General features: G+C 46.3%; 1 protein-coding gene across 1 annotated transcript; it reads left to right on the top strand.

Moving 5' to 3' along the window:
- Window positions 1-27,361: 27,361 nt before the first annotated feature.
- LOC137916049 (plectin-like) lies at window positions 27,362-59,002 on the top strand. The gene is made up of 32 exons (XM_068759169.1): window positions 27,362-27,476; window positions 28,998-29,059; window positions 32,395-32,484; window positions 34,013-34,090; window positions 34,177-34,269; window positions 36,353-36,519; window positions 36,599-36,714; window positions 36,893-36,999; window positions 37,119-37,238; window positions 37,312-37,407; window positions 37,720-37,847; window positions 38,323-38,416; window positions 38,492-38,646; window positions 38,860-39,226; window positions 39,539-39,616; window positions 39,861-40,022; window positions 40,099-40,203; window positions 40,292-40,387; window positions 40,498-40,623; window positions 41,363-41,515; window positions 41,692-41,846; window positions 41,918-42,044; window positions 42,176-42,359; window positions 42,960-43,117; window positions 43,214-43,392; window positions 43,477-43,615; window positions 43,693-44,049; window positions 44,194-44,277; window positions 44,345-44,449; window positions 44,578-44,676; window positions 46,554-49,901; window positions 51,364-59,002. The coding sequence occupies exons 1-32, from the start codon at window positions 27,362-27,364 to the stop codon at window positions 57,571-57,573; spliced, it is 13,653 nt and encodes a 4,550-aa protein (XP_068615270.1). The 3' UTR covers window positions 57,574-59,002.
- The last annotated feature ends 12,763 nt before the right edge of the window (window positions 59,003-71,765 follow it).

The following is a 71,765-nucleotide window of genomic DNA, read 5'->3' as shown; positions in this document are numbered from 1 at the left end:
ACGGACAAAGTGAATCGCTTTACACGCTGCATAAACCGGAAGAATCAACACAGGTTTAACAATCGAGCTGCAGTAATTTGACAGCGTTTACTTTCCCACGGTGTTCGGACATGCTGACGCCACGCTGGGTCAGCGGCGGTGCGTTTAATAAGACAGCAGCTGATAGCAGCGACACTGTGCAATCAGCCTGAGGATGATGTCATCGACGGAGGGAGATTTCAGTCTCCAGCATACCCACCAAACCCTCTGCACTGTCAAGATGTCAAAAATGCAAGAAATTCCCCAAATACTTTTAAAGTTTCTGCGGCTCCAGATGTCCACTTTGGGCATTGATTTATCGAGCCAGCAGTCTCACCTGCAGGGTGGGGGGCATGCAGGGATCCTGGCTTGACCTTGTTCCAGGGTTTTCCGAACAATGGCGCTAACACCCTGCTGCTGGCACGCTACGGTAAGCCAGACGAATGCCAGGAATGTCGGCCGTAGCTGGCAGGCATGCCGCCCATTTCTCAGCAGGGTGCCCGAGTTTCCTGTGCTCCTGCCCAGCTGTGCCCCTGCACCATCGTCAGGATGGCAATGAGATATTTATTGTAGTCACATTTATCAGAGAACATTTGAGGGTCCTTGTGAATAAGCGGTTCTCCTGACTGGCCCCAGAACAGCTTCTAGTGGATCCTCAGTGTTCAACCATAGCGGGCCTCTGAAGGAATCTTTCTTCCTGACACATTCTGTGACCCTCTTTGAGCCTTGGTGCTGCCTTGACAACCTCAGAGAACAGGAGCCCTGTAAGATCTGCAGATGGAGATGAGCCTCTACAGGATGTGAATGCAGGTCCTTTAGGTGCGTATCCATGGAAAATGCGTGTCCCTGACTGGCTCGCAGACTGTGTGTAGAATTTGAATAGCAGGATTGACACATGGTTCAGGTCAACAGTCGCTTTAAAGCAGCGTGGAGCAGACAGCATTCTACACGGCCTGTGACTCACCATAGCAACAGCACATCTGCCTCGGGATTGGAGCACAACTTCTTTTTTCCTCTTTTGTGTGTTGTATAAATAGTCCAATACAATTCAATTGCTAGAAACCCCATATGCAACACATCCGTATGACTTTATTATAACCTCTTACAAATAAAGGTCTAAAATAAATCAATAAAATGAACTTCAGCTGTAGAGCATTAAGCGTTAAGTTGTGTAGTTATAATTGTGTTTCTGTTTTCCCCACATTAACAGATGTTGCAAGGCGCATTCTGGTAGGCAGCGGATCAGTGTGTTCGGACTTGGACTGGGACCCTGAGGGTCACCGGTTCAAGTCCGGGCCCAGATGAAAGTACAGAGTGGGGACTGGAGAGGGCCCAGTCTATCTCCAGGATGAGGCCAAGGTGCCCTTGAGCAAGGCACCGACCTTAGCTGCTATATGACAAATAAAGAGTTATCTGATCTTATCTTATCCATCCATCTTCTAACCGCTTATCCGGGGCCGGGTCGCGGGGGCAGCGGCCCAAGCAGGGAAGCCCAGACTTCCCTCTCCCCGGCCACTTCTTCCAGCTCTTCCGGGGGGATCCCGAGGCGTTCCCAGGCCAGCTGAGAGACGTAGTCTCTCCAGCGTGTCCTGGGTCTTCCCCGTGGTCTCCTCTCGGTGGGACATTTTCTCTTATCTTATCTTATAGTAAGAGAAATAAATAGCATTGCTTGTTTTGTTATTTTTGGACATAAGAGGACACTTTTGGTACACTATTGCCTATATTCACTTGAATGTCCCGATTGTTTACACCAAAGGGGGCCGAGTTATTACATTTATATAATAGCATTAGATACTATTATATAAAGGCAGTATTTTTAACTGTTGACAGTTTCATCCCAGAATGATTTGTCATCTGTTTGTATATTTGTGTGTGCAGATTGGCTGCAACAACTGCGCTTTGACGTTGATAGCACTTTAATGAATCCCGGTCTCACTCCTTACCAGCCTGCTCTGCTGGTGTCCGTCATGTCTGAGGCATGCATCAGCCCCCCTGACCACAGCAGATCTGCTTCAGCGCTAGTGTCTAACGCAGACATGGGCAAACTAAGGCCCGGGGGCCATATACGGCCCGTTAGGCTTTATAATACGGCCCGCCGAAGTTGTCCAAATAATATCATTAAATAAAATTTTATTATAAACCTCATTCATTTTACCTTTTTCCCTGTAATGCTACCTGGAAAAGGCCAAATCCTTTCATGTAATGGCTTTTACATGTCATTTATATTAGTTCACACAAACACTCCATCCATCTGTTCCTGGCCCCGTCCCTCTGTCAAATTTTAGGACCCATTGTGGCCCGCAAGTAAAAAGGTTTGCCCACCCCTGGTCTAACGGCTGACCTCCACAATGGGAAGAGTCGCATCCCAGAGAGGGCGCAGCGGGCGCGTCGCTCCTTCCACCGCTGAGTGACAGAGAAGCTGCAGCTGAACAGCTGCATGGATACAGGAAACAAATTCACAAGTGACCTTAAATAAAATCTATCACAAGCCCACCATGTATTACAATAACATAATAGACAGATGATTAGCATTAAGACTGCACAACATATTGTTTCAGCAACATTGTCACGATGGGTCCATGTGCAGGACTCACAACGTTGCACAAAGAACACTTCCATGACTTCCTGGTCTTCATCTTCCGTGCAGATTAAACACACATTTCTCGTTGTATCAGAGAGTTTCTGGGCGGTGCAGGCGGTGCTGCACCAACCGTAGCGGTCTTAGCAGGACTCGTTTGTTTCCTTCCCACCTGGATGAGAGTTGTCTGAATGGTGAAATGACACCGTTCTCTGGTCCCCTTTGCAGATAAACAGAGACGTGCGTTTGTGCCTCAGCCCGGGATAACAGGCAAACATGCAGGGTTTTGTTCTGCTTATTCTGTTTGTAAAAAGACGGATGTTTTTTTTTTTGTAATTTATTTTGACAGAGTATTATGTTTGAATTGAGAGGCCTTTTGAGGCGTGGCCTGCCAGCTACCTGTCATCACCAGGGCCACCTTTCACCGGGTGGGAAACTCGGATCTCTTCTCTCCGCTGCTGTGTCGCTGCTGCTTAGTTTTTGGCTGATGTTCCCCGCACGCATTCACACGAGGCGTGAGGACTATTGAATTAGTCGTGTGACGAGTCGTCTCCTGAATACAGTGGAACCTCGGTTGTCGAACATGACCCCTGCCCACTTATATTAATATGTAACTACGTGTATCTAAACAACAGATAACTAGGGTGGCCCTGAAGTGCAAACCACTACAACAAAATAGAAGCACTACAACAAATAAAAAAAAACTACAACATTAAGGTAAGCGCTCAAACATTAAGGTAAGCGCTACAATATTAAAGTGAGCACTACAACATTAAGGCAAGAAATACAACATTAAGGTAAGCGCTAAACATTAAGGTAAGCACTACAATATTAAGATGAGCAATACAACATTAAGGCAAGAAATACAACATTAAGGTAAGCACTACAATATCAAGGTGAGCAATACAACATTAAGGCAAGAAATACAACATTAAGGTAAGCAATACAACTTTAACCGTACGGAAGAGGTCGGTACCAGTGGGCAACATGAAACATCGTTACCTGAACGACTTTTGACCCGGAAGTTATTCTGCCTGTAGCGTGTTTTTTTCTTTCAAAATATGAACGTTACCGGTGACCCCGGCGTAAATATGAGGTGATACTGGAGATGCTGGAGATGCTCAGGACTCTGGTTGAGCAGTTTGGTGATGGCTCAACCAGCCCTTTTCCGCAGTTTGGACAACACGTTGCTTTCCTACTCTTCCAGCCACGATTGGGTTCCTGTAATGGAGGAAATCCCTGAAAGAGTGTCTGAATTTGATGGATTAGTCTTTTGCTCGGTCATCTCTCTCTTACTGCTGCCGGAGCTGACACTGGATTCGTGATCTGCTCAACAAGCTTCAAGTAATTGTATATTGATTGGAAAGGAGCTCGTACAGTGCACCCCCCCGAATAGTTTCTCCACCAACCAACATTGTGAGATACTCAATAATAATAATATGTCGACTTCGTGATGCACTTTGCTACGCAGACGGTCCGCATGCATTGGTCCTCACCCTTTACAAGAACAAGGTGGAGGATCAGTGTCAGAGAGTGCAAAGTCAGAGGCTGAGAAAATAAACCTTCTGCAGGCGACTCATGTAAAGCTAAAAAGAAAACCGGTTTCTTTTTTTATCTATTGATCTGCTAGCTATTCAGGCACCACAATGCAGGTGTTGTATTTCTTGTTCCTATCATTTGGGCCAATGGATGTGCGACGTTTCATCCTTTTCTCCCAACGGCAGCTTCTTTTTTTTGTTTTACATATTTCTAAATTCATTCTATTGGCATGCTTTTGTGTCTGAGCCCGGTTTGCAGGCAATGTGAAATATTTCAGCTATCTATTTGTCTGGCCACGGAACAGTCAATTAGGAGGAAGACAGCCCAAGAGCAGGAAATGGCATCGACTGAAACATGAACCGGTGTGAGTCTGGGTCCCTGATGCATGACACCTCGTAACCTTTGGCCCTCCGGGGCTGCTTGGGCCCCAGCTTGACCCCAGATGTTCCATTATCTCCAGGTTCTTCTGGTTCGCTGTTAATAAAATAACAGTAAAGGCATTAAAGTAACTAAAATATACAATATGCGGTTATGTTCCTGAGCTCAGAATGGTGCTATCAGATTGAACACTTATTTGGGCCAATACTCAACCCTCAGGTCTCGTTTCTGTCATCTGTATCAACCTTGTCCAAATTCCTTCCATCAGTTTCTGAATAATTCTGCTGACGACCAACCGAGCAAACGGAGGAAAATAAAATATACCCAATGCAGCAGAGCAAAACGGCTCACACTAGATGGGTTTATTTTAACATATTTAGGGTCTTGCATGAGACGAGTGAGAACATGGGTCTTTCGGCCCTGTAGCATGTGGACTTTGGTGCAGCAAAAAATGAATTAAACTAGAATTGGGGGTCCCTCCAAGAGCAAACGCCCAGCCACGCCCTGGTATCTGAAGCTCATTGACAGTAGCAGCGAGTCCAGCTGCCAAAAGAGGCGGCGTCCTCACAAAACCATTGCTTTAAGGTAAATTGATTTATCTTAAGGACTTGGTAATCATTAGATGATTGGATTGTACCCACAGCTGTCATGTTTCTTGTGAAACGTTCGGGCTCCGGGGTCGATCACAGTCCTGGCACGAGGCTGTCATGTAATTACTGTGGATTTATTATGAATGTGTTATTTGGGATTTTTTTTTGTAAGTCTACTGTACTGCAAACGTATTTAGTAAAAAAAAAAATACTGTCAATTTAGAGGTACCTACAAAATTGTACTGTAACCCAAACCCTTCTGAAGTTTAGGTTCACCTCTGCAGCAAAACGCTGAGTCACGATCACATTTGTCCTGAAGGATAAGAAACAAACTTCATTTCAAAACTATATTTAATAATTTTTAATATTACAGATATAATTCCATAAACAAAATAAAATGTCACTTTTCATAACATTAATGATTTTAATGTAGAAAAGCGTGTTTTTACTCCTTTTGTCTTTTGTCCTCTTGCTGCCTCTGTCCCGACTCATCCATGACAGCGACATGCACTGTTGTGATGTGACGGCGGAGCGTGACTGTTATTGGTCGAGACACCTCCCTGCATGCTTAAAGGAACCGTGGGTGAGCCGTTTGAGGAGAGAAAGACTAAGAAAGAGGGAGTGAACAAAACCACTACGCTGCCAACTCCTTGGGCAGCAGCAGAGCGGAGAGAGGGAGGGAGGGAGGGAGAGAGGGATAGAAACAGCCTGTGGGTGAGCAGAGAGAGATTTGCATCCTCCGGCGTGGCGTTCCACTGGTGAGCCGACGCTGCAGAGCTCCGACTCCACTGTTTGTAGGTTGAACCAGTTGAACCAGAGCGGGGAGACCGAGCATGGATTCTGGAAGGTCCATCCAGCATGAGATCAGCTCTCTCAAAGGTACTCCTCTCGCCTTTTTAATCTGCAGCTTCTTCAGACTGAGGTCATCCTTGCCATTCCTCCTCATCGGCTCCCCCAGGCGTCGACTTCCTCATCGGGTGGAGAACAAGTTCCGTTTTGGATCTGGTTTAAATGAAGCGCTTGCAATCTTCCACTCTCCCCACGCTCGCTGCATTTCTGTCTGGATAAAAGGAATGAAACGCTTTTGTTCCTCTTGTCCAGGCATGGCGACAGGGGTCGGCCCATCGGGGGGGGGGGGGGGGGGGTGTTGTGCTGAGGTGGCGTGTTTTATGAGTGCATGTTGAGATGCTGCTGCGGCTGCTGCTTGCGGCACACTGACCGGTTCTGTGCCAGATGCAGAACAGACGAGCTGCTGCAGAGCGGATGCTGCTGCTGCTGCATCACCACGGTCACAGCTGCTGATGCCCCGCCTCTCCATCAGCGATTGGCCCGTTGGTGAAAACACTCAGGGTGTAGCATCTCTCTCACACTTTGCCCCCATCGGTTATCCTCTTTTGGGCTCGTTTTCAAATGTCACTCATTATTTGGTGCTGAGCGTGATTGCGTTTGCAGCAACAATCAACGCTACACTGACATTGAAATGCTCTTTGTCCGAGTCTGATTCTGCGCTCAGGTTCTAAATGGATAGCTCAGTGTGGATGCGTCTGTTCTCTAAAGCAGCGGGCGTGTGCACGCGGATGTTTGCAGGAGACAACAACAGAAGATGTGCTCGTGGTAAATATATCCGTAGGACAACAAACACTTCATCGCCGGCTCATGAGCAGCTGTCAACAACGACAACATTACATCCTGTCCTTGTTGTCATGTCAAGTTGATGGAGCTCAAAGAATTACATTTAACATTTCAAGTTAATGACCTTCTTTCCTTGCAAATTCTGAGGCCAAGAATAAAAGTTTGTGGAAAGTTCTCGAGTTTTGTGAAAGAACTTTAAAAAAAAAAAAGGAATTTAAGGCAGACTCCGCCCCCTAAACAGCCTTTTAAAAAGCTGTTCTGTGTGACTTGCGTTTCTTCTGCAGTGGTTTTGGGCTATTGAAATAAGGTAGCATGTTGGAACGTCTTTGTGGCGTTTAGGCGGTCCTGGAGCGGGACGTGAAGAAGTCCTACCCACCAAGTCAGTCCGACAATGGCTCCGGAGACAAAAGCTGAGCAATCCCAGTGGAGTTACCCAAAATGTTAGACGCTGCTTCCAACCGAGCGCAGTCCCTTCAAGGCCGCTGCTCCCAAGGTCAGCTCAAGGCCGCTGCTGACGAGCTCCTCTACGTGACCCCTGGCCTTGGTTGCTCTGGCAACGCCTTTATTCGTCGTGCCCTTATGAGCATGTTTTCACAAACAGTCCAGTGTTGTGGCCGATGCGTTCCAAAGGTTGTGTGTCGGGTGCGAGGAAACCAGGGAGACCCCGTTGAGATGACATCCAGGGCAGGGGTCAGCGCACTTGACCTCCGAGCCGGTTAGCGTTGCAGCTAGGCTAAATAACTTCCCAACATTTGGTCGGCTCACTCTTGAATTCTGGAAAGACATTTTCTCGTGAAAGACGGAAATTGTGCGTACAATTAAAAAAATAAATGGTGACTAAAATTGGTCAAGATGTCACAAGTTCAGTCTTTTTAAACACACATATCGTACTATTATGAGATATAGTACTTCAATTGACGGCGCTTGCCTTTTTTGTGGGGTGTTCACGCCTTTATATCATTATTGATGGCTGTTCTTTCTGGATAAAGAATTATATGCATGTGTGCTTCTACAGATTTAGGGTGACCAGTTTGGCAGCAGATGCTTTTGTCTCGTACTTTTGTAGTACTGAGGTATACTGGAAGTACTTGAACTGGGAGAAGATGATGATGTTTTTTTGTATCAAATATTTGTAACATCCAGTTCCAATCAAGAGATGAAGGTCCTAAAATAGAAAGAGCGCCCTGATTAACATCAGGACAGCATGATAAGGTGTCTGTGCTGTCAGAATATGCAATTAACTTTCTGCTTGCTTTTCATTCATGAAATGATCCATGAGGAAAATTACAGGAAAAATAAGCTCAGTCATTGTTCATAATATCTAATACACATTATATTAGAAGTTCTCGCTAAAGTAATGCTGCCTATATTAATTGATAACTCAGTACGTGCACTTGTGGACTGACCTTACTAAATGCAGCATGTTCAGTCATGTGTTTCCACCCTGTGAGGCTGCCTTCGCTCAAAACAACGGTCACATGAGCGCCAGCGCTGAGCTAATGAATGGCTCTCACCCGGAGGAGTTTATCCCTAACTACAATGCTGCAGCCATTGTTCGGGCTTAGCTTAGCAGAGTCACAGCGCAGGACTGCAGCTCCGGCTGCGTCCGTTGGATGTTGCTGATGCATGCTCCCTGTCTGTATTTCATGCTCAGAGCTGAAGAGCTCATATGTCGCGTTGCCATGTTGAAGTAGCTGCGGTGCTCAGTAGCTCTCGGATCCATAAGCAGCTACTTGAGCTGTTATATCTGAGCGATGGCCATGCATGTTTGACATTCCTCACCTGTTTCTGTCCAGCCGAGGGCGGGTTCACGGGGACATATTGTGCAAAGGTGGTGTACTGCATGGAGAGCCATGCGGGCAAGAAGCGTCCAAAAGTTTATCTGGCCCAGATTTTGAACCAATATTTGAACACACATCTTCCAAGTCTGCCCTCGTCCTCAGCTCGCCGTACAAAACGCCTTTTCTCGGTCTTCCGCCATCGTCTCAAGCAAACAAAAGGTTTGTTTTGCCTTAGAGCATAATCTTAAACTAACTGTCAGTCTTATAAAATTGTCACACAATACTTACACCTGGAAATACTAGTGGTAGGGGGAAGTTGTGTATTTTCACTTAAAGTAGGAAACGTACTAGAGTTCCCTCAAATAGCCAATCATTCCTTTTAAGCCTGATGTTAAATGTTAAAATGGGCCAAATGAAGACGCTGATCGTCGCGAGCCTGTGTTGTTTAAAGATTTATTTCAGTACCTTTTTTCCACTTTCCCATGATGCATTCCTTCATTCATTTTCCAAACCGCTTTGTCCGTTACCGAGTCGCGGGGTCGTGCTGGAGCCGATCCCAGCAGCCGACGGGCGAGAGGCGGGATACACCCTGGACAAGCCGCCAGTTTATTGCAAGGGCCACACAAAGACAGACATTCACACACAATTTAGTTTGGTGGTGGAGAACCCGGAGAGAACCCGGAGAGAACCCGGAGAGAACCCGGTGAGAACCCGGAGAGAACCCGGAGAGAACCCGGTGAGAACCCGGACACGGGACAACATGCAAACTCCTCAGAGAATGGGCGTGAGTCTGATTCAAAGCTGTGATCGTCCCATTGTGAGGCGACTGCGCTTACCGCTGCGCCACCGTGCCACCCACAATGCTCAGCTCTTTGTGGCCTATGGCTGCTGTCCTCCCACATTCTTTCTCACACTGTGATTTACGGAACGCTCCTCGCTAACTCTAGTGCAACGGGAAGCCGTTTACTTTTCATAGTTTTACAGTGCGCTGCTGTCAGCGCTGCCGCGCACGCTGCTTAAGCACAGTAGCTGCACGGCTTCCTGACAGATTGGATTACACAACCTCATTATCCTCGGGTTTCCTGTAATTCAGAGGGGCAACTGCTCTCGTAATTTGGCGCATCCTCTCCAATCATCTGCTTAATCCTGTATATAATTAAATCTGTTATGGTTTCTTTTGTTGGGGAGAGGAGAATGGGCTGCGGAACTTCAACCCATTTCATAGCAAAAGCTTTAAAATGCGAGCGCAACTGAATTCTCCCAGAGGTGTCCAGCGGGTGGCGCTCTTAATGAAGCCACTGCAGGTCAATAAACATTTCCACTCATGGTGGAGGTGCTGTAATGGAGCTATTTGCACAGCCAGCCATGATATCAGCGTTTTACTGTCTTTGTTTGCTGCCAGTCGCGTTTAAAGAGCTTTTATTCCGTTTAGAACAAACTGCACTTTTCTAATTGTGTTGTTTTCTCTCTCTCTCCTGTGCATTGTTTTCTTTCAGGTAAGTGACTACAGTATAGCCCACGCTCAGAGCTGTGCTTGTTGCCCTCGGCGACAGGGCCTGCCTGTCGGGTGACAAAGAGTCACATCATCTGTTCTTTCCTCCGATCGTGCTAAAGTCGGTGCCTCCGTGTTCTCATGCCGCGACTCGCCGTCCGCTTGCTACTCATCAGCCTCGTCTACGATCGGCCCGTTTTATCTGACATGACAGCAGCCAGACGGGTGGCGCTGCTGTCGGTGGCGTGTGCGCCCGTCATGACTGGGTTTGGTTTGCAGCTTGAGGTTATGTCTCTTCCTCTGTCTCTTCCTCCATTTCTTTATTTCTACAGGAAACCTTCCCCTCTCGGTGACATGATCACCAGTCAGGAGGTCCATGTTGTTGGTTGGACGCTTTGTTGGCAGGATTGTGCGATAACAAATCAGTGGAAAGATGGCGTCTGGACCAGAGACCTATAAATCCTTTTTTTTTTTACAGTTCTGGACAAAGGGTCAGAATCTTTTCCACCCTCTTTAACGTGGTGAGAGAAGGCGTTTTACAACTTTCTCCCTAACTACTGTAAAATTGCTGACGTTTTTTCCATCAGGCTTTGTGGAGGGTGGAGCAGAGGCCCGGTTAGCCCAGCAGATGTGTAGGATTGTTCTTCCTTAGCAGAGGAATTAGATTTTTATTGAATAGAGGTTTTTATCTGTGTAAAATTATTTTCATTTATGAAAACTTTGGACCAGCATTCTACGTCATCGTCCAATCCTTGCATTTTGTTCTGTTTGTTTGTTTATTGCATTATTTTTTTTAGCTTTATTTGATCAGTTTTAACTTACGCATGATATTGTATACACGTGCAGGGCATTTTATATTCATTCTGCTCCTGAAATGGTTTTTATCCTCGCCACTGACAGTTGTGATTGTCGGCAAGTCTAAGTTAGAAAGCCGTCGGCTTTGTGCCATTTCCAGAACTTGCCTGGCACAACATGGACGTCTAAGGGGCTGTTTGTCTGCCAACCCTCACCGCATGCAAAAACTGCCTAAAGCAGCAGCGAGGAAGAAATCAACTCTCTCATCATAAGACCTCTGCTCTGCCGCCCTCCTCCAGGCACATTGTAGCTGGAATCAAGCATTTATTTATTTTCTCTCATGCTGGTGCCAAGCCTGGGAGTGATCTGGTAGTGGGGTATATACAGGGGTATAAATGAGGAGCTGGGCAGAGGGGAGGCGAAGTCTGTGGAATGGTTCATTTAAAAATAGCCCCTTTCATGCTGTCACGGCCGGGTTTGTGAGGAGGGAAAAGGAGATGTATACGACTCCTCCTCGAAAAGGCACCGCACGCATATCATGCTGACAAAGTGGCCTCAGAGTCGTTCAGGGTCCAAAGAGAGCTGCGCCTATATGGGCGCCGTTCCACAGTGCCTTAAAGTGTAGCTCCTGTGGCGGTTGTCAGGGGAGCTTTTGGTCTCGTCAGCTTTCTGCTGCCTGAAACTTCAGATTGCTTATTTTGTTGACCTATGAAAGTCCACTAATTGCTGACCGCCAGTTTAAATATATAGTTAGGTTGATTAGAATGTACTAATCAGTGGAGATATTCCTTTTTTTTGTGGCGTATTCCTCCAGTAACCTAAAGTGGGGTTGCCAGGCCAGGCTGAAATGTTTTAGGTGTCTAGACAGGCGGTGAGAGATTCGTTCTCTGTCCCGAGTCGATGCTATTTTATGATGCTTTTATCATCTGGATCAGGTTCGTGTGGTGATGAGCCACGGAAGGCTGCCTGTTTTGAGTGTATTCAGGAGCGATGCGCTGCCGTCTCCGCTGCTCTGCCCTGGTACTATATTTACTCAGATTTCTATGGTGTGTCACGTTTCCATGGTTACAGACATTTCCGGTCGGCCACACCTTAGCAGGCATTTCTGATGACTCATTGCGGAGACCGCTGCTGCGCACACTCCTCCCTCTGTTGCCATGGCGCAGTTCCTCTTAATCACATGATGCGCTTGCCATCAGATTTGGCAAACTGGAACGTCTCAAATTGCCGCCGTGCATCCGCTGCTGTTTGATTCAGACGCTCTAGCGCACTGAGCCTTCAGACAAACTCGGCTCTGCAGTATTTCTTCCTTTTCATGTGCTTCATACACTTTCATCATTCCCATGAAGGCTTGGCGGTTCTGGGAAACTCATATGCTCCTGGAAAAATTCCTGTTCCAGCTGCTTTTATTCTCACACGCATAGCCTGAGCGATTGGTGCAAAACCAGTTGAAACTGGTGTCTGACTGGTTTGTGTTTATTTTGTTTTGTCCAACGTCCTGTTGGGTATTAAATCTGTGATGTATTTTGTCATACTAAAACATTCAATTCAATGCAATTTTATTTCTATAGCGCCGGATCACAACAGAAAGGCACTTTACAGTGTAGCAGGGAAAGACAGAACCCAACTTGACCCACAAGAGCAAGCACTTTGGCGATGGAGGCAAGGAAAAACTTCCCTTTAACAGGCAGAAACCTTGGACAGAACCTAAGGCTCATAGTGGACGGCCATCTGTCTGGACCAGCTGGGTTGGGAAGGAGACAGAGAGAGAGATCGTTGTTGCGTTGTGCTGCCTTTGTGTCCCATGTCACAAACGTTGGGGAGAATGTGACTCACACCTCTCAACCCCATATCACTTGTCTACTTGTATAACCGGAACATCGGTTTACTATTCTAGTAATACGTGAGGATGTGAGTGAAGCTGTGAGCGTTGCTGAGAGCTCGATCTGTACGCTCACAAAGGAGGTTTTGTTTTCACCAGTGTCTGTTGGCTGGCTGCTGTTAATCAGCAGCCATAACAGAAACCACTGAAAGGTTTCCATGAAACTCGGTGGGAGGATGGGAGAATCGGCCCATCCAATGGGAATTCAGGACTTCCTTTAATGTTTTGTTTTGAATTAAATCCTTGTGGAATAATGCATAGACCAGGTGTGGGCAAACTATGGCCCGGGGGCCATATACAGCCCGCTGAGCTTTTGAATCCGGCCCACCAAACTTGTCCATATTATATAATTAATTTAAATGATCCCTCGGTCCAGGGACGGTTTCACACCCGCAGATCCGGATTAAACTGGATTAAACTAGGTTGCAGAACAGTTAAACAATCTCACCAGATGTGTGTACATGTATGTTGTAGAATACTCTATTCCAAATCACAAAATACAAAGTTGTGTTTCAGACTTGAGAGACGAGACAGAGAGCTGTTTTTCTGCCAGGACCGTTGAAAGGGTTTACATTTACAGCAGCTACTCTGAGCCCCTGTGGATTAACCTCCTTCCACTTCCACTTCCACCAAAGCAATGAGCTTTTATTCAAGAGGCACCATCAGTCAGCTAATTTGTTTATTTCAGGCAAAGGCTGAACATGCTGGACTTTATTAACTCTTAGTTTTCACCAAGAGCTAGCAGGTTTTAGAGTCCCCATAATGCAGTGTATTAATGACCACTTATTTCTGCACATGGTATTGTGTAACAGACCCCCCCCCCCCCCCCCCCCCCACACACACACACACACTGGATGCCGTGAGAAAGTCTTTGTAGTTGAGAACTTGAGATGGAATAGGTTGGACACGGGCACGGACTGTTCAACGTCATTCCATCGTGGTTCTAGGAGCCGACCTGTTGCTGCTGTTTTGTTTGATGTCGAGCCGCTCGACAGGTAATAGCGAGCACATGGCGATAAAGTTTCATGCATGCTTCCAGCAAACCGACTCAACAGAGGCTTTAACAATTCAGAATTCAGAATTCCTGCACTGTGAACGGCTCTTTCCTGCCATGCCGATAAATCTTTTGCAACGCACCCTCATCTTTCATCTGTGATTTATTCTTCTTAGGCTGCTGTGAATCAATGCAGGGTGGAACTGGCAGCACCGCGTTTACCTGGTATGTCCCGGAGCCCCATCTGGAGCTCAGAGGGTTGGCTCTAGCACTGCAATACCCCCAGAAGGGTGGGCTTAGCTCCATTTGCACAGTTTCACTTTGCCCATTGTACCCTTTATAGACGACTCATATGTGGCCAACAGGGTTTAAGACAGACCTCCTTGGATGTTAATAACAGCATTGCCTCTTGTAGATGCTGCTACTGTGAGGCATCTGTTATCAGACACAGCTCCCAGTAGATCATCCATATTTTTAACATGCATTGGGTTTTTGTTTTTCATCTCACGGATGCCAAAGTGGTTTCTGTGCACCATAAACGAATCAGGCTAGATTGTGAAGGGTTATGTGGTATGCGTTATTCTGACTGCCTACTTATGTGGGATAAACGATGAGTGGGGGGGGGGGGGGGCATGCTTGTACCACCGTATTTAAAGTGGAAGTCGATCTTTGCCAGAGGAGGCTGAGGAACAGAGAACTGTCTGTTCTGAATGGAAAGAAATGGCTTGATGGCTTTTCCACATTATAGGTTTGCTGACTTTGCTTCTTTTGGTGTGCGGGATAGGACTGAAAAGAAATACGACTCAGACGGAACTCCCAAACTTTGTAGTAGCTATGACAGTTTATGTTGTATAAATGATGTTCAGCGGTTCCCCAAAAGCAGGGCTGTTCATCCAAATGCCTCGTTAAATACTATCCATCTCTTCCTTGCGTTTTAAAGTTGTGATCTGCTTCCAGCTGAGCTGCTATGGATTATTTTATTTGTTGGGTGATGACTTTTGACAGTGGTTTGTGTGTCTTCAGATTAAGTTGTATTTTGTATTTATTTGTATTTTTTTTACTGTCAGATTTTTGGATACACTTGATCTGGCTTTGCCAAAAAGAGCAGCGGTTCCTTGTGACACTGTGATTCATAGTCGTTGGTTTTCTTTACACCCCCCAAAAAAGGTTGTGCTCTTTATCAACGTGAGACTGAAGCATTGAGTGAAGATGTAATAATCAACTTTGTGACCCAAGCATTGCTTTAGGAATTGAGTATTGTTATTGTAAAGTATTGATCAGACATTTGTCCAACTGGACAAAGCTGCTGACATTTGTCCAACTGGACAAATATCCACAGGCTGAGATCAAAGGTGTTTACAACCTAAAGGTGATGTATGCCATGGCCTTTTTATTTGGAGACATGTCTGTCACTATACTTCCAACGAAGGAAGCGTCTGCGTGGACTTTCTCTGGGCATCTCCAAAAACACATGCAGCTGAGTGGTGACACCAAATTGTGTGAGTCTGAGCGTGTGTGTTTTTTATGTCTGTCGTGTGGGCCTGCGATGCGCTGGCGGTACATCTGGGGTGTAGTACCCCCCCCCCCCCCCCCCCCACTCTCGCCCGTCGTCAGCTGGGATAGGCTCCAGCTACACCCGTCACCCGCGAGGCGGATAAAGCTGCTTTTGTAGACGAGACGATTGTGGTCTAGTTATAAGTGATCAGCTGTAAACGCTGTCCTGCTCCTGCATTGGACATTATCTCTGCACGTGGTGCACATGAGAACAGACCATCCTGTCATGGCCTCGAACGGACATTTACGGAACATGTTGGCTTGACAACAATTACATATTTTTCGAATGCTATAAATTCTACTGGTAGACTTTACGTTAATACACATTTTTCAAATGCTATAAATTCTACTGGTAGACTTTACGTTTATACGCAGCCGACCTTAGAGATTTCCATTGTCAGTGCTGATACATGACTAAGCAGAGACTGGGAAATTCGAGTCCCATGAAGCTGCACTCAGCTTTTCCTGCCCGCGCCTCCACAAGCAGGGCGCAGCAGCCGGAGCAGTCCAAATGAAAACATGTGGCCGTTGCCACCTTTCTTCTGCCCTTCAGTGTTTTAGCCCAGCCAGTGTACATGAGAAATCCTCAAGGAACCATGTCAGCTACGATGAAAACGAATGATTCTGGGGATTCCATGGAGGCTTTGATTCAACGCGGCCAAGGTAGGAAGTCTGCATCTTTAGAACAGTTCTGTCTTCCCACCAAAAGGTGTCAGCATTGAAGTACGAAATGCTGAGCCTGAGTCCGTGCGGCCGATCGGGGGATGATGGAGCCGGTACGGGTGTGTCTCGTGATGCCAGGCAGGGATCAGATCGCAGAGCGGGACGCAGCCGTGTGTCTGCAGTCAGTGGGCGACGTGTGCTGAAGTGCTCTCAAAGCTCTTCCTAAGTTGTCCGACTTTATTCTGTGCTGTGCAGAAAGTGTTTATTTAGGGAACAGCAGCGATTTTAAGACCTTGACGTGTGCACCACCCATGCTGCCTGGGATCATGTTCCACAGGGTTAAATCCAGAGGGGGTCTGGGCTCCGGAAGGGGCCCTGGGTGACTACTTCATGCCCCCCCCCCCCCACCCACCCCACACAAAACTTTTAAGAGTGAATAAATATATGCTTCACAGCAGATTACAAGGTCTGGGTGGGCTCAAGAGATAATGAAGATCGTGAAGTCGTTTGGATAAAGGATTGTTATGTATGTCTACACATGCAACACATTTGACTATATTTCTAGACATCAAATATAACTAAAGTGGAAATATTGCCAACATATGCAGGGCAATTTGCGCACTTTGCTGTTGCACAGTTGTGTGCGTGTGCAACAATGTGCAGAAAGGTTTCTGAGATGTGAAAAGAAGCTGGAGAGAGACAACGTCTGACCTTGTTTCTGACTGAATGACCTAACGTTATCATTCCACTTGGACATTCTTGACTTTAGAATCCCTTAATCACTTGCGTTTTCCAGCTCTGTTTAGTTGATCTTTTGCTTCAAAAGTAATTAACGTCCAGCTCAGCGCAACTAAAGCAGCAGGAATGTAGGCTGTTCTCTGATAAGCTTCTACAAAGGCACTGTCTGGAACATGTTACATAAACATCTCTTACTTTCTAGCACTAAACGTGATAAATATTCTGGTGCTCCTTGTTCATGCTTTAAGCCAGCGCTGCACCAGTTGGATGGTGTGATCCTTCTCCTGTGGGCATGAGGACATAATTATACTGTCTCCGTCTGTTTCATAGCTTCCACAGAGAAGCTTTTGTTAGAGCAACTTGCTGGTGAAAAAAAATTAAAAAAATAAGTCATGCTTTCCGCTCTTTGTTCAAATCCTGTAAAAAAAAAAAAAAAAAAGAAAGAAAAGTGAGCATGTCCATGGGAGGTTCTGCAGCCCTGCACACAGATTCCAGTGGTTCTCGTCAGAAATCTCCATGAGATGATGTTTCCACGGAGGAAAGCCTCACAAATTATTTCAACTCGCAACGCTGACTAGTTTTCACTTCCCAGCAGTGCCTCGGCTTTCCTCCCTTTTTTTTTTTTCCCTGTGCTTTTTTCAGCACGCCCCCCCCCCCGGTTTTTATCGGAACAAAATGTCGTGAGGTCAGCTTTGAATCCCTGGCAGTTCGGAATTCTCTCTAAAAGTTGTCAAGCTGCTGAGGAAGGATGGACTTGTGCTGCTGCTTCTGCTACGGACCGCCGGACGGTAGGCTCACGCGTTAAAGACTTCTGTACTTTGATTCTTCAGAACGCTGCATTTGTGGCTGGTATAACGGAAACATCCTGCATAGAGCTGAAGTTCTTCTGTCATGCATGTGATTTGAGGACGGTGCCGCTCCTGGCATCGCTATGTATTGAGGCAAAAAAAAAAAAAAAGAAGCATCTCCGGCATTCCTCTCATAACTCCCACCTGTCGGAAGCATTCTGGCATCATGGAGACATTTTTAACTGACATTAAAAGATGATGGACAGTCAGTGTGAAAATCAACTGTGATAGCAACTTGCATTACATTGCGGCAGTCAGGGAACAAACACATACCATGTGAGGCGAGTGGGAGGGGGCTGGACTCCTCCCTTGAAGGAGTGGTGGAATGATTTCCTCCCAGACGTCTGTATTGCTCCCTGCACTCAGGCTTTGCTGAAATTTGGCAATTTCAGCTGCCAGTTTCTACGGCTTCTGGGCATCTGGTCGACGTTTTCCAACTCGAGGCTGATTGTTTCGCCCAGAATGAACCAGAATCACACAGTCGCCCTTTGTCTTTGCTGTGACTGTATTTACCTGAACTGTTTAAATGGATTCACTCTATATACTGTAGTTTTATACAGTCTGAAAAAAAGGCCTATAAATCAGAAGACTATGCTGAATGGTCCTCTGTAGCTCATTGGAGATTGCCCTGCCAACGCTAACTAGAGGTCTAGATTGTTCATCTGTGTTTGTTACCCTCGCCGTAGGGGAGGCGGGGGTATTGCAATTGGGTCCGTCTGTCTGTTTGTTTGTCTGTTTTTTTGTTTGTCTGTCCGCGTGCATAACTCAAAAACTAGTAACCCAATCGACTTGGGTAAAACTTGCTTTTTACACAAGCAAGTTTCTGTCCGTGGCTCGTTCCTCCCCGAGAATGGCGTTGATCCGGATCTGGATCCAGATTCTAGAATTTTTTAAAGGATTCTTTAACATTGCGAGATAGGGCACTTTTTGACATTTTTCTTAATTTCTTCAAAACGCATGGCGGTATGGATCTGAAAAAAAATCACACATAAGTACTCCTTAAAGGTCTATGACCATGATTAATTTCGGCCGGATCCGGATCACAATCCGGATCTGAGAGCTAATTTTTGTTCTAAAATCGGCATTTTTCAGGAGTCCATCCTGACCTCAATTTTGGAGCTAGAGACTTCAAATTTGGTGTGCACACTCATAGTTCATTCTAGTTTCATATATGTTACAGTTGTAGTTGTATCTTGTCCCGTTCCGGAGAAGCAAGCTAGAGCAGGTTTGGTCCCTCTGATCCGGAAGCCCTGTTTACTGTCTCATTTTCTTTGTACAATGATGATTGGCACAAATGCGTCACCTTGTCTCGGTGTCGGTTCTCCACGTGGCTTTTTGGGTTGAGAGTGACGCTGTTTCTGGTGCACACTAACTTATGAAGTCTGCCCAGCCTTCTGACAACAGAAACACCAGCACAGATCCTGTTTTGCCTGCAGTGAGAGGCGTTTGCTGTCCCAGAGATGAAAGGACATGTGTTGTGTACTTTTGCAGGTGCAGTTATGAGTAAAACGATGCGTGTTGTGTCAAACATCTAGAGGTCTGGCATAGTTCTATATCAGGGGAGGGCAAACTTTTTGACTCACGGGCCACAATGGGTTCTAAAATTTGACAGAGGGGCCGGGCCAGGAAGAGACGGATGGAGTGTTTTTCTGAACTAACACAAATGACATGTAAAAGACATTACATGAAAGGATTTGGCCTTTTACAGGTAAAAGGTAAAATGAATGAGGCTTAATTATAATAAAATTGTATTTAATGATATAATGTGGACAAGTTTGGGAGGCCGGATTAAAAAGCCCAATGGGCCATATATGGCCCCCGTGCCGTAGTTTGCCCATGCCTGTTCTATATGCAATGAGGTAACGTTGACGACAAGTGCGGGTTATCGCTCTGAAAATTAGGTAAACAGGAATTTACTAGCAATGATTGACAAGTCTGAGTGGCAGCAAGGCTACTGAAGCAGACATGCTCCCTTCCTTCAGGGCTTCGATAACAGGATGTGTCCTGAGGACCAATGAGAAGCGCCTTCTCTTTAAGAGTTAAACATGTTTTGGAGGCTTTGGAGGTTGTTCAACGTTCGGTGGTAGCTTATAGGGACTGGCTGTGCTTTCCAGGCATAAGGAAGCCATTAGTGTCTTGGAAACATAATGAGAATAAATTGATAGTAAGTGGAAAAATAAAATGGGTAGGCACGGCCATAATATAAACATTTGGAAAAAGAGGAAGGGGTTAGTTTTGGGTTGTAAACCAAAATGGGGGGGGGGGGGGGGGGGGGCTACAGAGACTGCAGGAGGTTCAAGAATAGCCTATGGAGTGAAAGAGTCTTTACCCCGGAGGAGGGAGGATCTCTCTCTGTTTGGTTTCTTTTTAAAGGCTCAACCTGTGTGTGTGTGTGCGTGTGTGTGTGTGCGTGTGTGTGTTACATAAAGCTGCCTCATGTATTATTAACTCCTGCAGATAGACTGCAGCGAGCGTGGAAAGCAGAGAGGCAATTGTTGTAGAGAACAGGAGGACAAAACTTCTCTTGAGCTCCTTCAGGGATCCAAACTTATTTGTGTTGTAAGAATTAAAGCTGTTCTTTAATTGATGCAACTTAAAATAATAATAAAAAAAATGAGGGGTTAGAAGAGAAATAGAGGGATTGCCGGCGTATAGCACGGAGAGAAGGAGGAGGGAGGGAGGGAGCGAGGGAGGGAGCCATTTCAGCCAGAGGACTGAGTCACAGGGAAGAGAGGAGAGGGAGGGCTGATCGCTCTGTCCTTTCTCTCTGAAAGCTCACGGACAACTTGGCTGCAGCGCTTGATTTTAAAGTCCGGGATGGCATCACACCCCTAGACAACCCCCCCCCCCCCCCCCCTGCCTCCCCACCCTTCACACCCCCTCACCTTTCACCCCCTCCCCAGCCTTTCCACCTCTCCTCGGAGTCTGGGACTGCCCACCTTTGTGACAGACCCGATGCCGGCAAGCCCCCCAGGACATTTGTTCCCAACCCTGGTGGTTCTGGGCCACATTGTCACCCTACTTGCTGTCTGGCAGTGGAGAATCCGCAAGAAGCAAGGTAAGAAAGCCGGGCTCATCCCGACACGCCTTCCTTCAGGTGCCGGCAGCCTCAACAGGAAGTCAGGCCAAAGTTTGCCTCTGTGGCTGGCGTCTGCTCGGCTCTACTTGTCCAGAGTCTTTTCGAGTGTGAACGTTTCTCTCTCTTCCTCACTCCCACTTCTTTGCTCGCAAGGCTGGGTTTCCTGTGGTATGGAGATTTAACCCTATAAATGCTGGCTGTAACCTGCTGACGTAGGAGGAGGAGTGTTCTAGTCGCAGTCTTTGGTTTTGTTCAGAACTCGGCATCAGCTTTACTCTTTGCTCTGTTTATTTTTTTTATGGTGTCAACATCCCTTTATTCAGGTTTTGTCTTTGTGGGGATGTGGATCTAGTTTTAGGGGACTGGATATGAGTTGAGGAACTTTACTCCTCAGAGTACATTAACTTTGCGGCTAGTCCCGTATTGTTAAAAAGGTTGATCAGCCGGTTTCTCCTTTGAATGATTTGCATGATAAGCATATCTTCTGCAGACTCCAGACAGGGTAAAAAAATAAAAACAAAACAATTACTCTTTGTTGGGACCATTGAACAGCCTGAAGGTTACCTGGCACACCTCCCTGTGGCCCATTTAATTGTTGACACAGCGTGTCACAATGGTGGCTGTCTAAAACACCCCAAGGCAGATTAAAGGATGTGTAGCACATGTCACGTTTGAGCGCAACTGTTATTTTTATTTTTCTGCCCATTAAAGTATTGTGAGAAACAAGTTTGGGCACCAGACAAAGAAATCAGCAAATTCAGCCTCGACAATGAAACAGCCAAAAAAAATACAACATGGCCCCGATTCTACGTGCATGGATCCTGCACTCTAAACTAATCTTAACTGTACTTTCCTTGCAGTAGGATGCACGCCACCACCAGATACGTGAATGTTTTGCTAAAGTGAAGCCGGGTATTTTTCCTTAATTTCTCCCAGAGGTCAAGGTCGGATAATAAAACCCCTTCAAAGGAGGCGAAGCAGGACACACCTTGAGTAGATAAGAATGGTTTGCATTGTCACCGGTGACTGTCTGCATCTGTAATAACAGGATAAGTAATGTTCACTTCAGATATGGGTCACCAGAACCAATAGACATCAAAACGTTCTCTCAAGTACAAAACTATGGTGGCCCTGAAGTGCAAACCACTGCAACAAAATAGAAGCACTACAATATTGTGGCAAGAAATACAACATTAAGGTGAGCAATACAACATTAAGGTAAGCACTACAATATTAAGGTAAGTGCTACAATGTTAAGGTGAGCAATACAACATTAAGGTAAGCGCTACAACATTAAGGTAAAAGCTACAATATTAAGGTAAGTGCTACAACGTTAAGCTAAGCAATACAACATTTAGGTGAGCGCTACAATATTAAGGTAAGTGTTACAAGATTAAGGTAGGGTATTCTTCCCCCCAAAATATGCAGTTTGGTGACTGCTTAACCAGCTCTTTTCCGCAGTTTAGACAATACCGTGCTTTCCTCCTCTTAAAGACACGAACAATGAAAAACGCGCTAAAGGCAGAATGACTTCCTGGTCAAAAGCTGAACGGCGCCGTCGTCCAATTAGTGATGTTTCATGTTGCGCATTGGTACCGACCTCATCCGTAAGGTTAATGTTGTATTGCTTACCTTAATGTTGTAGGTTTTTTTTTATTTGTTGTAGCGCTTCTATTTGTTGTAGTGGTTTGCACTTCAGGGCCACCGTACAAAACTGATAAAAAGCCTTACTATACAAATGAAAGGAATGAAGACTTTTTTTACACTTAGATTTATTATACAGCGGATTAGATACACCGGTGGAGGGACAGGGTTCCCAGGATGAGCGGTTTGACTGGTAAATTACTGGCAAACATTGAATTGAAAAACTACGCCGCCTGCTATCAGTCAACATCGAGACGATTTGCATACGAAGGGATCTGCTGTCAGCTCTCAACCTGCTGCAGTGCCGACACGTCTGCGCCTTGTACATCAACAGCGGTCAAGTTACCCCACCCCCGGCTCTGTTTCTGCTGTAATGATGCATTATTAACAGAGGAGGGGCGTGTTGATAGGGGTCTTTGGAAGCGAGGTCATTATTTGCAAGTCAAACATGTGCAGTGTCACATGCCGGATGAAAGCACAAACCTGTTCGCCCACTGTGACTAGTTCTTAGCGGGGCAACAAGGTGCCTTTGACACAGTGGGAAGGTTAAAGTGGGCTAAAGGGTTTCCACTCGGGTTTTAAAAAAAGACACACGGCGGCTGGCTGGTGGTCGTAAACTCAGCGCTGGGGACAGCGTGTCCTGGATACAGCCACAACAAACTGGGGGGGCGAGGAAGGGGTGTCTGGTTTTGTCCTCTGGACCTTGAAGGAATCTGTGAATCACGAGTTCTGCCGGAGACGTTTTGGAGCGCCGTCTCAACTCTTCTCCGGTGCCGTCGTCTTTCACTCTTTGCTTTTTTTTCTCTTTCAGGTAATGATTTTTATTCTGGGGTCTCTGAATGCTGCTTTCATTTTTCAGCGTTATCCCATCTAAGTCATTCAATCGGCCACACCCAAATCTTCACATGCGTTCAATAGACTGGTGCCTCAACCCGCACGCCAAATGCTGCCGGATCGGGTTTAAGTGCATGGCCCTTGGTTTGCAGCTGTGACTCACTGCCCTGCCTCCTTTCGCTGTGGTGACAGCTTTAGAGAGGCAGAAGTGAACAGTGAAAGCGCACGCTGTCGATGAAAGGCTGCAACAATGCATGGCCGCCATGTCCCTACATGCCCTATAGCCATAACATCAGATACAATCGGCTGGCATCGACTGTCATGCTTCTGAACATATTGATTGACCGTCCACTAATTTAAGTTTTGGGAACAGACTCAACTATTGAAATGATTTCATCTTCTTTTGATCACAAAACCTTCAACACACATTAACCAAGTACTGAAGGGGGGGGGGGCTGTTTCCATGGCTGCAATGTGAGTTTAGGCTCATTCTGTGAGCAGGATTTGCCTCAGGTGAAGGCTTCCGTACTTTAGCTCAAAAGCTGTTAAATATTTGTACAATGTAAATTAATATATATTTATATGCACCGAATCTGCTTCTGCTTGGGTTATGCAATCGTGGGGAAAGGGCAGACATCACGTGCTAAAATAAGACCGCGTGGAGTCCTCTGCAGTCTGTTTCCCGGGCCCTGTGTGTGTGGGACGTCCCACCCAGTTTAATGGCACATCGTTTTACGCACGGCGCAAAAGCTCTCCAGCTCATCCCTCTCCAAACATAAAACAGGGGAGGGGCTGGGCTTTGACACAGAGACTCTGCAACGTGACACGTCCTTCTGTGTTTTCCTCTTCTCTGTGGCTCGAGTGGACGAGAGAGAAAAGTTTTCCAGGGTTGGCACCGCGCAAGAGAAAAACTCGAGTCGGGGGCGTTTTTTTTTTTGTTTTTTTTTACGCGAGAAAGCCCGACGCGCTGCGCGCAGCAGGAGCGCGTCGGGATGGCTGGAGTGGAGGACACACTGTCCGCGGGCGCGCTGCAGCCGATGATGACGTATCGACGGACAAATTACATCCACGAAATGCGCTGTGGCGAAGTGGGGTCTCATCTGTACAGTCAGATGTGCTGCGCAGGTAGGTCTCCGCGCTGCGCCGCCGTCTCCATCTCTCCGTACTCGTGAAAGGAGGAGGTGCGGGTGAGGGAGGGGGAGGTGGAGGGGGGGGGGGGGGTTGGACGGTTAACCGTTTCCATGCCTCCTCCCAAATAGTGAGCTTCCAGCAAAGGTTTTAGCAAATCATTGTGCTGCTGTGTAGAACTTGGCACAAACTGAGCTGCTGCCATGTCGAGGAGAACAGGCTCATCAATTAGTTGATTAGTTGCCACTGATCTGAGCTCTCTTTCTTTTTGCAGAGGCCTTTGGCAGCTGCTTAGACTTTAGGCTGCAGCAGATCATCATCTCTAGATGTAGTGCAGCATTTCCAGCAGAAGAGGGAGGTAAATAGTAAATCCTCTCCTCATCGGCCTCGGCCCACAAATCCAGCAACGATCGACTCCTCACATGTTCTTATCTGTAACATGAAACACGAACAGCTGGCGACGGATGAAAAGTCTTCAGCGAAGGGCAACACTCTCCAGGAAATGCGAATCTGCCGTTGCTCCTTCGAGGGTTCACGGAGTTTGGTGTCTGAGCTTCTCCAGCTTTCGGCGCCGGTCTGCTTTGAGGAGGAGTAAGTTCCTCTCAGGTAGGCCCGTGATGACGGCCCCCTGTCACCCCCCCATCTTGGTCAGCTGCAGGTGGATCTGCACCACAGGAACCCAGCGTTTCCTCCACACTGCCATTCCTCCATCACAAACACCATCGGGCCACCATGGCGAGATGAGTCAGGTGCTGCTGCTTAACGACGCCTCATCCTGCCGCTTCCAGAGATGAGACAGTGTTGGGTGATCACAGAGAAACAGTGCCCCCTTTCTGTAAGGAGGGTGGGCACGGCCCCACCGGGAGTGCATGGACCTGGTAGGCCGTGTGGCAAAACAACGAGGAGATGTTCAGAGTGGAGAAATGAACACGCCAACAGGCCCTGGATGACAGTCAAATAAAAGGGCCTGTGCTGTAAATAGCGCCTTTGTTATGATTGTTTTAGTTATATTTAAGTCAATAGCTTCAAGTTGATGAATCAAAAGTCGTCTTATTGTCGTGCATCCGTCTTAACTAGAACACGCGCAGAGACTAAGAAATATTCAGCCAGATGTTTATTCGCACAAAATAAAACCGCATTGACAACTGTAGTTTTCTAAAAAAAACAGTCTCATTTAGTATTCTAAATATACAGTATATGTATATTTAAATGTTTTCCAAATCTAGCAATCAAAAGCAGAAACAAAAATAGCGTACACATGTATAATTAAAAATCAAGCGGTGACATAATAACATTATCGTGGAGAGCGTAAATGATTTATGCTCCACAGACACGCCCGACAAAATACGGCTCCGAACAGTGAATCGCTCCTCCAATAAAGAAGCCCTTATTCCCTAATCCTAATGGTAACTCTGCAGCTGTGCATTTTCTCTGCCTGCAAGAGTAAAGTTAAAGTCATGGCAACGAGGGATTATCAGCTGCTTCCATTCCTCAGGCCCCAACAGGCCTCCTCTGCACGCAGGCATCCAGCATCCCTCACATTCAGCCTCGTGTCAGTGTCTGGACAGAAAAGGGGATTCTAAAAAGGCTGGACGGTGTTGCAGGCGTTTTGGAAAGGTGTGTGTTCGCGGAGGCGACAGCTTACCTGACTGTTGGTGCTACTGGGAGACCACGTGTGCGGCTGGACAGACGGATCTTTGAGGCCTTTTATTTCATCAGCCAGATTTCGTCGCCCACTCGTGCACACAGACGGTCATTGTTCAGCCGATCCACGCTCAGCGATGGCGGCTGCTTTGTGTCGCGTTGCCCCGCGCGGCGATCGTTTTCCAGAGCAGAGTGTGAGATCAGCTGGGGTCAGCTGGCTCCGGTAGATCGACCTGCGCAACCTGTGTGTGGAGTTTGTACGTTCTCCCCGTGTCTGCGTGGCTTTTCTCCGAGTTCTCCGGTTTCCTCCCACCTCCAAAAACATGCAGTTCAGGTGAATTGGTTACTCCTAATTGTCCATCGTGTATGAATGTGTGGGTCGCTGTCTGTGTCTGTGTGACCCCGTGATGCGCTGGTGATGTGTATTCACTTCACTTTCACTTCACTTCACTTTTATTGATTTGTCCCTCAGAGGGCAATTTGGTTTACAGCAGTTCCACACACTTTCTACAACATTTAAGGGACATGTAAGACAAGAGTTAAGAGCAGCATCGTTGTAAAGGTGCATAGTATACATGATGAAAACAGTGCAAACATGCAAACAGGTTACTTCCATACATAAACACAGGCAGGGTCACCTCCTTTCTGTGGCATTCAAGGCCCTAATGGAGAGTGGGACAAAAGAGAACTTGAGGGTATTTTGGGGGTTTACCCCGCCTCTCACCCATAGCAAGCTGGGATAGGCTCCAGCAACTCCCGTGACCCGCAGAGCGGAAAAGCGGAAGAAAATGACTAAATGAGGGAAAACCAAAACCACCATAATAATAGCATGGAAACATGGAAAAAGTCTGTTTTTAATAATGTGTCTCCTTTAATGGCATCTTCATCCCACATGACCAACCCCAACCGTTCCACCTCTCAGATGTTATCCAGCGTATTTTTCAAGCCATAAATCTAGATCCTGTCTTAGATTTATGGCTTGAATAAAACAATGTTGGCTGTTGTTGCAGGAACTATTTAAGACTGTAAATAGTACATCAGTAGCAGCAGACATGCAAAAGCATTACAATCAGAATGAATCCGAAAGACACATAGTTTACACATCACATTAGGATCTAATGCTTCAATGCATGTAAAATCTGTTTTCTAGATGTGCATTTCAATTGGGGGGAGTGAGGGTCTTCTGTGAGGTGGGGGGGGGCGGGGGGGTAGGGGTAATGCACACAGCATTGCGGGGCAAGGAGAGAATGTTTCCCCTCTCTGCAAAGACAAACTCATTGGTTGATTGACAGCTTCTGACATTGTAGCCCGGAGGCAGGCATTTTGCAAGAGCTGGTGGAAAAAAAAAATTGAGCTTCGAATGTCAAATGACAGGAAATGGGGGGAAACAGGCAAGGAAAGAGAAGTAGACCCGAGTTCAGGAACTGTGGCTGGAATACTCCCCCTCTAAATGAAGGCAGGACCCCACAGTGAGGAACGCTGAGATGGAGACGACGCATCTCAACCTGCAGAGGTTTCTGTTTACTTTGGATGGTTGAGATAACTGCAGCATGGAGCTGGAGCAGAGGTTCAGGACACACTCCTCTGGCAGCGTGGGTAGCGACAGGGTCTTCATGGAGGACTCCTCCTACCAGGGTCTGCTCCGGGCCATGGATTGCAGGAAAGGTAGATTCAGCATCATTTTGTCTTTGTTTCGGAAGGACGGCATTAGTGGGATTGTGTTTTCTCTGCAGGTCATTTCCTTGATTTAGAATTATAATTTCTAGGCCACTTAAAAGTTGCGGGTTTTTTTCCTCTCCTCATTGTTCTCGTTTCAAAATTGTTGTTTTCCTTTACATTAAAATGAACCGCTAGTTTAGTTTCATGAACATAATGTCTGTTTTCATGCAGGGCAGACTTGTTCCTATCTTTTATCATGCGTGCCACACCCCTTCATCTTTCATGGCTTTTCTTCTCTTTATAGGTCAAACATGCTGACTCTCATTTAGAATAAGAAGCAACGATTTTTGTCCAGGTCTTGCCTTTATTTTTATTGTCCGGTTTGAACTTTGGCCAAACAAGCTAAAAACAAACTCTTAAAAAAAAAATCACCAGTCTATTTAAATGCAGATGTCAGCTGCTGGAAGCAGGAAGGACTTTTCTTCAGGGTTGAAAACAAAGTGAAACATGTCTTTGCGACGCTCTACATTACAGCCGCATCGTTCAGGAATGGTGATGGACTGATTTGCTGCCTGGTATCATGCAGCCGCGCAGCAACAAACAGACAGCGATGCTCTTTCAGGAGACCTGATATCTCCCGCCTCACACCAAAGTATTTTTGACTGAAGATGAAAATAAATGTCCACATCTCAGTTTGCTGCTCCGGGCAGCAAAATTCAGCCAAGCAAAGTCGTTACCTGTAAAAGAGATTCACCTTCTGTCTCCTGTTCGGGTTGTGGAATGTCTAGTGTTGCTTTCCGTCTCCGTTCCAAACTTCATTCCTCACTTTTTAACCTGCTGACATGAAAGAGGAGTGGCCTGTGCAGCCGGGTTGACATGTCAACAGATTATTATCACTTATTTAATTTTCTACAGAACAGTTCTTCTGCTCTAGTCGGGCTTCTTCAGCCTAGATGCAAAGCCATTGTGTTCATTATCAAATGGCAGATGATGAAAGCTGAAAGTCACAAGAATGTGTGTGAGTCATCGGCATAGCGACGCATTCTCTGTGCCACAAGAGGGCAGGAGTTAAAAGCATTCCTTTGGTTTTTTATCTCCGCAGGCTTTCTGCATGGTTGATAAAAACATAGCACAACATATAGAGTAGGCACAACGAGACAGTGAAACCAAAAGCACGGCATCCCGGCAAGACGGGGCCCGTTCCTGTCGAAGGGTAAATCTGAGGATTGTCTTTCACCTGACAAGCACAATGTCTTTCAGTCTTTGGACTAATTCTAAACCATCTTAAGAGGATGTACAGCGACTTTGTGTCACCTTAAGCCTTCTTAAAGAATCTGTTCTTGTCCAGCGTTCAGTATTTTTAGCAGTTTGCGCACAAAGATTCGTACAAGTGATGTTAGCCTGAAGGGGCTCTCAGAAAATCAGCTGCATTAATGCGAAGAGTTGCCGATCAAAATGTAACAAGCTAATGCTCGAAAAAATGTAATTGAGGTAACGCAGCTGAGTAACGTTTCTTTTCCTCCACAGATGAGCGAGACCGAGTTCAGAAAAAGACCTTCACCAAGTGGGTCAACAAGCACCTTGTGAAGGTAAGGTCCCACAGCACGGCTTCTGAAAGGAATCCCGTCCACGGATCAAAACTCAGAGAATTTAAGAATTAAAACGCTCTTCTGTGGGTTCAGTCGTCCTTAAATGACATTAAGGTTGTTCTGTTTAAGTTAGCAGTTATAGTTCAGCCTGAAATTAGTCAGAGAAAAAAACTCCACTATTATGGATAACAAACCTGGTCTCACTGCCGGAATAGGTTACCTGTAAGCAGAACCATATGAAGGCTAAACCGCTATAAAGCAAGAAGTATTTTCATTCCCTACACTGTCCAACAATAAAAGTAAAATGCTCTGGAATAGATTGGAACATTGTGAAATCCACACATGTTTCATTGTGTTGAATTCATTCCCATCACAAACACATGGTACCGCTTTAGCTGCAGCTTCATTGGTCGGCCCCGGCCAGGTTTCCCCATCTGGGCTCCAGAACGCCGGGACAGCATCTCTGGGCTGTGCAGACAAACAGGGAGTTCTAAGACTTACCTTGGCGCTGAACGTGAGGACCAGACCTAAATGTGTCTGCAGGCGTCACAGCTGTCTGCGCTGGCCCGTGCTTCTTCATGTAGGTCCAGCATGAAAGGGTTAAGTCACCTGAACGACAGTCTAAGATAGCACCTGTGTCAGAGTAAAAGAATTTACTGGTTACAGCTTCTTCAACGCCTGTTTTCTGCTGCTAATAACTCTTGTGCTTTGTAAAGTTGGTTTGACAACTAAGCAACTTCATGAAATGTCGAATGATGGGCATCAAAATCCATTAAGATTCCGTTTCCGTGTTCTTACATAAAGATAAAAGTCCTTACACTTGTGAAGATGGAATAAAAATATAACAGCATTTTTAAGCTATTTGAATTTACATATCTTACATACGTCTTAACATCCAGTTTCATTTGTGTAAATCAGGAATCAGGTAAATCACAACGAAGTCAAACGACATAAAATCTAAACCACAAAGCTGTTTTTACCCGAGTGCCTTCCCAGACTGAGCCGCGTCCCTGGCTGCACTAAAACCCAGCGCGCCCCTCCCTGAAACGTTCTGGATGAACGGCTTTGCTCAGGTTAATGAATCCTTATTTTCTCCAGAGAGCTCCAACACCCTAGAGCGGGAGGAAACGTCCGTCTTGCCCCTGTGGTACTCAATGACTCAGACTTTTATTGTCACCCATTGTTTATTGTCCATGAATGAAACCGGGTTTGGGTCCAAAGGGCGTCAGCGGGTTGGGATTTAGCTGCCCTCAGGGGCGCGTAAACCCGGGCTCGCCGCGGAGTCGTGGGATTCAACTATGAGGCGGAGAACCCGCCATTGTTTGTTGCCGTACTGCTCAAACGTGGCATCTGCGGCTCAGAGTAACGCGTTCATTCATCTGTCTCCGGATGTATTAAATACGTTGTAGTTCGTGCTGTACGTCCTCACTGCCAAAACACAATTAAATCCATTCCAAAAACCCAACATAGAAAAATTATTATTAACATACTGTCTCCCAGGATTTAAAAAACGACAGCAGCCCAATGAAATCAGTGTGTGTGTGTGTGTGTGTGCGCGTGCGTGTTTGTCTCGTGTTCTTTTTCTCTCTCACACAAGTTTCTGCAGTTTTATATCTTCTCTCATCAAACTCTCTCTTCTTTCCATCCTTCATCCGTCCTTTCTTCTCAGCACTGGAAGGTGGAGGTAGGTGCTGTGTGTGTCTGTGTGTCTGTGTGTGTGTGTGTGTGGAGCGCTCAGAGGGCACACCCTTGTATCTGGCTGCATGTTAACATTTTTAACATTCTCTTTCCTCCTTGCACTGATCACTTCTGGCCTGTGTTCCCTTCATTCTTAACATTCTTCTCACGGCTGTCGGAGCGTACAGTTTCTTTTAAATAAGTGAAGTTCAAAAGCGTTTTCATAGTTCTGATATCAGTCCTGTTGGTGTCAACCTAATCTTCTACTTTGTTTGTGTCGTTACTGTAACACGCAGATCAATGATTGATTATTGACCAGGAAGGTTGAACACAGACTTGAGCTGCATAATGTTTTATCAGTATGCCGATATCTTCTTAATAAACCCGAAACAACGTGAACGTTCTGCACTGTGATGGTTCCTCATCGACTCATTGGGACGCTGATGCTGGAGCCCAAAAACAGACTCGAAGGCAAACATTAGAACTACAGTAGTCCCTCATTTTCCGCGGGGGTTACGTTCCAAAAACAACCCGCAATAAGTGAAATGCGGTCATCTTTATTTTTTTCCAATTATTATACACTTTATACACTTTTAACAGTCAGGCATTAATCTAAATAGATTGTTTCAGTATTATAGAATGAAACCAAAGATCAGAACCTGTTTTCAGAACTAAATAAAAATATATAGTACGTACAGTGAACGTTTTCCTGTTAATAATGTTAAGGCGTGCAGGTCGAGGAAAGAGCCGCTTGGAGTGCAGAAGAACAAATATTCTACTCGTGCTGTCTTTAGCCTCTCGTGCTGCTTTATTGGATAGCTTAGCACAGTGGTTCAATCGAACAGCTAGCCGGCTACATATATAAACAGGAAGAAGCGAAGCCCAAAAGGGATGTGACGTTTATGCTCCTACAAAATAAAAGCCTCTTTTTACACAGAATAAGAGCGCTATAAAACAAACGCTTAACAAATAAATATGATAGCTTTTAGAAATAACGAATTTAATTTTAATGATCAACCTACGAGGTTGAACACATAAGAAGTTATTAATAGCGACTCGCTCGTATTTCACAGTTCCTCCGACCGCGCCTTCATCCTTGCACCGTTTCAAGGTCCGTTCAAGTGCAAAAAATAAAATCTGAAAAATTGTATTAAAATTCCGCGAAGCAGCGAAGTCGCGGAAGATGAACCGCATTATATCGAGGGACTACTGTATTGACCAATAATCTCAGCTCAAATCATCTCTAGCCATTTGCTTACCAGCCTTGGCCTGGTTGTCATGGTTACAACACTTGCATGCGCAGGTGTTTCGCCAACTAAGACGTCTAGGCTAAGCTAACTGCTCGTGCTCTTCGCCAGCGTTGACCTCGTGTGTCAAACCAATAGAAATGAGAGGACGTCCCGGCCGAGCTGCCGCTGCCTTGTGCTGATCCTTCCCCTTGAGTTGCTTTTCCCCTTTTTTCAGGCGTCATCCAATGATTTCCTTTGAATTTTGTCCGTGCTAAGAGTGAACTCCTTTTCTGAGGATGCTGCCAACTGTTGCAGTTCTGTTGTTTGTACATTTCTGAAAGCAGTGGTTCAATCGCCACTGATTTTGAACTAATTGAACATTTATTAAATCTATGAAGGCAAAACATGTCTCCTCTGTTCTGTCCTCAGGCCCAGAGACACATCACTGATCTCTATGAGGACCTCAGAGATGGACACAACCTCATCTCCCTGCTGGAGGTGCTCTCGGGAGAGACCCTGGTGAGAGATGACCTTTCGCCTTCACATTTGTCCAGTCCTGTCCTGTCCTGTCCTGTCCTGTCCCTTCTTACTGCTCCTGATCCGCTGTCCTATATTGGGATTTTCCTGTGACGTGTATTCTGTCTAGTTTTCCCATGCTCTGTGTGTCTGTCTGAGTCCAGCTTCACTCTGACGGCTTTCTGAACTTCACTCTTGCATGTGTTGCGTTGGGGTCATGCCCCGTCTTTGCTCACACACACCTTATTACACAGTTGTTTTCTTCTTCTTTGCATCCATCTCGTGACCTTTCTGCATTGACCTTTTTGACCTCCGGTTTATTGCTTGATCTAATTCCTATCTGCTGACCTTTGCTCTGACCTTTCCCCCCCTTTGCCTCTGCCTTCCTCTATCGCGATGCTCTTGCTGTGGTAGCCGAGGGAACGCGACGTTGTGAGGAACGTGCGGTTGGTGAGTGCCGCCTGCACTGTGGCTGGCCGCCTCCTCAGGCGTGGCATGCGTCACCACCCCAGCTGTCTTCTGGGTTGTGCATGAGGCAGTCACACTCCCCGTGTTGTCCCTGTTCTTTATCGACGTCGTCCTCTTCCATTAAATCAGTGAGCTGACAGGCGAAGGACGAGGATTCAGCAAGACTGCAATTTATTTTGAGTAAATCCATCGTTCAAAGTCACCGTTCACGTTTCATTAAGAGTGTTAATCAATAAAATACACACCATAGAAGGAGGTTTTAAGAATTGCAATAGCAGATTTGAACAAGGTTGATTAATTCATGAACTTTCCTCACTGGTTTCTAAACAAGTACAACAGAAAGTAGTTCCTGTTTGCAGCTTGAACAAGTTTAAGTTTAAAATAAAAGTCAATCAATGTAGATTTTTTTTGGGACACATCTTGTCTTTGCTAGTTGACGATCAAACTGAACTTCGCTGCTGGGCGTGTGAGACGATGATCAGATATTGCTTCTTTCAACGTATTGAAAGCCAAAGTCGGATGGCTGCAAGCTGATCCGCTGTCATGACAACCAGTAATTCTGCAACAAAGCTTCAGACCGGCCTAAAGCTCGAGAGCATGTCAAACACCGTCGTTTGTGTCTCTTGCGGTGTTTGGAATTCAGGCTTCTGCTGGTACAAAGAGAAATCTAAGACATAGAGCATAGAGGGATTGTGCCAGATTATTTGGGAATCACTGGGATTGTGTATCATTTACTCATTCATTCATTCATTCATTCATTCATTCTCACGCTGTCATGCTCCTGCAGACATCCTGGCTGGGATGTTAACACATTTCAGATTCATGTCAGTGGCCCGATTTGGTGAGACGGCCTCATTGGAACCAGCGCAGAATTTCAACCGCACTTCACATTTGCTGTGTTTTGACCTTTACAGCGACGATTTGTATCAGCAGTAGAGCAGACCTTGTAGTTTAAACGCAGACTGATGCTGGACACTGAAGCGCCTCGTCGGCCACGTGGCCTTGCCCCCCCCGGTTAGTCGCTTATCCGCTCCCCCTGATGTTCTGCTGCCGTCTCTTACAGCCGAGGGAGAAAGGCCGGATGCGCTTCCACAAGCTGCAGAACGTGCAGATCGCGCTGGACTTTCTCAAACACAGACAGGTCAGCTGTTAAATGCACCTTTTTGCATCCGAGCCTCGTGGGGCGCATGAATCGAACGCTTATTGGTGTCCGTGCTTCTCTGTCAGGTCAAACTGGTCAACATCAGGAATGATGACATTGCAGATGGGAACCCCAAGCTGACCCTGGGGCTGATATGGACCATCATCCTTCACTTCCAGGTGATGTAGCACTACTTTCAGGACTAACTGCTAATTCCTGAAACCAGGGCAACAGAGCCGAAGGGTCGGGAGAAACTGTGGGATACGCGAAATACGTTTGCCTGGCCTAGAAATAGCATCTTCTCGTATTCAAACTGGACCGACTGAGTCCTGCAGCCACAGGCGGCGTTTAACTCTGAATATGCTGGCGCCATATTGATTCCATTTGATGAGTAACACGCGTTTCATGCAGCTTTCATCACAGAGCGATTAGTGTGCTTCCGCTGCGCCGTGAGGAAAATCAGAGTGTCTTTCAGTGAGGCTGATGAGTCTCACTGCAGCACAGGGTCCAAGAGCCCATCGTGCCCAAATGTGCTTTATTGGACATTTGACAACCCTCCGGCGCTCACACACAACCGCCAGCGTCCGTGCTTCAGTGCACAGGGACTAAACACTGATTATAGCCGTCCATTCATTTTTACATTTCATGCCCTTGCGAACTCTTTCTTGTGGCGCTGTCGATTACCGTGATCCCCAAACTGCTCACGCCGCCCCCGCAGGAAAATGTGTGTCAGTTTGCAGATGTGATCCTGGATACTCTCTCAGCCGATGGAACATTTTGGAAAAAGGAGTGGGAGTGCAGTAAAACGTTGATGCTTTAATATGACGGTTGGGATATGGGATGCTTTTACCCGTGACTCAGTGGTTCCCTGTGGACGCTGGCGGGAGACGTGGGCACGGCAGCAGCTCAAGACTGAAGACCGCAAGACGCTGTGGTGGACGCGACAGAAATGATGCCCCTCCATTAATAGCGAAGGCGTTTTTTGGTGCGTGGCGGGGCGCAAATGTAACAAAGGAAGAAACCAATACAAGGAGTTTCCTGTGAGGTGCAGGTGCAGTTTATTCATTTATATATGTGAGTTGTAGAAAGTGACGGGTCACATTGTTCCAGGGCGGGAGCTGGATGTTCCTCAGCCGGCTGCGCCCATGCAGGCTCTGAGTCACTTTGTGCCCCCCCCCCTCTGAGGGCTGGGGTTTCCCTTCTGGAGGGGAAAATAGCAGAAGGACGGGATGCCTTCTTTTCCCCCTCCTACGCCCTTTCCTACAAAAATAATCCACTGTAAATGAAAATCCTACTTCTGCTCTGACTCATCAGGATGTAAACAGAATTTTTTTTTTATATTGTGGTAACAAAGCCGCACTTGTTCCGCTACAGAGACGACATTTATCACGACTTTGGGGCTTCAGCTGATTTTCAGCGGATCAGCTTTGAGCATTTTTGTGGTCTAGTTTCTGTAGAGAAAATATCACAACGCACGTCGACAACAAAATAGTCAACAAAGGGTGTTTTGAACCGTTTGGAGAGTTTTGCATGGAGGCAAGATAAAAAAACAAAACCCTGAACTTTCAACGTTTCCTGTGATTGTTGCTACTTTTTACGACATGTGCCCGTTTCTATCAAGAGCCCCGCCCATCTGGTACATGAAGAAACGTTAAACAAACACTTTTCATAATGACCATTTGTTTCATATGGCACAGACAGCGACTACTGGGTGATAAGAGTCAAGCAAAAAAAAAGTAAAAGTCCAGTTCAGTCCTTCGGCCTCAACACACCGTGAAGGACAAATGACCCGCGTGACCCTGGACTTTGTCTTGGAGTCGGTTTGCTTTCATACATGAGGGACTATTTCAGAGGGATTTATTCCTACTTTACACTCGTAGTTTTGGCTCACAGCTCTTAAAGAGGATTCTGCCTGTGGAAGGTTGTGGACGAAGGATCGAGATCAAACCTGTCGCAATGCAGACAGGGGAGAGCCCAAAAGCTCGAGAGGATCTGGGGAGACAGGAGAGGTTAGTGCATGGAAAAAAAGTGTGTAGTGTGGAAACCAATGAGCCTGCGGTGTGTGAGGGGGGGTCGTAGTGTGGAAACCGAGCCGCTGCTTTGTAAGCCCAGTGATCCTCAAACACCTTCACTCTCATTATTTATGTCCCTGAAATGAAAATGATGGTCATCAGCGGGTGCCCGAAGACTCGGCGAGGCTGTGGATTTCCTCCTCATCGACTTCAGTCATCGCTGACGCCTTTGCCTCCTCGCCTCCCCCAGATCTCCGACATCCAGGTGAACGGCCAGTCAGACAACATGACGGCCAAAGAGAAGCTGCTGCTGTGGTCTCAGAGGATGGTGGAGGGATACCAGGGCCTGCGCTGCGACAACTTCACCACCAGCTGGAGAGACGGCAAGCTCTTCAACGCCGTCATTCACAAGCACAGGTGAGGCGCCGCCCCTCAGCGTTACGGCTCTCACGCAGTTGATTATGCGCTCATGTCCACGCCCCTTTGCTGCCCACAGGCCCACTCTGATCGACATGGGTCAAGTGTTCCGGCAGAGCAACCAGGAGAATCTGGAGCAGGCCTTCAGCGTGGCGGAGCGGGACCTGGGCGTCACCAAACTGCTGGACCCTGAGGGTGAGACGCCGCCGGAGCCGTATCACCCGGAACACGTTCCTCAGTCTCTGGCTGAGCCTGAGAAATATTCAGCGTGACGTCTCAGCTCCACTCGATTGAGCAAAGGCGTTGACGTTCCTCTCAGCTCTTGGATTCCATCAAATGATACCCGTACGTCTTCTCCCTGCTCTGTCTCCAGATGTGGATGTGCCTCATCCAGATGAGAAATCCATTATCACATACGTCTCCTCCCTGTACGACGTCATGCCCAGGGTGCCAGACGTTCAGGATGGCGTCAAAGCCAATGTGAGTCCTGCTCTTCCTCACCACCACTTCATCTTTCCCCATTCACGGCGAAGACGATCCTTTTACGGTGATTAGCATTTAGCGTGAGCCGTAGCATGCTGTCTGCGTCTGTGCTTCAGGAGCTGGAGCTGCGCTGGCAGGAGTACTATGAGCTGGTCACCATGCTGCTGCAGTGGATCCGACACCACGTCCTCGTCTTTGAGGAGAGGAAGTTCCCCAACAGCTACGAGGAGATTGAGGTGAGGGCGGGGCCCGTCAGAATAAAGCCTCTTTATTCGACGCGGACCTGATGCTGAGATTATCCTCCTCCAGGTTCTTTGGCGTCAGTTTTTGAAGTTCAAGGAAACGGAGCTTCCTGCGAAAGAGGCGGACAAGAACCGCTCCAAGCATATCTTCAGGTCCATCGAGGTGCGTCTTCTCAGCAGCTCCAGTAGTTCTGTTCTGCAGTCGGGCTCATTTGAAGCCTGTTTTTGGACTGTAACCAGGTTGACAGGAAACAAACAGGCGCTGATACAGTGATCCATTTATTGCTTCCGTAATATTTAAATAGAAACGCGACTATTTGGATTTCTTTATCACACACTGCGTGACAATAATGTTTTTTGTTTGTTTGTCATTTGACTTTTTTTTTTCCTCAACTAAATGATCAGTAAAAAAAAAAAAAAATAACTGGGAGGATCATTAGCGTTGAAAGTAACCGCTGGTTGTTTTATTTTGTAGGGGCCAGTTCAGGCAGGTCATGTCAAACTGCCCCCGGGTTTCCACCCCCTCGACGTGGAGAAGGAATGGGGTCGTCTGCACGTCGCCATCCTGGAGCGAGAGCGTCTCCTCAGGACTGAATTTGAGAGGTGAGGAGGAGATCTGAGCCGCGTCCTCTGATCCGTTACAAAGTTCATCAAAGTCCACAAGATAAGTTTTATTTTTTTAAATCAGAAGTGAGTCATAATTTACAGCGTGACCAGGAGAATGAGTCATTTTCTGTTAATGAAGTCCCCTAGAGTAACGAGTCTTTGTTTAGTGGGAAGTAAACACATGCTGTCGCCAAGGCAACACCCTCACAATAATGACCATTGATAAACTCGTTTAATCACGAGCTGGGCAGGATGTGGTGTTTAGAGTTTAGAACATCTCTGATAGACGGAGCTCCATCATGGCCTTCGTGCATCAGGTTTGTTCTCCGCCAGAAGTCAAAGCGAGTGTTTCAAAGCTAATATTTGACTTTGTTGGGAGACGGTTCTGCTTCAGTTTATCACGCCAGGAAGGAGGAGGCGACCAGGTCATCTACGGCGTCTGACCTGTGACCTCTCCCTGCTCCCACTGCAGGCTGGAGCGCCTCCAGCGGGTTGTCAGTAAGGTGCAGATGGAGTCGGGAGTGTGTGAGGAGCAGCTCAACCAGGTGGAAACGCTGCTGCAGACGGTGAGGCTCAGGCCTTCGTCCGCAGCGATGCCGAGGCCGCCGGGGGGCGCTGTAATCGCCATGTCTGCTCTGCAGGATATCAGGACGCTGAGCTCGGGGAAACCTGCTCGGCACGCGGCGGAGATGGAGGCGGATCTGGAAAAAGCCGAGGGAATGATCCACTTCCTGTTCAATGACGTTCAGCTGCTCAAGGACGGGCGCCACCTTCAAGCTGAGCAGATGTACCGCAGGTGCAAAAGGAAGAAATGAAATGATGCAACATTTAAAGGGAACATGCTGAAATCATTTATTTCTTCTTCATTAGTGTAACCTCCCAATGTGAAAACATGAATCTGTGTATATTTGTTGTTGTTGTTGTTTCTCCATCACTGAACAATCAACCGATTATATAAACTCTTTGATTGACAATTCAGCACAAAACGATATTTGGATTCCTCCTCTAGAGTGTATCGTCTCCACGAGAGGTTGGTGAACCTCCGCAGCGAGTACAACCTACGCCTGAAGTCCGGTGTGACCACCTCCCAGGTGCCCATGACCCAGGTCCACACCGCCCAGGTGCCCATGACCCAGGTCCACACCTCCCAGGTCCTGCAGCAGGCCCCCATGAGGGTGCGGCCTGAGCTGGATGAAGTCACCATGCGCTACATCCTCGATCTCCTGGGCTGGGTGGAGGAAAACCAGCGGCGGGTGGATGAAGGGGAGTGGGGCTCCGACCTGCCCACTGTGGAATCCCAGCTGGGCAGCCACCGCGGCCTGCACCATTCCGTGGAAGAGTTCCGCTCCAAGATTGAGAGGGCAAAGGCCGATGAGGTACAAAGACCAGACATTCCACCTCCAAAGACGCCGTTCGTGTTTTCACCTTCGTGCTTTACCGTTTGTGTCGCTTAGTCTAAAATCCACCGACTGAATCCAGTGTCCCCACAAGAAATCTGTTTCGCTTCACGCTGTGAAACTTTGCTGGAAGAAGTTTCAGCAAATAATAGCAATTCTCTGGTTAATCAAGCTGACTTTGAGAATAAGCAGCGCGAGCCTTTGTGTTAAATATTGATGAATCGATCCCCAAAATCTCACTGTTATCGTGTTGTACTGAACCGTTGCATGACTGCCCTCTGTCTGATCCAGAGCCAGATCTCACCTGCCAGTAAGGACGCCTACCGGGACTATCTGGGGAACCTGGAGTTGCAGTACGGCAAACTCCTGGTAAGTTACGGCACGGGTTCAAATGTAAAACAGTATATGACACTAATCCAGAGGTCATGAAGGTCTTTACTCGTTACCATGTCAACCCTTTCCCATCATGCTGTCTGTCATGATCATGAAACAAGGATCTAAATGGGTTACCTCTGGAGAAAGGCTGGATAGAGATGTTTATTTTTGTGTTGCAGCATCAGTCTCCCTTAGTCAGAACCGATCGCGTGCGTCATGCCGTCTTGTGCCTGTGCAGAACGCCTCCAAGGCCCGCCTTCTCTACCTGGACCAGCTTCACGCCTTCGTCATCGCCGCCACCAAAGAGCTGATGTGGCTGAATGAGAAGGAGGAGGAGGAGGTCAACTACGACTGGAGCGAGCGCAACGCCAGCATGGCCGCGAAGAAAGACAACTACTCGGTAGCGCCGCAGTGACGCCCCCAGCAGCGCTAGCCCCCGGATGCTTTTCATGCTCACTGTTGTCTCTGGGGAGCAGGGTCTGATGAGGGAGCTGGAGCTCAGGGAGAGGAAGGTGAACGAGATCCAGGCCACGGGAGACCGGCTGCTGAGGGATGGCCACCCTGCCAGGAAGACCATCGAGGTCAGGCGACTTCAGCAGCAGATCCTAAACGCCGGATCGAGTTGCAGGAAACTCGCTTTAAACATTTCTTCATTCCGTCGCTCGTCAGGCTTTCACTGCAGCTCTGCAGACGCAGTGGAGTTGGATCCTCCAGCTGTGCTGCTGCATCGAAACCCACCTGAAGGAAAACACTGCCTACTTCCAGGTGAGCAGTCTCGTGATCTGTAGCTCCTCCCCGGAGGCCTCGATACAGGAGAACTTCTTCACCACTTTTTTTGCGACATTCATGTCTCGTCTTTCGTCTTTCGCCTCCAGTTCTTCTCGGACGTGAAGGAGGCAGAGGAGAAGATCAAAAAGATGCAAGACACGATGAAGAGGAAGTACACCTGCGACCGCTCCGTCACTGTCACGCGGTTGGAAGACCTTCTGCAGGACATCGCTGTACGTGTAGCGACCGCCGCGCTCGTGCTGCTGCAGATATAGATGCCGAGAACGCGCTCTGAATGTTGTGTGAATGTTGTGTGAATGTTTCGTTTGAATGTTGTGTGAATGTTGTGTGAATGTTTCGTTTGAATGTTGTGTGAATGCTGTGTGAATGTTTCGTTTGAATGTTGTGTGAATGCTGTGTGAATGTTTCGTTTGAATGTTGTGTGAATGCTGTGTGAATGTTTCGTTTGAATGTTGTGTGAATGTTGTGTGAATGTTTTGTTTGAATGTTGTGTGAATGCTGTGTGAATGCTGTGTGAATGTGATTGTGTGAAATCTATGACACAATTGGTCTCCTTCAAAAAAGAAACGAAATCTTGGATGTGCAAGCAGCAGCACTGTACCCATGTTTAAATGTCCCTACAGTGTGCTTCTCTGTTGTATCCTGTTAAGTTTTATCTCTAACATTTCTTTTTTGTTTTGTTTTTTGTCTTGTTTTACTCTTAATTTTGTTAGTTCTGTGATAAAAAACATGCATAGACGGCTTTTTTAAAATGTTCCTTCCTTTCCATGTTTTTATGAATTTCTGTGTTAAAAAATTCGCAGCGTGCTGCGAATTAGCTTCAGCTATAAGCTCTATAATGCAACCATCGGATACCTGTGTTACATGTGTCTATGTTTTGTATTTGTCCATATTCAAATAAACCAGAAATAATGTTGTGTGAATGTTGTGTGAATGCTGTGTTCTTCACAGGACGAGAGAGAACAGCTGTCAGAGTTCAAGGCTCACCTGGAAGGCCTGAAGCGGAGAGCCAAGGCCGTCGTGCAGCTGAAGCCGCGCGACCCCGCCGTGGTCGTAAAGGGCAAGCAGCCGATCCAGGCCGCCTGCGACTTCAAACAGATGGAGGTACATCAGTCGCTGCCTCGGTCGCCGCATGCTGCGGATTCCTGCGTGAAGTTCGCGGACACGCCTTCTCGCTTGCGCTTCCGTCGACTGTTGCGTTTAATAAAGTCAAATATTTAAACGCAGTGAGGACAATCCGGCTTCAGATGTGAGCCTCTTTGCATCTCCTCTCCCTTCAGATCACGGTGCACAGAGCGGACGAGTGCACGCTGCTGAGCAACGCCCAGCCGTACACCTGGAAGGTGCGCAACGATAAAGGCAGCGAGGCGTCGGTGCCCTCGATCTGTTTCCTGGTTCCGCCCACCAATAAGGAGGCTGTGAACAGTGTCGCCGGGTGAGTTTACAGTCAGGCCACGGGGCTTTAAAGGAACTGAAAATCCAAGTAACCATCAAACCCGCTTCCAGTCTGGATGGAAACCTCCAGCGGCTGCAGGCAAAGTGGCAGACGATGTGCGTGGACTTAAAGAGCTTGCTGTCCTGGCAGTACCTGATGAGGGACATCCACGTCATCAAAACCTGGAACATCACCATGGTAACAACACGGGAAACGCTGCCTCTAGGGGTCGCAGATGACAGTGTGACATACTGCAAATCATTTGTCCCAAGTAAAGCCACACGTTAGTGTTTATCGTGTGTCCCCCCCCCCCTTTCTTTGCCTTGCAGTTTAAGACCCTGAGGGTGGAGGAGTACCGCCTGGCGCTGAGGAACCTCGAGCTGCACTACCAGGACTTCCTGAGAGACAGCCAGGACTCCCGTATGTTCGGGGCTGAGGACCGAATGCAGGTGGAGTCCAAGTACAACGGCGCCAGCCAGCACTACAGCACAATGGTCAGCTCTGCAGAGCAAGGTGCGTCCCGCCGCTGCGTCCCAGGTGTCAGCGCGGCGTCTTCCGTCCACCCCCCCCCCCCCCACACACGATCCGATGCTGATCACTCGACACAGTCTCACGTTTTCCTCCTCAGGAATGTCGTCATTGACTATTTGTGTGTAAGTCGATTGTCGCATTCACTTTACAGGCTACGTGCCACCCAGGGCAGGTAAGGTGCTCAGGCGTGGCTTTTGATTGGCTCAGAAGGACCGTGTGCGTGTGTGTGTGTGTGTGTGTGTGTCATTAACTCAGCCGTCCTCATCAGGCTCTATCTTCCTTCCTTCCTCTGTGTTTGGGATTAATGCCGTGGGATTGCCAATCTGCCGCTGTGAATGACGGACTCAGTTAATTGATCGATTAACCCCGTGATGGAGAGCCACCGCAATCAAGCATGGAGAAGATGAATAATTGTGCACAATGTGACACAATCCTTCCCGGATTAACTACTTTCAGATCCTGATACTAATACTGGATATTTGGAGGATGCATTTGCTCGATCCGACTTGGACTAACAGCCCAGTTTAGTCTTTGATTGTGCGCTCAAACCGATAACGCTTCAACTTGATGTGATTTCTCCAGGCGAGCAGGACGAGTCGTTGTGCAAGACTCACCTGGCCCAAGTGGAGAAGCTGCATCTGAGGCTGCAGGGCTGCGAGGGCCGAACCATCGCGCGTCTCCGGCAGCCTCTGGAGGCGGAGCCGCTCGAAGCCTGCGCCTTGAAGACTGCAGAGCAGACGGTAACACGAAGTCCAGCGCGGAGGGCGAAGGCAATCTGACGTTATTAAGCAATATGCACGAAGGGGTTCACAAAACCATCGTTGTTTCAATTACAGAAAGTCCAGTCCGAGTTGGAGGACATAAAGAGAGACTTGAACGGCATCACGGAGAAGGCTGAGGAGGTTCTGGCGTCACGTCCGCCGTCCGGCTCGTCCCCGATGCTGCGCTCGGAACTGGACGCCACGCTGACGAAGATGAGCCGCGTCTACGGCCTGTCCTCTGTCTACCTGGAGAAGTGAGCCTTCACGACTCGCCGGGAAGCCCAGGCGACGTTTCAGGTGACGCGCTTTTCTGAGCCAGTAAATCTGATTGCTTTCAGGCTGAAGGCCGTCGACACGGTCATCAGAAGCACCGAAGAGGCCGAGGACAGACTGAACTCTTACGAGACTCGTCTACGAGGCGTTAACAAGGTTCCGTCCGAAGACAAGGAGGTGGAGGACCGGCGCAACCTGCTGAAGGTGAGTGTCGCCGCTCGTGCTTCGCTTCGCTTCATCCCAACAAACCTGCAAACTTGCTGCTTTTTGTTTTTCGGCAGTCAATGCGTGCCGAAGCAGAGGCCGACCAGGTGGTGTTTGACCGCCTCCAGGATGAGCTGAAGAACGCGGCAGCCATCGGCGCCAAGATGGCGAGGATCCACAGTGAGCGCGACGGCGAGCTGGAGCGTCACCTTCTTCTGGTCAGTGGCCTCCTGGAGCGCTGGCGGGCCGTGTCGGCTCAAATCGACCTGAGGCAGCGGGAGCTCGAGGCCCTCGGCCGCCACATGAACTCCTACCGCAGAAGCTACGAGTGGCTCGTCCGCTGGTTGGCAGAGGCGAGGCAGCGGCAGGAGAGCGTTCAAGCTGCAGCCGTCAGCGACAGCAAGGCGCTCAAGGAGCAGCTGGCAGAGGAGCAGGTAGTCCAAAGGAAGCGAATGAAGCGTGGGGTAAAGGGACGCCACGCCCCCTCTGGGGGGGCGAGGCCGAGCAGGCGTCCATCGCTCAGTGTATTTTTTGACATATTGAAGCGTCTGTCTTTAAGGTTTCATTGATATTTGCAGAAACTCATGGAGGACATTGAGAAAAACGCAGACAGGATCGAACATTGCCAGAATGACGCGAAGGCGTACATCGATTCGGTGAAGGTAGCAGCCGATCGCTCGCTTCTCTTCTCTGCCCCCGATTTCAGATAACGCCTCTTTTTCTCTAAAGGATTACGAGGTCCAGCTTTTGACGTACAAAGCGCTCCGAGATCCCACAGCATCGCCTTTGAAGAAGCCCAAAATGGAATGTGCAACTGATAGTATCATTGAAGAGGTAGGCGTACGCACTCGAGCAGTTAGTGTGTCTAATAATGATGCAACTACACACCTACAAATGTCTTATTATGCATTAATAAATGATACTAGACGATTAATAACCGTGTACCAATGCATTTATTGCAGTATGTTAATCTGAGAACATGCTACATTGAGTTGATGACGCTCACCAGCCAGTACATCAAGTTCATCACAGAAACGCAGCGCCGCCTGCAGGACGATGAGGTAATTGCATACAAGCTGTGCTAAAAAGCCACTAACCCCAAACAAAAACCATCCTGACGCGCTAACTTGCCTGATGTATGGGAAATAATTTGTCATCACTAACCTTTAAATGTTGGCACCAAAAAAAAAAATATTTAGCCAATTTTGAGCCCCCAAAACTGTCGAGGCTGATTGGACAGTGAACAGTGGTCGTTCAGGACATCACATCTCCACGACGACAGTGTCCGTCTCTCATTCCCGACACTGTTTAGTCAAACCCTGCCACACAGTCTGCACAAACGACTGCTGCCACCCGAAATCCAGGCACGCCTTCCAACCGCTTTGCGGCTTCTGCAGCCATTTTTTGATTTAGCGTCTGCTTAATTTCTCCTTGGAATCACCAACACTTGTGATTCGAGGGTTTTCCCGTTTGGCCACCTGCCCCCTCTGACATATGATTTATCAAACTGCCTTGCCTTTCGCTTTCACCCGTCTCTACTCCTCTAACCTTTTCTTTGTGTTTGATCCTTTTGATCGGCTCCGCCAGTGCTTTGACACGATGACTATTATACACACGCTTAAGGGATGAATTAACCCCAAAGCACAAGGTATTTGAAAGAGGACCCTCAAATTGCATGTCATTGATCGCTCCATCGTGGATTGAAGGAAAGGTTCAGGATTTTTTGGGGGGGAGACCTTTCAGACTTGATCAGATCTTTGAGAACCAGCCATCAGCTGCCTGCAGGAACTTTAGCTTTGCTCATGTTACAGTCAACCTTTAATGACATTTGCAGGGCATGCACTTCTATTTTCTGAACACAAAGATGAACAGAGGAGCACTTACGATAATAACTAAGGGTTACTTTCATTATCAACTCACCTATTGATCTAAACCCAAAGAACAAAGAGGAGCAGCGAATCGTCTCATCTGAAACACCGTTTCACTATTTCTGCTCCATAGACGATGATAATCAAACATCAGTCGTCATAATAAGCTGTCATTATTTTTCCTTGCTAAAGTACTGTGTTCTTCATCACTGACTTCCAGCAGCGAGTACAGGAGACCGGAGCAGATGTACCAGGAGTAGAAACCAATTCAAGCGTGTAAAATACGTTGGGGATCAATATGACGGGCTCCTAAAGTCTTGAACCTTTCCTGCAGGTGTCTCTGACCGCTATTATTACATCACCCATTCTTACCATCTGCTGTCATTCGGTCACCTTGATCTTGGATTTAAGACTTGTCACCTTATCCATGTTTCCTACGTGTTACATCACATCACGCCGTGTTTGCCGCATCACTTTGCTATTCTTCATGCTGAAGGTAATCTGGTTTAATCCCAACTCGTGAGACAATCACTTGTAATTAGATTATCGGGCTGTATTTTTTCCTACTGCATCCTGCCTGCTGCTAATTATTTCCTGCTGCTATTCTTTCCACTTCTTTTAATTCTCATTTTCGACTAAAGGCCGCTTTATTCTGAGAATGCAAATGGAGACTGAATTATGCAGCAACGTTCCTCGACAAATTTGGAAGTATGATAGCGACACGCAGCTTTACAACACTTCTGTCGCTGCTGCGTACGTGTAACAAACTCACAATATACAATATTGATTGGGCATAATATTTTGGATTTAATGCAACCTGATTAATTCAAATAACTGCATGACAGTCAAGTGGAGTGTCGTGGTGTGCTGTTTTGTGAGATATGGTGTCTTTCTGTGTGCCAAACATGAACAAAACATGACAAGCATTTCCCAATACTTCTCTCCAGTTGTAGATTATTAGCAGTAAAACATTTTCGTGTGCCTACATGTTTTTATAGCTGTTCTTGTGATGAAGTTTAATTGAATGGACGTTTTCTCACTTTGCTTCCTCTTTGCTTCTACGAATGCAGAAAATGTCTGAAAAGCTAAAGGAAGACGAGAGGAGAAGGATGGCGGCGATACAAGCCGAGTTAGACAGGCAAAAAGAGCTGGCCGAGGCTCAAGCCAAGTCTGTGGCCGAAGCAGAGCAAGCGGCAAAGGAGCTGAAGCTAAAGATGAAAGAAGAAGCCAGCAAGAGGCAAGGTGTTGCAGTGGAGGCCGAGAAGCAGAAGCAGAACTTGGAGCAGGAGCTGCATCATCTGAAGAGCCTGTCTGAGCAGGAGATCAAGGCTAAGAACCAGCAACTGGAGGGGGCCCTAATGAGCCGTACCAAGATAGAGGAGGAAATCCACATCATTCGACTCCAGCTAGAGAAAACCATCGGGCAAAAGTCCACGGCTGAGGTCGAGCTGCAGTCGCTCAGAGACAAAGCCGGTGAGGCCGAGAAGCTCCGGAAAGCTGCTCAGGAGGAGGCGGAAAGACTCCGGCAGCAGGTGGCTGATGAGAGTCAGAAGAAGAAGAATGCTGAAGATGAGCTGAAACGCAAATCCGAGGCTGAAAAAGAGGCCGCTAGGCAGAAGCAGAAAGCCATTGATGACCTGCAGAACTTCAAGAGGCAGGCCGAGGAGGCAGAAAGGCGCATGAGACAAGCTGAGGAGGAGAAACTGAGGCACATCCAGGTTGTGGAGGAGGTGGCGCAGAAGTCTGCTGCCACACAATTGCAAACACAATCCATGTCATTCAATGAAAAGTCAACCAAACTGGAGGAATCCCTTAAGAGGGAGCAAAACACCGTCCTGGAGTTGCAGGAGGAAGCCGAGAGACTCAGGAAGCAACAGGAGGAAGCGAACAAAGCCAGGGATCAAGCCGAGAAAGAGCTTGAATCGTGGAGACAGAAAGCCAACGAGGCTCTCCGCTTGAGGCTACAAGCTGAAGAGGAAGCGCAGAAGAAGAGCCGAGCGCAAGAGGAAGCGGAGAAACAAAAAGTGGGAGCGGAGCAAGATGCCAGGAAACGAGCTAAAGCTGAAGATGCTGCTCTCCAGCAGAAGGAGAATGCCGAAAAAGAGCTGGAAAAACAGAGGAAATTTGCAGAGCAAGTTGCTCAACAAAAACTTTCTGCTGAACAGGAATGTATAAGACTGAAGTCTGACTTTGATCATGCTGCACAGCAGAGGGCGCTGTTGGAAAATGAGCTCCAGCGTCTCAAAGCTGAAGCAAATGCCGCTCAGAACCAGAGGAAGCAGCTGGAAGATGAGCTGGCCAAAGTCAGAAGTGAAATGGACGCTCTCCTCCAGACGAAGATCCAAGCTGAAAAGCAGACCTTGTCCAACACGGAAAAGAACAAGCAGCTCCTTGATTCCGAAGCTTTGAAAATGAAGCAGCTCGCTGAGGAAGCAGCACGACTGCGAGCCGTCGCTGAGGAAGCGAAGAAACAGCGGCAGCTTGCAAAGGACGAAGCAACTCAGCAGAGAGCCGAGGCCGAAAGCATGCTTCAAGAGAAGCTGGCAGCCATCAACGAGGCGACTAGTCTGAAGACTGAAGCTGAGCTTGCTCTGAAAGCCCAAGAAGCAGAAAATGAGCGGCTGAAAAGAAAAGCTGAGGAAGAAGCTTATCAGAGGAAGCTGCTGGAGGATCAAGCTGCTCAGCACAAACAGGACATAGAAGAGAAGATCACGCACCTGAAGAGCTCTTCTGACAAAGAGCTGGACAGACAGAGGACAGTTGTGGAAGAAACTCTCAGGCAGAAGAAATTGGTGGAGGAAGAAATTCACATCATTAAGATCAACTTTGAGAAGGCATCAAAAGGAAAGTCAGATTTGGAGCAGGAATTAAAGAAATTGAAGGGCATTGCAGAGGAAACGCAAAAAAGCAAACGCAAAGCCGAAGAAGAGGCTGAGAGAGTGAAGAAGCTTGCTGCAGAGGAAGAGAAGAAACGGAAAGAATCTGAGGAGAAGGTGAAGAGGATCACGGCAGCGGAAGAGGAGGCAGCGCGGCAATGCAAAGCCGCTCAGGAGGAAGTTGAACGGCTCAAGAAAAAGGCCGATGACGCAAACAAACAGAAAGAAAAGGCCGCAAAGGAAGCAGAGAAGCAAGCCATCCTGGCCAAAGAGGCAGCGCAGAAGTGCAGTGCTGCTGAGCAGAAGGCCAAAGACGTTCTGAGCAAGAATAAAGAAGGCACGCTCGCTCAGGAAAAGATGAAAGAAGAGTATGAACGCGCTAAGAAACTTGCACAAGAAGCCGAGAAAGCTAAAGGTTTAGCGACGAAAGAGGCTGCGTCGCTCCGTCAAAAGGCAGAGGAGGCTGAGAAACAGAAAAAGGCTGCAGAAGCGGAAGCTTCAACACAAGCCAAAGCTCAAAAAGACGCGGAAAGACTAAAGAGAGAGGCCGAGGAAGAGGCCTCAAAGAGAGCAGCAGCAGAGGCAGCAGCCATAAAACAAAAGAAACAGGCTGACGAGCAGATGGTCAAGCACAAGAAGGAGGCGGAGCAAGCGCTCAAGCAGAAGTCTGTGGTCGAAAAGGAGCTCTCGGTGGTTAAGCTGCAGCTGGATGCGACGGACAGACATAAAGCTGCGTTGGATGAGGAGCTGCAGCGAGTCAAGGGCGAGGTCAACGACGCTGTCAGGCAAAAGGCGCAGGTGGAGGACGAACTGTCCCGAGTGAAGCTCCAAATGGACGCGCTGCTGAAACTCAAGCTGAAGATTGAGGAAGAAAACCGCTCTCTGATGAGGAAAGACAAAGATAACACTCAGAAGTTACTTGCAGAGGAAGCTGAGAAGATGAAGAGCTTGGCGCAGGACGCCGCCAGACTGAGCGTGGCGGCCGAAGAGGCGGCGAGGCAGCGGCAGACGGCAGAGTCTGACTTGGCTGAACAGAGGGCGCTTTCAGAGAAAATGTTAAAAGAGAACACGCAAGCCATCCAAGAGGCTACAAAACTAAGAGCGGAAGCAGAGGAGCTGCTGAAGCAAAAGAAACAGGCGCAGGAAAAGGCCCAGAAACTGCTCGAGGACAAAGAACAGATCCAGGAGCGCCTCGATAAGGAGACAGAAGGCTTCCAAAAGTCGTTAGAGGCCGAGCGAAAGAGGCAGCTTGACGTTTCGGCTGAGGCAGAGAAGTTGAAATTGAGGGTGAAGGAGCTCAGCGACGCTCACGCCAAAGCGGAGAAGGAGGCAAAGAAATTCAAGACGCAGGCGGACGAAGCAAAAGCACGTCTTGAGGACACAGAAAAGGAAGCTGCAGAGACTGTTGTCCAAAAGTTGGAGACGCAGAGGCTGCAGAGCTCCAGAGAAGCCGATGACCTGAAGGATGCCCTCGCTGACCTTGAACAACAGAGGGAGAAACTGAAAAGGGAGGCAGAGGATCTGCACCAGAAATCCAAAGAGGTATTTCCAGCTCCTTCACATGACTGACTGAGTTCATACACGTATAATATGTACAAATATTTAACCCTTTAAAGCCCGCCCCATGAAGTAATCGTCAGAATTAAGGGAACCTTCTGACAAATTTGTCTAAAAAAACATAATTTTTTATATGTGCTCTAATTTATGTGCTCTAATTTCTAAGATATACTGTAAGGCTACCGGAGCATTGGAAAAAAAAAAAAAAAAACATTTGCATACGTATAGGCCTTTTATACTGTACATATGCTGGTATACGTAGCCAGTAGCTGTGTTTACATGGACAAAATGTATTTAATCCGATCAGAGTTCGGAGTAAAATTATGATCGGATGCACTGTGTTCATGGACCCTAAAATATTGATCCGATTAGGACTTGCGTGTTCCTGCATCACACTTTCGATCGGAATAAATTACTTTGACATGCGCAATTTTTACCAAATATAAAGGAAATAGTAGAAGAAGAAGCCGTAGCGACTTTCGTTGAAAAGAAAACATCGCTCCGCCCTTTTCTGCTTGAAACGTCAGCGTTATTTCACGCATTTTTCCCGTTTCCGCTGTTACTTTCCTCCTTTATTATCTCCGGCAACATGTTTGTCTCAGTGATCTGCTTTAACTAGCTTCCGGGAATAACAGAAGCGCGTATAGCTGACGTCTGATAGCTGATCTCGTGATCGGAATCGGATGTTACCTCCCGATCAGGACTCGGATATATATGGATCGTTATTTTCATTATTTTTATCAGATCAGGAGTTACGCTGTGGGGCAGAGTGAGACCTCTCTAATCCAGACAGAAACTGCAGCGCATGCGTAGTACTAGTAGCGCGAGTACGTGTGCGCTGTGGAAGTATTCTGAAGTGGATGAGAAAAACTTGAGGTGCTGTTCATTTTATTGTAAATATTCATATATAATAGTCCAAGTCCAAAGTGGAAAAACTATTTTATTTATGACTTGAATGTTCGAGCTACGCCACAGAACTGCTCTGTTTAAGAGTTAAATGTGGAATAAGATCAATAGAATAAAAAATAATGGACATCCTAGATCCGCTTCTTCTCTCGTCTTTATTTTTTTTATGTATTAAAGAACTATCGGATCAGGACTCGGTATCGGTTCAAAATCAAATGACTCCGGCGCAAATAAACCTGATCAGGACATCCCGATCAGATTCCTTGTTGATAAACACATACTTTTGAATTTCGTAAAGCCCGTCATTGTTAAACGAGTGCGGTGCTAAGTGAGGACCATCTGTCTTGGTTACGGAGTCGTGTTAGACAGAGCCGGTTGGAGGCGGTAGCTTTATTATAGCGTGCTGAGATGAGAAGCAGTGCTCTTCCACAATGAGTGAACTTTGAATATTCTTTCAAATGTACCCGCAGTAATAATAAGATATTTCCTAAAAGACATTTGACTGATTTTTTTTTGTTTTTGCTTTCTTTTTCCCAAATAGATGGCAAATGCCCAACAAGAGCAAATTGAGCAGCAGAAGGCCGTCCTTCAGCTGTCCTTCGTCACAGAGAAGGAGCTGCTGTTAAAAAGAGAAAAGGCTGTTGAAGACGAGAAAAAGACGCTTCAGAAGCAGTTTGAGGACGAAGTGAACAAGGCCAAGGCTTTCAAAGAGGAGCAAGATCACCGACAGAAGAAAATGGAGGACGAGAGGAAGAAACTTCAGGCCATTATGGATGAAGCTGTAAAGAAACAAAGGGAGGCTGAAGCGGAGATGAATAGCAAGGAGAAAGAGATGGATGCGATTGAAAAGAAGAGGCTGGAGCAAGAAAAACTGCTGGGAGAGGAAAACAAAAAGCTCAGAGAGAAGCTTCGCAATCTGGAGGTTGCCTCCAAACAGGGTGCATCCAAAATGAAGGAAAGTGAGGTCCAGACCGATGAGGTTCCCGAGGAGAAAGTAGTTGCCGCGGCGACGGTGGGAACAACAAAGAAAGTTTTCAACGGCTCGGTTGAAGTAGACGCAGCTAAGAAAGGTGGAGAATCCCCTTTAGCGTTTGACGGCCTTAGAGAGAGGGTTCCTGCTGCGAGGCTCCTTGACATTGGCGTTCTCACCAAAAAGGAATTTGATAAATTGAAAAAGGGAAGGGTTTCCGTGCATGTCCTTGAAAAGACAGACAAAGTTAAGTCACATTTAAAGGGTCGGAACTGCATCGGCGGTGTCTTGACTCCATCTAAAGAGAAAATGAGCGTCTATCAGGCTATGGTAAACAACAAGATAACGCCTGACGTTGCCACAATGCTCCTGGAAGCTCAAGCTGCTTCTGGTCATCTTGTAGATCCGGTGAAAAATAAGCTCCTCTCTGTGGATGAAGCTGTTAAAGATGAGTTAATAGGCCCTGAGATCCATGACAGGTTGCTTTCTGCAGAGCGAGCAGCCACTGGCTTCAAAGATCCCTACACTGGAGCCAAAATCTCTCTCTTTGAGGCCATGAAGAAGGGACTTATCGAAAAGGAACAGGCCACCAAATTCCTCGATGTCCAGCTTGCGACAGGTGGCATCATTGACCCCGTCAATAGTCACAGAGCACCGCTTCAGACTGCCTACAAGCAGGGTCAGTTCGATGCAGACATGAACAAGAAACTCACAGATCCCAGTCAAGATTGCAGATTGTTTGTTGACCCAAGCACTCAGGAGCGACTCACGTACCAGCAGTTACTGGAGAAATGCACCAAAGATGCAGAGACAGGACTGCTGGTGCTACCGGTAACAGAGCAAGCCGCTCCGGGCGAGAGGGCGTACACAGATCTCGAGATTAAAGAAGTATTCAGGAAGTCCACCGTCGATGTGCCTTTCGGAAAGTTCAAAGGTAAAATTGTCACCATTTGGGAGGTCATAAATTCTGAATATTTCACAGAAGAGCAAAGAAGGGAGCTGATACGCCAGTACAAGACAGGGAAGATCACGGTAGAGAAGATCATTAAGATTGTCATCACTGTTGTGGAAGACAAGGAGAAAAGTAATGAAAATGTGTTCAGTGGCTTGAAGGCCTCGGTCTCTGCCAGCGAACTCTTGGAGTCCAAGGTCATAAACAAAGACTTGTTCAACAAGTTGAGCAATGGCAAAATAACAGCCAAAGAGATCTCTGAGATGAAGCCGGTGAAGTCGGCTCTGCAAGGAACACCGAGCATTGCTGGACTGCTGAATGAACAAACCAATGAAAAGATGCCATTTTATCAAGCGATGAAGAAAGAATTGCTTTCACCAGAAACGGCAATCAGCCTCCTTGAAGCTCAGGCAGCAACCGGTTTTGTCATCGATCCTGTTAAAAACGAGAAGGTCCCTGTCGATGAAGCCGTTAAGTCGGGTCTCGTGGGGCCAGAACTGCACGAGCGCCTTCTGTCGGCAGAGAACGCTGTCAGCGGCTACAAAGACCCGTATTCAGGGAAGAAGGTGTCTCTCTTTGAAGCAATTAACAAAGGTCTAATAAAGAGAGACCACGGAATTCGTCTGCTTGAGGCACAACTCGCAACGGGCGGAATTGTTGACCCCATTAAAAGTTATCGTGTCCCACATGAAGTTGCTTGCAAGCGTGGCTACTTTGATGAGGAAATCAACAAGACCTTGAACACAAACACTGACGAAACTAAAGTCTTCCATGATCCGAACTCGCGAGACGATCGGTCAACTTACTCGCAGCTCCTGAGCAACTGCGTCACAGACAAAGAAACCGGACTCCCTTTGCTTTCCCTTTCAAAGAAAGCTGCAAAGCCCAAAGAAGAGAAACAGATTACAGAGTCTAAAACAAAAGAGGATTTGAATACGTCAACTATGGAGCTGGAGTACGGCCCTCTCAAAGGAAGACAAGTCACAGTTTGGGAGATAATACATTCTGAATACATTTCAGAGGAGCAAAGAATCGAGCTGATTCGCCAGTACAGAAGTGGTCGCGTGACAATTGAAAAGTTGATCAAGATTGTGATAACAATGGTCGATGAAAAAGGGAGCAAAGCAAAGGAAGAGGCTTCTTTTGAAGGCCTGAGGGCACCAGTCACTGCCCGCTCTTTGCTTGATTCCGACATCATTGATAAAGATACATTCGACCAACTGCAACAGGGTAAAAAGACACCGAAAGAAGTAAGTCAAACTGAAAAAGTACAGAAATATTTGCAGGGCACAGACCGCATTGATGGCATCATTGTGGCTGATTCGAATGAGAAATTAAGCATATACGAAGCTATGAAAAATGATGTTTTGCAACACAACACTGGACTTGCGCTCCTCGAGGCCCAAGCTGGAACTGGTTCCATAACTGATCCCGTCAAAAATCGGAAATACTCTGTGGACGACGCTGTGAAGGTTGGAGTTGTTGGCCCAGAGCTTCATGAGAGACTTCTCACAGCAGAAAAAGCTGTGTTGGGATACAGAGATCCTTATACAGGCAATACGATTTCCCTATTCCAAGCCATGAGGAAACAGCTTGTTCTGAGGGAGCATGCTATTCCACTCCTGGATGCTCAGTTCAGCACAGGGGGGCTCGTTGATCCAGTCAGTAGCCACCGTGTGCCCAATGATGTGGCCATTCAACGTGGTTATTTCAATAAACAGATGTCCGCTGCCTTCAATGAACCCTCGGGTGACGTGAAAGGCTTCACCGACCCCAACACCGATGCGATTGTCACTTACAAGCAGCTGGTGGAGAAATGCACAAGAGATCCCAACTCTGGTCTGTGCTACCTGCCTCTGTCAAAGGTTGAAACTCCAGCCTCTGTGGAAAAATCGTACCAGTACACAGAGGAGCAAGCCCAAGCAGCTCTGACTGACACTCAGATTGAAATCCCTCACAAGAGCTTTGCAGGACAGACCACAACTATTTGGGAAGTCATGAACTCAAACATACTTCCAGACGAAGAGAAACGTCGCCTCATGGACCAGTATCGTTTGGGGCTGATCACCAAGGAAAGAATGCTAATCATCATCATTGAAATCATTGAGCATAGTGAGACGCTGGTGTCAGAGCAAAGCATGTCATGTGATGTAATAAGAAGAAGAGTTACTATTGAGGAGCTCTACAGTGCTCGCATTATTGATTTGCACACGTACAACCTCTTGAAACAAGAAAAGATGACAATTCGTGAGGTAATGGAGATGCCATCAGTAAAGCAGCACCTCTTTGGTACGGGTTGCATCGCTGGAATTGTGTCAGACAGTACTCCAAAGATCAGCATTTACCGAGCGATGAAGAGTGGACAAATTAAGCCGGAAGTTGCCTTGCCTCTCTTGGAAGCCCAAGCAGCAACAGGATTCATGGTTGATCCAGTGAAAGATGAGCTTCTAACTGTTGACGAAGCCGTACGTAAGGGGCTTGTTGGGCCAGAACTCCATGACAAACTTCTGTCTGCAGAAAGGGCTGTTACAGGTTACAAGGATCCCTACAGTGGGAAGGTGATTTCTCTCTTCCAGGCGATGAAAAAAGGCCTCGTTCCAGAGGATTACGCCTTGAGGCTTCTGGAGGCCCAGGTCGCCACTGGCGGATTAATGGATCCTGAATACTACTTCCATCTGCCCACGGATGTTGCCATGCGGCGTGGGTACATCAACAGTGAGACACTTGACAGAATATCCCAACCCACTGGGGACGTGCGAGGTTACACCAATCCGGCCACAGAAGAAACGCAGTCCTACGCCCAGCTCCTGAGAAGTTGCAGAGTTGATAAAGAAAGCGGATTACGGCTGCTGTCACTGGCAGACAGAAGACTTCTCTTCAAGGGTCTCAGAAAGCAAATCACTGTCGAGGAGCTGCTTCGCTCGCAGATTATCAACCAAAAGACCTACAATGAACTCACTGAGGGCGCCATTACAGTGGAGGAGGTCAGCAGAGATGTGAAAAAATACCTTGAGGGTAGCAGCTGCATCGCCGGTGTGTATGTAGAATCTGGCAAGGACCGCTTGTCTATTTACCAAGCAATGAAGAAGAACATGATCCGACCAGGGACTGCCTTTGAGCTCCTTGAGGCTCAGGCTGCCACAGGATTTATAATTGACCCCATTAAGAATCTGAAACTGAATGTCACCGAGGCCGTTAAGCAGGGTGTTGTAGGCCCGGAATTCAAAGATAAGCTCCACTCAGCTGAACGAGCTGTTACGGGATACAAAGACCCTTACTCTGGTAAGGTCATCTCATTATTCCAGGCGATGAAAAGGGACTTAATTTTGAAAGATCACGGCATTCGTCTTCTAGAGGCTCAGATTGCCACTGGTGGAATCATAGATCCGCAGGAAAGCCACCGCTTGCCGGTGGAAACGGCGTATGAGCGTGGCCTCTTTGATGAGGAAATGAATGAAATCCTCACTGACCCATCCGATGACACCAAGGGCTTCTTTGACCACAACACCGAGGAGAATCTCACCTACCTGCAGCTGATGGAGCGGTGCATGACGGACCCAGAAACAGGCCTTGCTCTGCTGCTGTTGAAAGAGAAGAAGCGCGAGAGAAAGACATCTTCTAAGTCTTCCGTTCGCAAGCGTCGAGTCGTCATCGTCGACCACGAGACGGGCAAAGAGATGTCCGTGTACGAAGCGTACCAGAAGGGGCTCATTGACCACCAGACCTATCTGGAGCTTGCAGAGCAGGAATGCGAGTGGGAAGAGATTACCAGCACGTCCTCCGATGGAGTTGTGAAATCTATGATTATTGACAGAAGGTCTGGCCGGCAGTATGACATTGACGATGCAATCTCAAGGGGCCTTATTGATAAGTCTGCTCTGGATCAGTATCGTGCTGGAACGCTGTCCATTACAGAGTTTGCAGACATGCTGTCTGGAAACATGAGCGGTGTAAGATCCCGTTCTTCCTCCTTCGGCTCCTCTTCCTCTTACACCAATAGCCCAGTGCCTACTATAAAAGTGCCTGCCAGCACATGGGATGACCCGACAGAGGAATGTGGCCCAGTGGCTGGAATCTTAGACACAGAGACCCTGGAGAAGGTGTCGGTCACAGAGGCGATGCACAGAAACCTTGTGGACAATATCACAGGGCAAAGACTGCTGGAAGCTCAGGCCTGCACCGGAGGCATTATTGATCCAACCACTGGCGAGAAATTCACCGTTGCAGATGCAATGAACAAAGGGCTTGTGGATAAAATCATGTTGGACCGCATCAGTCTAGCCCAGAAGGCTTACAATGGTTTTGAGGATCCCAGAACCAAAACCAAAATGTCAGCAGCCCAAGCTCTGAAGAAAGGTTGGCTCTATTATGAGGCTGGCCAGCGATTCCTCGAGGTCCAGTATCTCACTGGTGGATTAATTGAACCAGATGCTACCAGCAGAGTCTCCGTAGACGAGGCTGTGAAGAAAGGCACCTTGGATGCTCGCACTGCGCAGAAGTTACGCGACGTTAGTGCGTACGCAAAATACCTCACATGCCCCAAAACCAAGCTTAAAATCTCGTACAAGGATGCCATGGAAAGAAGCATGACAGAGGAGGGGACTGGTCTGCGGCTCCTCGAAGCATCGTCTCAGTCGAGCAAAGGTCTCTACAGCCCCTATAGCATCAGCGGATCAGGCTCTGCTACCGGGTCACGATCAGGCTCAAGAAGTGGTTCAAAATCGGGCTCCAGAAGAGGCAGCTTCGACGCCACGGGATCAAGTTTCACAACAACCTTCTCTTCCTCTTCCTCTTCCTTCAGCTCGCCAAGCTACGGCCGCCGATACTGAAGCGATGGGAAGCGAGGGAATGTTTCCTTGAAGGCAGCGATACGCTGAAAACGCCTAATGGAACAAAGACTACATGTGTTCTGCTCTGCATGTGGTTGTTCCACGACCTTTAATATTTCATTTGAGTTGAATCATTTTGTTTATTGTGTATTTCACATATGTTTTTAGTTATGCATCTGATGACCGTACTGGAAGCAGCAAATACATTAGCTCATACTTATACTCATACTCAGTATCAATACCAAAAGTTTCATTTCATTCATTTGATAGTCGTTGTTGTTGTTGTTGTTTTTTTTGCTTTTTGAAGGTTATCATAATCCCTTGCTGTTTAACAAATGCATTATATTTACAACATTGCGTGTTAACTGAAACTCTCCGTTACCGCTTGCCTGACTCAGAAAGAATGGGTGTACATGTTTTTATTTCAGAGTGTTAAAAAGATAAAGAAGAATAACACTTTGCAGAGCAGAATAAGAAATCTTCCCAAACATGGAACATGGAGAGCTTTTGCTTCGTGAAAGCCAAACTTCAAGATCTTTCCTGTCCCTGCCACACTGCCACATTTATTCAGCCGTCATCTACTCCATTCCCAGATTTGGATCCTGAAACTTTACACTTGAGAGTCACAGCAACAGGTCCCCACAGACGTCTTCCAGAGAGCCACACGGCTGTAATCAATGAATTTACGCAGCGCAGCACACAACCAACACGTCTTACAATAGTTCAGCAGAATTCTTTCAAAGCTGTGGACCATTTATAAAGTCGCACCTTGGCTTAAACAAATGCAAAATGCCTCACCCATGCTTTATAAGTGCCTGCAAAATGCTCTTAACCACTTAAGTAGGATGTTGTGTATTATAGGATGGTGCAGTGATTACACTGTAAATGGAAGGACGAGGCTACCAGTAAAGGTATGATTACTGTCATCAGGTGAGACTGAATGTCACAACGTACCTGCAAAATAAATGGTCATTTCAGTGACAAATATGACTACAAAACATTTACACAATTTGAATATATTTTCCCCAAGTAAAAAATGTATGTACTGTAAATTAATGACTATGGAGAACACTATTGCTAAAGGCCATTAATGAACATTTCTTTGAGAAAGATCTTTAAGTTTTGCCACTCAGTGTTTATATTTTCCACCATATAAACTTGTTCTGATTTCAATTCTCCTTTATAAAGCAACTACCGTGTATCTTTTTATTTTCTTGTTCTATTTCTGCTTTGCATGATTTACTAACATCTGAAAAGGTGCAAAGATGAAATGGTATCCAACAAAGCATTTGTTTGATTGCGATTCAAAATGTTCGAAGGATGTATTGTAATGAGGGTTATCAAGCCTTGGTTAAAATAGTGTATTTATAGCAAATTGGTGAAAGCTATTTTATTGTAACACCCTGTCGCTATGTAAATAAAAATGGAAATGAAATGTGTCTGTGTTATTTTTTGGCATTTATTCTTATTTTTCGCTGCCACGAAGAAATCACACACTTGATAGTGGATCCGAGATCAGCAACTTTCTGCAGAATCAATAGCTACAGCCAGTCATCTTCAGATTGGCTCAAAAACACTGGAATGGGTTTCCATGGCAGCGGCATCCGCGTCTCAAATCACCAAATGCAATGCAAAGCGTCGGATGCAGAAGCTGTTAGAGCTGCAAAGGGTGATCCAGCGTCAGTGATTTGATTGGACAGGTTAATCTGGTTTATTAGGAGTCTACTTGCTATGTGATATTTACTCTTCATACCACGCTATATTTATGAAATTGAGCATTATAACATTTTCCCCAATGGCTCCCATTCAAACAAATATAGGAGTGACATCTGATTTGAAATATTTTAGATTTTCATAACTTCTTGACCATTCAGAAATATAGCAGTTATTTATTCATCTATTGGGCGGCTTTGTCTGTTACTGGGTCGCAGGTCGTGCTGGGGCCTATCCCAGCAGTCAACGGGCGAGAGGTGGGGTACACCCTGGACAAGCCGCCAGTTCATTGCAAGGCCACTCAGAATTTAGTGCAACCAATTCACCTGATTTGCATGTTTTTGGTGGTGGGAGAACCCGGAGAGAACCCACGCACACTCGGGGAGGACATGCTAACGCACAGAGTCGGATTCAAACCTGTGACCTTGCTGTGAGGCAACAGCGCTCACCACTGCACCACCGTGCTGCCCAATACTGCAGTTAAAATAATCGGGAACATTTTATAATAGGTCAGACATTTGTCTTGCAACATTTCAGAATATAGAAAAATTAATTACTGTTAGTAGTACGTAGGAACTGAATGCATTTAGGACACTTCTGTACAATTTTAGGGGGACTATGTACTTAATTCAGTATTTCCATTTTATGCTGCTTTTAACTTTTGTACTAATTTCAAAGGGAAAACTTGGGCTTGTAACTCCACTTCATCTTTTCATGATTTCATTTACTTGTAATGTTTTTGCAGCAGTGAGTACTAGTACAGCAGGATTTAGTTACACATACTGTAGCTAAAGAACTGGTCTGATGTCTTGGACTCGTGTTTTGGATGCATATGAGTTGCAGGGCGATGAACTGGCGGCTTGTCCTGGGTGTGCCCTACCACTCGCCCATAGACTGCTGAGATAGGCTCCAGCAATACCCGCGACCCGGATTTCGGATAAGCGGCCGGAAAAACGAATGAATAAATTAATGAGTTGTAAATTGTTCAGATGGTTTTTAATTTCTGTCATTGCTCAAATGTCAAATAAGTCACAAAAAGATAAATGATCAAATTCTATCATTAATACTGTATTGTATTGACAATAGAATAATTACTGAGCATAATGACAATTATATAAAAGAGAGTGGGCACTTTAACTTTAATCCTACACTAGCTGGGAATACATTTTGACGAGGATACCTTTATTATTTTATTTGACGAAGACTGACTTTGAAAAACTTATAATAAAACGTTAAAAATTAACATTGTCACTGTCCAAAGGGACGAAGGAGTCAGACATACTTTAAACATTCAGAAAAAGCTCAATAAATAATGGCTGCTATTGAAGGACAGAAAGACATTATAACTGGCATTAGGACAGGTCAGGAAAGAAGTATGGCCGTAAATGAATGAAGGCCTTTCATGGTTTGCTCTTATTCTTATTTAAGAACCTTAATATACTGTAGAATTAGATGTCAGTAGTCAGTATTAACTCTTACTGACTTTGTTTTGTGGTTCCAGTTTATTCAAACACATGAGATTGACATAAAGATGTATGTTTTCAATGTGTCCACAGGGGGCGCTGTGCACGTCAGAACAACTCTGCCAGGGTTCACTTTTCTTTTGTGATGCACTTTCCTGATGATTAGGCATCTTTGATCATCAGACTATGTTTGTTGACAATAAAGGTTTTGGTTTTATTGTAATGATCTGCTCCTGATCCCGACACGGATGTTTAAAAGCTGCCCATTGGGCCTGCGCAGCCCCGACCGGAAATCATGCACAGCCTGCAGCAAGGCGGGACGGGAGCACAGCGACCAATGAGTTTGATGTGAAGATTGTTTTTGAAATGCAAGTAAAAGTGCAACCAAGGATGAAACGCACTGGTAGTTATTCCAGAATTAGGCATGTTCTTTTGACAGTTTCAGTACAAAATATTTCAAACGCCGCACATCTACAAACAAAATGTTTGAAATGAACCGCATGAGAACATTTTAAAATGTCTGTCACAGATAAAGGAAGCAGTATATCTATGTTAAACAAATAGAGCTATGAAGTATGGGTTGGGGTTTGTCACCACGCTGCTCTGTTTCCAGTGATGTACGGTCAGGGGAGGCAGCGGAGGCACCTGTCATCATGAGAAGTAAAAAAAAACAATAAAATTACGATAAAATAAATATTATTTATTGTACAATTTGTCTGATCTGTAAGTTTATTTAATTGTTTAATAAAATAAAATCAAGAAATTAAGTAAATAGGCTCTCTCTCTCAGCTGCTATGAATTTAACATACTTTCTTGGCTATATACTTGATGTACATACTAGTACTTGTACTTGTACATTAAGTATGTGTGTGTGTGTGTGTGTAAAGAAAGCTGGTATGAGATCTGGGAAACCTTTGTAAATCTGACTCTGACAGAGTAAGTGCCTCGCCCTCGCCAGCCACAAACCTCACCGCACGTCACTACCTGTTCCTGAATTAAAGACGTCAAAATGTCATTGATTCTAAAAAAGAAAAACTGGGACGTTTTTTCTTTCTTTAGTGGTCTGAGCTCTATGAAGGACTTTGAATGCAGTATTTCTACTTGTATTTGAATAATTGAAGATGAGCTACTTGAGTTTAGAAGCTTAAATCTCAATGTTAGTGTGAAGTGGGCTGCCCAGCCCAGTATGACTCCACTGGTCTGTCAAGGCTTTACTGGTATTTGCCGGCAGTGTTGGAGCTTAATGACATTCCTGGTGGAATGCCGACTGTGATTTTTCCATTCTGGTGAGACTTTCATCAGGTTGAATAATTTTGAAGGCATTCATTAGATTTTTCTCTCATTCCTGTAACATTGCAAAAGAGCGTTTTTCAGCATGTTTGCTCTCGAACATAAATCTTGACGGAGAATATTTCTGTCAGTTACTTTTGATTTTGTGAAATTTGCTGTGCATTTTGGATTGCAAGTGTAAAAATTCAGCCAATTACCTCCACATGTAGAAATGAAACTGTCCCTGGTTCATCTCAGGTTTCTGGTATGCAGAAATTGGACAGTAATCCTTTGCTATCTGTCCTTGGATACGGGATGAGAAGTCATCACGACGTGTCTAGTAAAAGGAATCCCCCCACTGTACGGGGAGACGCCTAAGAAGATACCGGTTCTGTGAATCCTCTGTTCCGGGCTCACAGACTGAGTTCCTATCTGAGACCAGCGCTGTATTTTACCTGTGATCAGAGTACATTTTTAACTAAGACCAGTTACTCTCTATCTATATATATAGAGACTCTTTCTATAGAACTCACTCTTGGAGCTGTTTCTTTGTTGAAAAGGGTGTGAAAGCACAAACACCTCTGACCTTCCGACCGCAGATGACGGGAGGGTTGGGGCGGGACCTGGATGGCTGGAACGAGTTTTCACACAGCAGCAGAAGAAAGTCCTGACAGTCAAACGTGATCTCATTTAGGTTTCAACTCCGACATGAACGTTACGCTCAGCTGGGTTCAGAGTCCAAGTGACAACTCATCTGACGTCCAACTATGATATCGTTTAGAAACTATCAGCTTCCATAACGGACAGCTTTCCCGCAGATTTACGTTGCATGGCAACAGGAAAGAGTTTATGATCCATTATTAATAAACAGCCAAATGGCTCCTGGCACTTCAGTGGTTTCAGATTCTTCACTATTTGATTTTGTCAAGGAAATGAGTTTGAATGATCCAAAGTGAAATTGAATGTTTCAGTCAGACACCCACCTCTCATCATGATTTTACATGACTACACCGGCGAGTTCCCAGCTAAACAGTTTATGACTTCATTCTGAGCTATTTAGTGTCTAACTCAATCACACTTAATGCATCGTGCGTCCTTATATATTTTTGAAAAGCTTTATTTTGAAGCCTGTATTATTTATGTTCGTATTTGCTTACTTGTCCCACTTCTTAGCTTGTGCATTGCTGCATTTATTGGCATGTGGTGAAAAACTCCAGCAGGTACTTTTTATATTGGTGGTGATGCAGACAGTTAATGTGTCCTTGCTTCTTCCAGCCGATTGGTAAATGTCCCTTCCTCCCCCAGGGAAAAACATGTAATTAAAAATGACCTTAAAGCCTCTTTCTTTCGGTCTGTCCCGTCACAACAGGGGTTGCAACAGCAAATCAACCTTCTCCATCTCTTGTCTTTCATCCTCGCTGACTCTCTCCTATCACAGAACACACCTGTTGAGTTTTGATAGGTGCTGGTGCAGTGGATCTGACATGCATGAAACCTTCACCATAGCAAAGAGCTGTCACCTCGGGTCCAATAAGGGCAACATAGCGCCCCAGGACATCCCAAGCTCCAACAGCACCCAGAGCATGACCCCCCCCCCCCCCCCCAGGGCCCCACAGGAGCCACCCAAGGTCCCGGAGCAGCGACCGCCAACAAACCAAGGCCAGCGCAGCAGCACGGAGTACAGCAGGGGGGCCCGGTGCCCCCCAATCCCATCACCCCCCCGCCACACCACCAACTTAATATAGATCTACAATAAATTAACTTAATATACACCGTACATATATTTCTCTGGTGATTCTTCTTTGTTAGAGTTCTCTTGGAATCTTATATCACAGATTAAACGCCAGTGAATATGGGCCTTTCTTCCTCCCCTGCTTTCTCCTCATGTGTGATCATATAGTCAGCAAACAGCTTGCAGCCAAGGTGTTGCACCAGCAGGAAGGCTGTCAGGGCCTTTGTTCACTGCAGATGCATGTGAAGCGAGGCTGGGTGTGCCTAAGATAATAGAAGCTGATAAAAACCTGTCCAGTGCACTCCTGGAATGCGGAGCATGCCATATGTTTCTTGACGGCACACTGGCTTCATGAGTGCAAACCAAACAGGCAAGGGTTAATTAACGGTGGTGGGTTTTGCAGTCTGTCTAAGGTCGCAGCTGGTTTTCTGGTTCCAGAGGTGAGTGTGGCATTAGGATGTGGGTTTAGCATTAAGGAGACAGGATAAAGATTCGAAGTTTACAAGTGGCAGAGGGCTTGGTAAGGCTATTGTAAATGATCTCAAAAACATATAATCATCTATAATTACATTCAAAGAATGAAAGAAAAGAGGGTGTATGTTAGTGAGGTAATCGCAGCACACAGGGCTGGGTGTGGCGCTCGCTATAAAAAAACTTTCCACAAAGTTTTGACAGCCTCGGAACAGGATGAACAATATCCTGCTCGACCCGCAGCAACGTGGAGAGTTAAGGGAAGAATTCCATTGCTTGTGAATAGGCGATGAAAAGCTAAGAGAAGCGCGAGCACTTAAAGGAAAAGATCAGTTGTGATTAGTGTTTTAGTAAAATGATCCATCTCCCTATATCTGTCATGTATCTGTCATGTATCTGTCATGTATCTGTCATGCAGACATTTCCAGGTTGTGTCAGGCATTAAAACACCTGTTGTCTCAAAGGCATTTCCAGACAGACTGAACAACATCTTTAATAGTGTCTGTGTGTCACATGCACTGTGTAAGATAAGATAAGATAAGATAAGACAGAACTTCTCGAAGGAAATTCTTGTTCCAGGTTGCTCCAACAAATTACAGTAAATAAAAATAGGAATATTCAATCAAAATGTATGCAGTCAACAGAATAAAGATAACAATAAGAAATGGCGAGAGAACACAAAATAGGCGAAACGATACATACAAAATGTTAGGAGTTATAGTCAATAAAGTACAGATGATATGACATGATTTAATAGCAAAAATACTACAACAATACATCAACACACCAGAAAGCTGAAATATTTAGCTCCAATCGTGCACATTTTAATAACACTCACTTTTCTGATAGTTTTCCGTGTGGAACTTTTTCCTTAACTAATATTCTGGCTATTTGACATAAACAAATTTAAAACAAATAATTATGATTTAGAATTGGTTTAGACAATGCACATTAACTAACATTTCTGTGAAGGCGCCCTAACAATGCAAAAATAGAATTACGGCATGGTGGCGCTGTCGACTCACAACAAGAAGGTCCCGGGTTCGATTCCTTTCCGTGCCGAGTTCCTGTTCTCCCGGCGTCTGCGTTGGTTTTCTCTGGGTTCTTGCAGTTTAGCTGACTTGATCACTCCGAATTGTCCGTAGGTGTGAGAGTGTTTGTTTGTCTTTCGTGTGGCCCCGCGATGAGCTGGCGTCTTATCCGGGGTGTATTTCGAATGTCTCCTCTACAAGATGGATGGATGGATGGATGGATGGATGGACGGACGGAATTACAACAGTATTTATCACACATAAAATATGAATTAAAATGTAAGGTTAAAACAATGAAGCGCAATCAATACTCTCGCTTATAAGTAAGTTCCAAAAACAGAGGCAATGTTCCATGGACAGGCGCCACCGATTGAATAAAGCCAAGCGCAACTGTCCAAGAGTGATGATCTCAGTCAACTTCTGTTCCGACTGAAAGGCATTCCACGCAGACAGAGCTGCAAAACGGATCTTTAAAGCAGAGTGCAAAGGTAAGGGTTAGGATTAGAGCATTCGAGTGAACCAATGCGTGCCCCCACGCACACTGAGAGGAGGCCATCCAGATTTAGCATAGAGCTCACAGCGATGTGGAAGTCGACTGCAATGCAGACGAATCTCAGTGCACAATGAAACACCGAGTTTAATGACTGCAGGCATTTAGCAGAAGCAGACGTGTATAAAACATCCCCATAGTCAGGCAGAGGGAGAAAAGCAGCAGCAGCAATAGAGTTCAGACCATCGAGCCCTGAGTGATCAAATAAAATATGATGGACACAACTCAGAAATGTTCATTGTCGATTAAAACATGCAATGCTGCACATATCTGAAGGAAAAGACATGCAAAGACATACCAATGACGTTAATGTGATGTAAAAACAACACTGTGCTACAGACATAGACATAAACGTCTGTCAGACGACATCAGGAGAGGCTCGGTGCAGACAGAGAGTCAACTATCAGTCTCCCTTTGCACTCATAGATTTATTACCATCATGCGCTTTATACGTGGGTAAATATATAAAACTAAAGGTTCGGCTTCCAGTTATCTAATCAAGTGACTTGGCCTGTGTGATGACAATCATTTTGAAACCAAAACCTTATCGATTATCTTTTAGGCTTCTTCCCAACATGGACACACCTCAGTAATTACCCATCTATTAATAACTATATCTCGTTATCTAATCATAAAGGTAACGAGGATGGCATTCAGAGGAGCCCATGCCTCTGAGAGGATCTGTTGGGCTCACCTGAACCATGACCCAAGCCCGACACATATTCAATGGGAAGTGAGCCCAGCCTCACACTGGCAAGGAAAGTTAAAACAATTATTCATGTATTCAGTGTAATTCAGGAAAATTAAAGTTCGTTGCTAATATTAAATTATGTTCTACAAATATCATTCAGTGTCACCAACACCTTTCTAATGCTGTGGAAAAGACAGAGAATACAAATAAAAGATTATCTATCTATCTATCTATCTATCTGTCGGTCGGTCGGTCGGTCTATCCATCTGTCTGTCTGTCTCTGTCTGTCTATCTATATATCTGTCTATCTATCTGAATGTCTATCTGTCTGTCATGTTCAAGCAGATGGCTCATGCCATCATAAATCATAAATGCACTGACACACCTGTTAAGGTGTGGCCAGCGATGCGATGTAAAACCGTCAACACGTGGTCACACGACACGACTGACGTGCCTTAATGTGGCTCTTCACTACGAAACTGGAAATGCCTTAAAAGCAATCAGGTAAATAATGGAAAACGTGTTTTTGGTCTGAACAGGAGAAATCAGCGATCTTCAGTTGGCTGTGGATCGCTACAAATTAGCCCGTGGATGTGAACAAACTTTCTCTGAGTGACACTCCTCAGTGACTCACTGAAATACGACGGCCTGGGACATGTTAGTGACGATGGAAAAAGCCTGCTCGACGTGCCTCGAGTCACTTTTCATCTTCATCTTCAGTCTGTGATGCCAACGCTGAGAGGACTGCAGTCATATTGGCTTTCACTAGACTTTCACTTGCATGATTCAGCAGGTTTTCTTCCCACGTCAACCTTGTTCACCTTTTTTCTCACAGATTGTGACAGATTGACATTTCCCAAAGCAGGTGCGTGGGGCCATATGACCATAGTTCCAACTAATTCCGTTTTCTTTTCCATGTTCTGACATGTGAACAGCAGCACTCCCCTAACCTTAACACCTGCACACGAGCTTGAGCAGGGTCTGTGATTACCTCATGCCGACACACATCGGAGGCAGCTCAAAGCCTGAAGGTCTTAAAAATGAGCTATAGAGTAGCTTTGATTACGTCTTTCAAATGCCAGACATGCACAAACTATCCTGCGCAGCGCAAGTCAATGTCTGTTCCTGCCTTAAAGGTCCCATTTTATACCCTTTTTCCACAAGTTAATGCAGTTCCCAAAACACGTATATGAAATATCTGTGCCAGTCTTTGATAAAATGGTAAATGTTCTGCACTTATAAAGCGTTTTTTCCACCTTTGCGGTGCTCAAAGCGCTTTACAGCCTCAAATTCACCCATTCATACACACATTCACATCCAGTGGGCGACTGCTGCCAGACCCACTGGGAGCAATTTGGGGTTCAGTGTCTTGCCCAAGGACACTTCGAAATGCGGACAGTCAGAGGTGGGATTCGAACCAACGATTTACTGATCACTGGACGACCCACTCCGCAGATGCAGTATAATATGTCCCCTTTAACGCGAAACGGAATAAAGACGTGCCAGGTCCGAGATGGAAACGCTGTCTGAACGGTGCTTTTGTCCGGATGACACGCTAAGGGACAAGAATAAACTTTGGTATTTGTGCAGGACTGCGGTTTGGGTTGGCCGTTAATGAGACTCAAACATCAAATGCCTGAGAGTGAAATCCTTCGCATGTGCAAACACATTATGGAAAAACCTCAGATTGCGGCAGGCCTCGAGGGCAACGCTGAGCCCAACGCTTCCGCCAGCACTTTCACTGTCTCCCGTCGTTTAGTAACTGAATGATAGTGCGATGTGACTAATGTCCGTGCACCTGGTTCAGGCAGGAACTTAGAGCTGTCCAGCCAAGGTTGTCGTCCCACGTGAGCAGTCACGTCTGAAAACCTGCTCAGCATGGAGGATGTTCGCACGCAAAGACAAAACATCTGGCTCCGCAGGCCAGATCCTGCCTGCTTCGATAAGGGAGCTGAACGTGCACTTTCAGTTTTCATATGAATCGCTCGCCTGCGTAATCATTCACTGTGTCACCATAAAAAAAGACGATGAAGGTCAAAGAGAGACAGTTTTGGACCTTTCAGACTCTTAAAAGCGTTGGTTGTTATCTTCATCTGCCCACAGTCAGAAGGGACCGGTTTCCTCGTTGTTGTTGTTGTTTCAGAGAACAATGGGCATGTTCCGAGGAAGCGCACAGGAATTTCCCCAGAGCTCCACACACACGGAGCGTGGGCTGTTACTCCCCTGCTGCCAGAGAGGGGGTGTTCCTGAGGCGGGGAGGGATCTCACCGCAGGGCTGCCGCCTTTATATCTGAAGGATCAGCAGAGAGCGAAATGTTTCTCCTGCCAGCCGGGACCGACTGCTGACCACAAAACCACCGTGAGACTTGGTGCGCTGCGGAATCACCAGGTAAGAGAAGATTCATTTTAATAGTGCAGTTTAATAAAAAAAGTATTTATTTAACCCATTTTAAAGTTATATATATATATATATAAAAAGAAGCCAAACACATGCCTTGTTTGAATTCAGTTGCTTTTAATCCAAAGTGAGCTGAGGCTCAACTTTGACTGACAACACTCGACTGCATCGAGCAACGTTTCAATAACCGCCGCAGCAAATGTGGAGCGAAAGACTCGGCACTAAAACGTTGGTCGGTAGACTTCATGCAGCTCAGGTAGGTTGGACACGGCAGAGGCTTCGGGCGAGTCGACGTCAGCCTCGGAGCCGTTGACATGCGTAACAGGATACCTGCAGGGTATTCCTGCAGGTATTCCGTTACGGGTTGTGTAACTTGGCATTCCATTACTTCATTCATTCCTTGCCGAGTATGTGTCACCACGGCGATAAAGTTTTGAATGCAGTGGAAATGAGAAATGCTACTGTATGTAAGCCAAAGGTGAATCAGACAGGTAGATAGAACCTTTTATTCTTCAGGAGGTTGCCAGCTCTATAATGATCTTGGAAAAAGTTTGAACCCATTTCATTACGGGGCGGCAGTGGTAAAGACCTGGGTCGGGAACCGGAGGGTCGCCGGTTCAAGTCCCGCCCCAGACAAAATATGGAGAGTGGACCGGTGGCCAGCCTACCTCTGGGTGCCCTTGAGCAAGACACAGATTATGTTATTATTTGTTCATTATCCTGTATTATTTGCATATGTAGAATATGGGACTCTTGGCTTTGGTTGTAAAATTGTTTGATGCACTGCATAATAATTTTTACAATTTTACATTTTGCCAACATCAGCAGGATTTTCTTATTTTGGTAAAAGAATGAAAGAAAACTCTGAAGCATTGAAAAAAGTGGACTAAAATTTGATTGACTGACTACCCGAGGACATTGATTAATTAAAACACATTTATGCAATGGATTAAGTGTGTAACAGCTTTGGTTTTGTAAATTATTTTATCATTCAAATAAAAACGCATTTTAATGACAGAATCTGAACCTTTTATTTTAGTTCATTCATTCATCATCAGCATCAGAGAGGAAATCTTAACGTGTGATAGCTCTTTAACTTGCAGGTTTCTCCGTTTATTTGCCTTCACAATGTCGTAAGCGACTTTACATGGTGCAATAAATGCAACGTGGATATAGATCTTCAAAAAAATATGTGTGCGAATTGTGCGTCCGCTGCAAAAAGTAAAGCAAGGAGCTGCAGGTAGCGATAATGCTACGCATACCTGCTGCTGCTGTTCAAATAGACATTTAAGCTGCTCAGCTCTGCCCGCAGCCACGATGTCACAACATTCACTTGTGATAGACAAAACACACACAATTAGACCTTAGATTACAGGATCAGTGCCTCACAAGATGTTGTAAATTAGAAGCTCGACTGAATTCCAAGCAAAGCGTTTTAAAATGATCCCAGTCACTAGCAAATGGAAATAATATTGTGCAGAACAGAGGCTCCTCTGTGTTCCTGACCTGCAGCATAAGCGTGCCCGTTTTCTCTCAGCGGGATTATATATTATATTAAATTCTACTGGCAGGTATGACATCATCTTAAAACACAGCCTCTGACCTATCAACAGATGTGCTTTCTATAAAACAGTACAGCATTTATTTGTGGACTTTTAATCGTACGGCACTAAAAAATTGTTCTGTATGTCCCATGATTTTAACATTTTATTAATTGTGTTCATTTTTTAATCTTCAATCGATCAGAATTTGTATAGCCCAAGCTATTGTACTTTATAGCTTTACAATCTGTACAGAGTAACACCGTCTATCCTTAGAGCCGCGAACTGGGTGAGGAAAAACTCCATAAAAAACATAGACAGGGAGAAAGAAAAAAAAAAGAAGCAGAATTCCTCTCCCTAATAAATGTTACAAGCACGGACCACAACAGTCGTGACTCAAAGTCCATGGTGGTTGAACTGGGCCTGCGAGCATGCTATTGGAGCGGCGTACACAGGTGTGCTTCAGGAAACAAAAAGGTAATCCAGGAGGGGATTTCTGGCCACTTGTTCCTGTCTAGCTGGTACCCAGGCATGCATTCTCACGCCGCCACCAGATCACAGACCGCTAGCAAAACGAAATCGTAATTCAGAGGAACTCCTGGGAGAAAAGTTCCTGGGGTGAAGTTGTTGGCACAGAATCTGAGGCCATGTACACATGTAGCCGGGTTGGTTTTTAAAACTCGACCGTGCGCCTGTCCCCCACCTTGTTAAAACTTTGTTAATAATTAGTGTGAGTAATCATTAAACATGATCAGTGTATTTACATAGATGAATATCATTAATGATTAATGTTAAATTGAGCAAATGTTTTATTTCAGAAGTGTGTATCAAACTGGTAACCCTTTGCATGCCCAGAAAGTAGCCCTGCGCTAGATGGATTGTCAGAGCGTTACGGCTACCGTACTGAGGAGCCTTGCGGAGTGATACGTACTGGTACTGTCCTTCAACATAGTATTATGATCAGGAGTCCCGCGGAGTGATACGTACCGGTGCTGTCCTTCAACATAGTATTATGATCAGGAGTCTCGCGGAGTGATACGTACCGGTACTGTCCTTCAACATAGTATTATAGTCAGTCACGTTGCCGAGTGATACGTACCGGTGCTGTCCTTCAACATAGTATTATGATCAGGCACCTCACGGAGTGATACGTACCGGTACTGTCCTTCAACATAGTATTATAGACAGGAGCCTCGCGGAGTGATACGTACCAGTGCTGTCCTTCAACATAGTATTATAGTCAGTAACGTCACCGAGTGATACGTACCAGTGCTGTCCTTCAACATAGTATTATGATCAGGAGTCTCGCGGAGTGATACGTACCAGCGCTGTC

Source organism: Brachionichthys hirsutus, unplaced genomic scaffold (genome assembly GCF_040956055.1).
Source record: "Brachionichthys hirsutus isolate HB-005 unplaced genomic scaffold, CSIRO-AGI_Bhir_v1 contig_556, whole genome shotgun sequence".
Lineage (NCBI taxonomy): Eukaryota > Metazoa > Chordata > Actinopteri > Lophiiformes > Brachionichthyidae > Brachionichthys > Brachionichthys hirsutus.
Note: the sequence above shows the minus strand (reverse complement) of the source record. Positions and strands in the feature narration are given on the sequence as shown.

Excerpts from the sequence above, each read along its gene's own strand:
- LOC137916049 (XM_068759169.1), top strand. The coding sequence starts at position 27,362 with ATGGAGCTGGAGCAGAGGTTCAGGACACACTCCTCTGGCAGCGTGGGT. Across the intron at positions 40,388-40,497 it reads AAAACACTGCCTACTTCCAG|TTCTTCTCGGACGTGAAGGA; the intron begins GTGAGCAGTCTC and ends TTTCGCCTCCAG. Across the intron at positions 42,045-42,175 it reads AAACCTGGAACATCACCATG|TTTAAGACCCTGAGGGTGGA; the intron begins GTAACAACACGG and ends TTTGCCTTGCAG.